The sequence below is a fragment of the Phyllobates terribilis genome, unplaced genomic scaffold (genome assembly GCF_046119375.1).
Source record: "Phyllobates terribilis strain yellow unplaced genomic scaffold, ASM4611937v1 Scaffold_5__5_contigs__length_657084704, whole genome shotgun sequence".
Taxonomy (NCBI): Eukaryota; Metazoa; Chordata; class Amphibia; order Anura; family Dendrobatidae; genus Phyllobates; species Phyllobates terribilis.
The window spans coordinates 305,113,826-305,185,914 of NW_027362765.1; positions in this window are offsets into that span (position 1 = coordinate 305,113,826).

Here is a 72,089-nt window from a genome sequence, read left to right on the forward strand (position 1 = left end):
GTAAGAGTTCCGAAGAATTTTTAAACATCACCGGAATTACGAGTACACTCGAAGAGTTCCGAAGCATTTTTAAACATCAGCGGAATTCCGAGAACAATCTCAAAGTACCGAAGCATTTTTAAACATCAGCGGAATTCTGAGAACAATGGAGGAGTTCCAAAGCATTTTTAAATGTCAGCGGAATTCTGAGATAAATGAAAGAGTTCCGAAGCATTTTTAAACGGCACCGGAATTCCTTGAGCATTGAAAGAGTTCCGAAGCATCTTTAAACTTCAGCGGTATTCCGAGAACAATGGAAGAGTTCCGTAGCATTTTTAACTTCAGCAGAATTCCGGGAACAATGTAAGAGTTCCGAAGCATTTTAAAACTTCAGCAGAATTCCGAGAACATTGGAAGAGATCGGAAGCATTTTTAAATATCAGCAGTATTCCGAGAACAATGGAAGAGTTCCGAAAGCATTTTTAAACTTCAGCGGAATTCCGAGAACAATGGAAGAGTTCCGAAGCATTTTTAAACTTCAGCGGAATTCCGAGAACAATGGAAGAGTTCCAGAGCATTTTTAAACTTCAGCGGAAATCCTAGAACAATGGAAGAGTTCCGAAGCATTTTTAAACATCAGCGGAATTCCGAGAACAATCTCAAAGTACCGAAGCATTTTTAAACATCAGCGGAATTCTGAGAACAATGGAGGAGTTCCAAAGCATTTTTAAATGTCAGCGGAATTCTGAGATAAATGAAAGAGTTCCGAAGCATTTTTAAACGGCACCGGAATTCCTTGAGCATTGAAAGAGTTCCGAAGCATCTTTAAACTTCAGCGGTATTCCGAGAACAATGGAAGAGTTCCGTAGCATTTTTAACTTCAGCAGAATTCCGGGAACAATGTAAGAGTTCCGAAGCATTTTAAAACTTCAGCAGAATTCCGAGAACATTGGAAGAGATCGGAAGCATTTTTCAATATCAGCAGTATTCCGAGAACAATGGAAGAGTTCCGAAAGCATTTTTAAACTTCAGCGGAATTCCGAGAACAATGGAAGAGTTCCGAAGCATTTTTAAACTTCAGCGGAATTCCGAGAACAATGGAAGAGTTCCAGAGCATTTTTAAACTTCAGCGGAAATCCTAGAACAATGGAAGAGTTCTGAAGCATTTTTAAACTTCAGCGGAATTCCGAGAACAATGGAAGAGTTCCAAAGCATTTTTAAACGTCAGCGGAATTACGAGAACAATGGAAGAATTTCGAAGCATGTTTACTCGTCAGCAGAATTCCGAGAACAAGGGAAGAGTTCCGAAGAATTTTTAAACATCAGTGGAATTCCAAGAACAATGGAAGAGTTCCGAAGCATTTTTGAACGTCAGCAGAATTCCTTGATCAATGAAAGAGTTCCGAAGCATTTTGAAACTTCAGCAGAATTCCGGGAACAATGTAAGAGTAAAGAAGCATTTTTAAACTTCAGCGGAATTCAGAGAACAATAGAAGAGTTCCAAAGCATTTTTAAACTTCAGCAGAAATCCTAGAACAATGGAAGAGTTCTGAAGCATTTTTGAACGTCATTGGAATTCCTTGAGCAATGAAAGAGTTACGAAGCATTTTTAAACTTCAGCGGAATTCCGAGAACAATGGAAGAGTTCCGAAGTATTTTTAAACTTCATCGGAAATCCGAGAACAATGGAAGAGTTCCGAAGCATTTTTAATCTTCAGCGGAATTCCGAGAACAATGTAAGAGTTCCCAAGCAATTTTAAACATCAGCAGAATTACGAGAACAATGGAAGAGTTCCGAAGCATTTTTAAACGTCAGCGGAATTCCGAGAACAATGGAAAAGTACCGAAGCATTTTTAAACGTCAGCCGTATTCTGAGAAAAATGGAAGAGTTCCAAATCATTTTTAAATGTCAGCGGAATTCCGAGAACAATGAAAGAGTTCCGAAGCATTATTAAATTTCAGCAGAATTCCGAGAGCAATGGAATAGTTCCGAAGTATTTTTAAACGTCAGCGGAATTCCTTGAAAAATGAAAGAGTTCCGAAGCATTTTTAAATGTCAGTGGAATTAAGAGAACAATGGAAGAGTTCCAAAGCATTTTTAAACTTCATCGGAAACCCTAGAACAATGGAAGAGTTCCGAAGCATTTTTAAACTTCAGCGGAATTCCGAGAACAATGTAAGAGTTCCGAAGCATTTTTAAATGTCAGCGGAATTCCGGGAACAATGGAAAAGTACCGAAGCATTTTTAAACGTCAGCGCAATTCTGAGAAAAATGGAAGTGTTCCGAAGCATTTTTAAACGTCATCAGAATTCCGAGAACAATGAAAGAGTTCCGAAGCATTATTAAACTTCAGCAGAATGGAATAGTTCCGAAGTATTATTAAACGTCAGCGGAATTCGTTGAACAATGAAAGAGTTCCAAAGCATTTATAAACTTCAGCAGAATTCCGAGAACAATGGAAAAGTTCCGAAGCATTTTTAAACTTCAGCGGAATTCCGGGAACAATGGAAGAGTACCGCAGCATTTTTAAACTTCACCAGAATTCCGGGAACAATGTAACAGTACCGAAGCATTTTTAAACTTCAGCAGAATTCCGAGAAAAATGGAAGAGATCGTAAGCATTTTTAAAGGTCAGCAGAATTCCCAGAACAATGGAAGAGTTCTGAAGCATTTTTAAACTTCAGCCGAATTCCGAGAACAATAGAAGAGAACCGAAGCATTTTTACTCGTCAGCGGAATTCCGAGAACAATGGAAGAGTTCCGAAGAATTTTTAAACATCAGTGGAATTCCAAGAACAATGGAAGAGTTCCGAAGCATTTTTGAACGTCAGCGGAATTCCTTGAGAAATGAAAGAGTTCCGAAGCATTTTTAAACTTCAGCGGAATTCCGGGAGCAATGGAAGAGTTCGGAAGCATTTTTATACTTCAGGAGAATTCTGAGTACAATTGAAGAGATCGGAAGCATTTTTAAACGTCAGCAGAATTCCGAGAACAATGGAAGAGTACCGAAGCATTTTGAAACTTCATCGGAAATTCTGAGAACAATGGAAGTGTTCCGAAGCATTTTTAAACATCAGCACAATTCCGAGAACAATGGAAGAGTTCCGAAGCATTTTAAAATGTCAGCGGATGTCCGAGAACAATGGAAGAGTTCCAAAGCATTTTTAAACGTCAGCAAAATTCCGAGAACAATGGAAAAGTTCCGAAGCATTTTTAAACGTCAGCGGAATTCTGAGAAAAATGGAAGAGTTCCGAAGCATTTTTAAACATCAGCGGAATTCCTTGAGCAATGAAAGTGTTCCGAAGCATTTTTAAACTTCAGCGGAATTCCGGGAACAATGGAAGAGTACAGTAGCATTTTTAAACTTCAGCAGAATTCCGGGAACAATGTAAGAGTACCGAAGCATTTTTAAACTTCAGCAGAATTCCGAGAAAAATGGAAGAGATCGGAAGCATTTTTAAAGGTCAGCAGAATTCCGAGAACAATGGAAGAGTTCTGAAGCATTTTTAAACTTCAGCGGAATTCCGAGAACAATGTAAGAGTTCCGATGCATTTTTAAACTTCAGCGGAATTCAGAGAACAATAGAAGAGTTCCAAAGCATTTTTAAACTTAAGCAGAAATCCTAGAACAATGGAAGAGTTCTGAATCATTTTTACTCATCAGCGGAATTCCGAGAACAATGGAAGAGTTCCGAAGCATTTTTAAACATCAGCGGAATTCCAAGAACAATGGAAGAGTTTCGAAGCATTTTTGAACGTCAGCGGAATTCCTTGAGCAATGAAAGAGTTACGAAGTATTTTTAAACTACAGCGGAATTCCGAGATCAATGGATGAGTTCCGAAGTATTTTTAAACTTCATCGGAAATCCGAGAACAATGGAAGAGTTCCGAAGCATTTTTAATCTTCAGCGGAATTCCGAGAACAATGTAAGAGTTCCCAAGCAATTTTAAACATCAGCAGAATTACGAGAACAATGGAAGAGTTCCGAAGCATTTTTAAACATCAGCGGAATTCCGAGAACAATGGAAAAGTACCGAAGCATTTTTAAACGTCAGCCGAATTCTGAGAAAAATGGAAGAGTTCCGAAGCATTTTTAAATGTCAGCGGAATTCCGAGAACAATGAAAGAGTTCCGAAGCATTATTAAATTTCAGCAGAATTCCGAGAGCAATGGAATAGTTCCGAAGTATTTTTAAACGTCAGCGGAATTCCTTGAAAAATGAAAGAGTTCCGAAGCATTTTTAAACGTCAGCGGAATTCCTTGAGCAATGCAAGAGTTCCGAAGCATTTATAAACTTCAGCAGAATTTCGAGAACAACGGAAGAGTTCCAAAGCATTTTTAAACTTCATCGGAAACCCTAGAACAATGGAAGAGTTCCGAAGCATTTTTAAACTTCAGCGGAATTCCGGGAACAATGGAAGAGTACCGCAGCATTTTTAAACTTCACCAGAATTCCGGGAACAATGTAACAGTACCGAAGCATTTTTAAACTTCAGCAGAATTCCGAGAAAAATGGAAGAGATCGTAAGCATTTTTAAAGGTCAGCAGAATTCCCAGAACAATGGAAGAGTTCTGAAGCATTTTTAAACTTCAGCCGAATTCCGAGAACAATAGAAGAGAACCGAAGCATTTTTACTCGTCAGCGGAATTCCGAGAACAATGGAAGAGTTCCGAAGAATTTTTAAACATCAGTGGAATTCCAAGAACAATGGAAGAGTTCCGAAGCATTTTTGAACGTCAGCGGAATTCCTTGAGAAATGAAAGAGTTCCGAAGCATTTTTAAACTTCAGCGGAATTCCGGGAGCAATGGAAGAGTTCGGAAGCATTTTTATACTTCAGGAGAATTCTGAGTACAATTGAAGAGATCGGAAGCATTTTTAAACGTCAGCAGAATTCCGAGAACAATGGAAGAGTACCGAAGCATTTTGAAACTTCATCGGAAATTCTGAGAACAATGGAAGTGTTCCGAAGCATTTTTAAACATCAGCACAATTCCGAGAACAATGGAAGAGTTCCGAAGCATTTTAAAATGTCAGCGGATGTCCGAGAACAATGGAAGAGTTCCAAAGCATTTTTAAACGTCAGCAAAATTCCGAGAACAATGGAAAAGTTCCGAAGCATTTTTAAACGTCAGCGGAATTCTGAGAAAAATGGAAGAGTTCCGAAGCATTTTTAAACATCAGCGGAATTCCTTGAGCAATGAAAGTGTTCCGAAGCATTTTTAAACTTCAGCGGAATTCCGGGAACAATGGAAGAGTACAGTAGCATTTTTAAACTTCAGCAGAATTCCGGGAACAATGTAAGAGTACCGAAGCATTTTTAAACTTCAGCAGAATTCCGAGAAAAATGGAAGAGATCGGAAGCATTTTTAAAGGTCAGCAGAATTCCGAGAACAATGGAAGAGTTCTGAAGCATTTTTAAACTTCAGCGGAATTCCGAGAACAATGTAAGAGTTCCGATGCATTTTTAAACTTCAGCGGAATTCAGAGAACAATAGAAGAGTTCCAAAGCATTTTTAAACTTAAGCAGAAATCCTAGAACAATGGAAGAGTTCTGAATCATTTTTACTCATCAGCGGAATTCCGAGAACAATGGAAGAGTTCCGAAGCATTTTTAAATATCAGCGGAATTCCAAAAACAATGGAAGAGTTTCGAAGCATTTTTGAACGTCAGCGGAATTCCTTGAGCAATGAAAGAGTTACGAAGTATTTTTAAACTACAGCGGAATTCCGAGATCAATGGATGAGTTCCGAAGTATTTTTAAACTTCATCGGAAATCCGAGAACAATGGAAGAGTTCCGAAGCATTTTTAATCTTCAGCGGAATTCCGAGAACAATGTAAGAGTTCCCAAGCAATTTTAAACATCAGCAGAATTACGAGAACAATGGAAGAGTTCCGAAGCATTTTTAAACATCAGCGGAATTCCGAGAACAATGGAAAAGTACCGAAGCATTTTTAAACGTCAGCCGAATTCTGAGAAAAATGGAAGAGTTCCGAAGCATTTTTAAATGTCAGCGGAATTCCGAGAACAATGAAAGAGTTCCGAAGCATTATTAAATTTCAGCAGAATTCCGAGAGCAATGGAATAGTTCCGAAGTATTTTTAAACGTCAGCGGAATTCCTTGAAAAATGAAAGAGTTCCGAAGCATTTTTAAACGTCAGCGGAATTCCTTGAGCAATGCAAGAGTTCCGAAGCATTTATAAACTTCAGCAGAATTTCGAGAACAACGGAAGAGTTCCAAAGCATTTTTAAACTTCATCGGAAACCCTAGAACAATGGAAGAGTTCCGAAGCATTTTTAAACTTCAGTGGAATTCCGAGAACAATGTAAGAGTTCCGAAGCATTTTTAAATGTCAGCGGAATTCCGGGAACAATGGAAAAGTACCGAAGCATTTTTAAACGTCAGCGCAATAATGAGAAAAATGGAAGCGTTCCGAAGCATTTTTAAACGTCATCAGTATTCCGAGAACAATGAAAGAGTTCCGAAGCATTATTAAACTTCAGCAGAATGGAATAGTTCCGAAGTATTTTTAAACGTCAGCGGAATTCGTTGAACAATGAAAGAGTTCCGAAGCATTTTTAAACTTCAGTGGAATTTCGGGAACAATGGAAGAGTTCCGATGCATTTATAAACTTCAGCAGAATTCCGAGAACAATGGAAAAGTTCCGAAGCATTTTTAAACGTCAGCGGAATTCTGAGAAAAATGGAAGAGTTCCGAAACATTTTTAAACATGAGCGGAATTCCTTGAGCAATGAAAGAGTTCCGAAGCATTTTTAAACTTCACCGGAATTCCGGGAACAATGGAAGAGTACCGTAGCATTTTTAAACTTCAGCAGAATTCCGGGAACAATGTAAGAGTACCGAAGCATTTTTAAACTTCAGCAGAATTCCGAGAAAAATGGAAGAGATCGTAAGCATTTTTAAAGGTCAGCAGAATTCCGAGAACAATGGAAGAGTTCTGAAGCATTTTTAAACTTCAGCGGAATTCCGAGTACAATGTAAGAGTTCCGAAGCATTTTTAAACTTCAGCGGAATTCCGAGAACAATGGAAGAGTTCCAAAGCATTTTTAAACTTCAGCAGAAATCCTAGAACAATGGAAGAGTTCCGAAGCATTTTTGAACGTCAGTAGAATTCCTTGAGCAATGAAAGAGTTACGAAGCATTTTTAAACTTCAGCGGAATTCAGAGAACAATGGAAGAGTTCCGAAGTATTTTTAAACTTCAGCAGAATTCCGAGAACAATGGAAGAGATCGGAAGCATTTTTTAACGTCAACAGAATTCCGAGAACAATGGAAGAGTTCCGAAGCATTTTTAAACTTCAGCAGAATTGCGAGAACAATAGAAGAGTTCCGAAGCATTTTTAAACTTCAGCAGAAATCCTAGAACAATGGAAGAGTTCTGAAGCATTTTTAAACTTCAGCGGAATTCCGAGAACAATGGAAGAGTTCAGAAGCATTTTTAAACGTCAGCGGAATTACGAGAACAATGGAAGAGTTCCGAAGCATTTTTAAACGTCAGCGGAATTCCGAGAACAATGGAGGGGTTCCGAAGCATTTTTAAACATCAGCGGAATTCCGAGAACAATGTAAGTGTTCTGAAGCACTTTTAAACTTCAGCGGAATTCCGAGAACAATGTAAGAGTTCTGAAGCATTTTTAAACTTCAGCGGAATTCCGAGAACAATGTAAGAGTTCCGAAGAATTTTTAAACATCACTTTAATTACGAGTACACTCAAAGAGTTCCGAAGCATTTTTAAACATCAGCGGAATTCCGAGAACAACCGAAAAGTATTGAAGCATTTTTAAACGTCAGCGGAATTCTGAGAACAATGGAAGAGTTCCGAAGCATTTTTAAATGTCAGTGGAATTCTGAGATAAATGGAAGAGTTCCGAAGCATTTTTAAATGGCACCGGAATTCCTTGAGCAATGAAAGAGTTCCGAAGCATCTTGAAACTTCAGCAGTATTCCGGGAACAATGGAAGAGTTCCGTAGCATTTTTAACTTCAGCAGAATTCCGGGAACAATGTAAGAGTTCCGAAGCATTTTAAAACTTCAGCACAATTCTGAGAACATTGGAAGAGATCGGAAGCATTTTTAAATATCAGCAGAATTCCGAGAACAATGGAAGATTTCCGAAACATTTTTAAACTTCAGCGGAATTCCAAGAACAATGGAAGAGTTCCGAAGCATTTTTAAACTTCAGCGGAATTCCGAGAACAATGGAAGAGTTCCAGAGCATTTTTAAACTTCAGCGGAAATCCTAGAACAATTGAAGATTTCTGAAGCATTTTTAAACTTCAGCGGAATTCCGAGAACAATGGAAGAGTTCCGAAGCATTTTTACTCGTCAGCAGAATTCCGAGAACAATGGAAGAGTTCCGAAGAATTTTTAAACATCAGTGGAATTCCAAGAACAATGGAAGAGTTCCGAAGCATTTTTGAACGTCAGCGGAATTCCTTGAGCAATGAAAGAGTTCCGAAGCATTTTTAAACTTCAGCGGAATTCCGAGAACAATGGAAGAGTTCCAAAGCATTTTTAAACATCAGCGGAATTCCGAGAACAATGTAAGAGTTCCGAAGAATTTTTAAACATCACTGGAATTACGAGTACACTCGAAGAGTTCCGAAGCATTTTTAAACATCAGCGGAATTCCGAGAACAACCGAAAAGTATCGAAGCATTTTTAAACGTCAGCGGAATTCTGAGAACAATGGAAGAGTTCCGAAGCATTTTTAAATGTCAGTGGAATTCTGAGATAAATGGAAGAGTTCCGAAGCATTTTTAAATGGCACCGGAATTCCTTGAGCAATGAAAGAGTTCCGAAGCATCTTGAAACTTCAGCAGTATTCCGGGAACAATGGAAGAGTTCCGTAGCATTTTTAACTTCAGCAGAATTCCGGGAACAATGTAAGAGTTCCGAAGCATTTTAAAACTTCAGCACAATTCTGAGAACATTGGAAGAGATCGGAAGCATTTTTAAATATCAGCAGAATTCCGAGAACAATGGAAGATTTCCGAAACATTTTTAAACTTCAGCGGAATTCCAAGAACAATGGAAGAGTTCCGAAGCATTTTTAAACTTCAGCGGAATTCCGAGAACAATGGAAGAGTTCCAGAGCATTTTTAAACTTCAGCGGAAATCCTAGAACAATGGAAGATTTCTGAAGCATTTTTAAACTTCAGCGGAATTCCGAGAACAATGGAAGAGTTCCGAAGCATTTTTACTCGTCAGCAGAATTCCGAGAACAATGGAAGAGTTCCGAAGAATTTTTAAACATCAGTGGAATTCCAAGAACAATGGAAGAGTTCCGAAGCATTTTTGAACGTCAGCGGAATTCCTTGAGCAATGAAAGTGTTCCGAAGCATTTTTAAACTTCAGCGGAATTCCGAGAACAATGGAAGAGTTCCAAAGCATTTTTAAACATCAGCGGAATTCCGAGAACAATGTAAGAGTTCCGAAGAATTTTTAAACATCACTGGAATTACGAGTACACTCGAAGAGTTCCGAAGCATTTTTAAACATCAGCGGAATTCCGAGAACAACCGAAAAGTATCGAAGCATTTTTAAACGTCAGCGGAATTCTGAGAACAATGGAAGAGTTCCGAAGCATTTTTAAATGTCAGTGGAATTCTGAGATAAATGGAAGAGTTCCGAAGCATTTTTAAATGGCACCGGAATTCCTTGAGCAATGAAAGAGTTCCGAAGCATCTTGAAACTTCAGCGGTATTCCGGGAACAATGGAAGAGTTCCGTAGCATTTTTAACTTCAGCAGAATTCCGGGAACAATGTAAGGTTCCGAAGCATTTTAAAACTTCAGCACTATTCTGAGAACATTGGAAGAGATCGGAAGCATTTTTAAATATCAGCAGAATTCCGAGAACAATGGAAGATTTCCGAAACATTTTTAAACTTCAGCGGAATTCCGAGAACAATGGAAGAGTTCCGAAGCATTTTTACTCGTCAGCAGAATTCCGAGAACAATGGAAGAGTTCCGAAGAATTTTTAAACATCAGTGGAATTCCAAGAACAATGGAAGAGTTCCGAAGCATTTTTGAACGTCAGCGGAATTCCTTGAGCAATGAAAGGGTTCCGAAGCATTTTTAAACTTCAGCGGAATTCCGAGAACAATGGAAGAGTTCCAAAGCATTTTTAAACATCAGCAGAATTCCGAGAACAATGGAAGAGTTCTGAAGCATATTTAAACTTCAGCGGAATTCCGAGAACAATGGAAGAGTTCTGAAGCATATTTAAACTTCAGCGGAATTCCGAGAACAATGGAAGAGTTCCGAAGCATTTTTGAACGTCAGCGGAATTCCTTGAGCAATGAAAGAGTTCCGAAGCATTTTTAAACTTCAGCGGAATTCCGGGAGCAATGGAAGAGTTCGGAAGCATTTTTATACTTCAGGAGAATTCCGAGTACAATTGAAGAGATCGGAAGCATTTTTAAACGTCAGCAGAATTCCGAGAACAATGGAAGAGTACCGAAGCATTTTCAAACGTCAGCAGAATTCCGAGAACAATGGAAGAGTATCTAAGCATTTTTAAACTTCATCGGAAATTCTGAGAACAATGGAAGTGTTCCGAAGCATTTTTAAATGTCAGCGGAATTCCGAGAACAATGGAAGAGTACCGAAGCATTTTCAAACGTCAGCAGAATTCCGAGAACAATGGAAGAGTATCTAAGCATTTTTAAACTTCAGCGGAATTCCTAGAACAATGGAAGAGTTCCGAAGCATTTTTAAACTTCAGTGGAATTCCGAGAACAATGGAAGAGTTCCGAAGCATTTTTAAACATCAGCACAATTCCGAGAACAATAGAAGAGTTACGAAGCATTTTAAAATGTCAGCGGATGTCCGAGAACAATGGAAGAGTTCCAAAGCATTTTTAAACGTCAGCAAAATTCCGAGAACAATGGAAAAGTTCCGAAGCATTTTTAAACGTCAGCGGAATTCTGAGAAAAATGGAAGAGTTCCGAAGCATTTTTAAACATCAGCGGAATTCCTTGAGCAATGAAAGAGTTCCGAAGCATTTTTAAACTTCAGCGGAATTCCGGGAGCAATGGAAGAGTACCGTAGCATTTTTAAACTTCAGCAGAATTCCGGGAACAATGTAAGAGTACCAAAGCATTTTTAAACTTCAGCAGAACTCCGAGAAAAATGGAAGAGATCGGAAGCATTTTTAAAGGTCAGCAGAATTCCTAGAACAATGGAAGAATTCTGAAGCATTTTTAAACTTCAGCGGAATTCCGAGAACAATGTAAGAGTTCCGTTGCATATTTAAACTTCAGCGGAATTCCGAGATCAATGGAAGAGTTCCAAAGCATTTTTAAACTTCAGCAGAAATCCTAGAACAATGGAAGAGTTCTGAAGCATTTTTAAACTTCAGCGGAATTCCGAGAACAATGGAAGAGTTCCGAAGCATTTTTGAACGTCAGCGGAATTCCTTGAGCAATGAAAGAGTTACGAAGCATTTTTAATCTTCAGCGGAATTCCGAGAACAATGGAAGAGTTCCGAAGCATTTTTAAACTTCATCGGAAATCCGAGAACAATGGAAGAGTTCCGAAGCATTTTTAATCTTCAGCGGAATTCCGAGAACAATGTAAGAGTTCCCATGCAATTTTAAACATCAGCAGAATTACGAGAACAATGGAAGATTTCCGAAGCATTTTTAAACGTCAGCGGAATCCTGAGAACAATGGAAAAGTACCGAAGCATTTTTAAACGGCAGCCGAATTCTGAGAAAAATGGAAGAGTTCCGAAGCATTTTTAAATGTCAGCGGAATTCCGAGAACAATGAAAGAGTGCCGAAGCATTATTAAATTTCAGCAGAATTCCGAGAGCAATGGAATAGTTCCGAAGTATTTTTAAACGTCAGCGGAATTCCTTGAAAAATGAAAGAGTTCCGAACTATTTTTAAACGTCAACGGAATTAAGAGAACAATGGAAGAGTTCCGAAGCATTTTTACTCGTCAGCGGAATTCCGAGAACAATAGCAGAGTTCCGAAGCATTTTTGAACGTCAGCGGAATTCCTTGAGCAATGCAAGAGTTCCGAAGCATTTATAAACTTCAGCAGAATTTTGAGAACAATGGAAGAGTTCCAAAGCATTTTTAAACTTCATCGGAAACCCTAGAACAATGGAAGAGTTCCGAAGCATTTTTAAACTTCAGCGGAATTCCGAGAACAATGTAAGAGTTCCGAAGCATTTTTAAATGTCAGCGGAATTCCGGGAACAATGGAAAAGTACCGAAGCATTTTTAAACGTCAGCGGAATTCTGAGAAGAATGGAAGCGTTCCGAAGCATTTTTAAACGTCATCAGAATTCCGAGAACAATGAAAGAGTTCCGAAGCATTATTAAACTTCAGCAGAATGGAATAGTTCCGAAGCATTTTTAAACTTCAGCGGAATTCCGCTAACAATGGAAGAGTTCCGAAGCATTTTTAAACATCAGCGCTATTCCATAAACAATGGAAGAGTTCCAAAGCATTATTAAACTTCAGCGGAATTCTGAGAACAATAGAAGAGCTCGGAAGCATTTTTAAACTTCAGCAGAATTCCGAGAACAATGGAAGAGTTCCAAAGGTTTTTTATACTTCAGCAGAATTCTGAGAACAATGGAAGAGTTTTGTAGCATTTTTAAACTTCATAGGAATTCTGAGAACAATGGATGAGTTCCATAGAATTTTTAAACGTCAGTGGATTTCCGAGAACAACGGAAGAGTTTTGAAGCATTTTTAAATGTCAGCGGAATTCCGAGAACAATGGAAGAGTTATGAAGCATTTTAAAACTTCAGCGGAATTCCTAGAACAATGGAAGAGTTTCAAAGCATTTTAAAATTTCAGCGGAATTTCCTAGAACAATGGAAGAGTTCCGGAGCATTTTTGAATGTCAGCGGAATTCCTTGAGCAATGAAAGAGTTCCAAAGCATTTTTAAACTTCAGCGGAATGCTGGGAAAAATGGAAGAGTTCGGAAGCATTTTTATACTTCAGCAGAATTCCGGTAACAATTGAAGTGTTCCGAAGCATTTTTAAACTTCAGCAGAATTCCGAGAACAATTGAAGTGTTCCGAAGCATTTTTAAACATCAGCGGAATTCTGAAAACAATGTAAGAGTTCAGAAGCATTTTTAAACTTCATCGGAAATCCTATAACAATGGAAGAGTTCCGACGCATTTTTAAACGTCAGCGGAAATCCGAGAACAATGTAAGAGTTCCAAAGCATTTTTAAACATCAGCGGAATTAAGAGAACAATGGAAGAGTTCCGAAGCATTTTTAAACGTCAGCGGAATTCCGAGAACAATGGAAAAGTACCGAAGCATTTTTAAACGTCAGCGTAATTCTGAGAAAAATGGAAGAGTTCCGAAGCATTTTTAAACTTCAGCAGAATTCTGAGAACAATGGAAGAGTTCCAAAGCCTTTTTAAACTTCAGCAGAATCCTGAGAACAATGAAAGAGTTCCGAAGCCTTTTTAAACCTCAGCGGAATTCCTAGAACAATGGAAGAGTTCCGAAGCATTTTTAAACTTCAGTGGAATTCCGAGAACAATGGAAGAGTTCCGAAGCATTTTTAAACATCAGCACAATTCCGAGAACAATAGAAGAGTTACGAAGCATTTTAAAATGTCAGCGGATGTCCGAGAACAATGGAAGAGTTCCAAAGCATTTTTAAACGTCAGCAAAATTCCGAGAACAATGGAAAAGTTCCGAAGCATTTTTAAACGTCAGCGGAATTCTGAGAAAAATGGAAGAGTTCCGAAGCATTTTTAAACATCAGCGGAATTCCTTGAGCAATGAAAGAGTTCCGAAGCATTTTTAAACTTCAGCGGAATTCCGGGAGCAATGGAAGAGTACCGTAGCATTTTTAAACTTCAGCAGAATTCCGGGAACAATGTAAGAGTACCAAAGCATTTTTAAACTTCAGCAGAACTCCGAGAAAAATGGAAGAGATTGGAAGCATTTTTAAAGGTCAGCAGAATTCCTAGAACAATGGAAGAATTCTGAAGCATTTTTAAACTTCAGCGGAATTCCGAGAACAATGTAAGAGTTCCGTTGCATATTTAAACTTCAGCGGAATTCCGAGATCAATGGAAGAGTTCCGAAGCATTTTTGAACGTCAGCGGAATTCCTTGAGCAATGAAAGAGTTACGAAGCATTTTTAATCTTCAGCGGAATTCCGAGAACAATGGAAGAGTTCCGAAGCATTTTTAAACTTCATCGGAAATCCGAGAACAATGGAAGAGTTCCGAAGCATTTTTAATCTTCAGCGGAATTCCGAGAACAATGTAAGAGTTCCCATGCAATTTTAAACATCAGCAGAATTACGAGAACAATGGAAGATTTCCGAAGCATTTTTAAACGTCAGCGGAATCCTGAGAACAATGGAAAAGTACCGAAGCATTTTTAAACGGCAGCCGAATTCTGAGAAAAATGGAAGAGTTCCGAAGCATTTTTAAATGTCAGCGGAATTCCGAGAACAATGAAAGAGTGCCGAAGCATTATTAAATTTCAGCAGAATTCCGAGAGCAATGGAATAGTTCCGAAGTATTTTTAAACGTCAGCAGAATTCCTTGAAAAATGAAAGAGTTCCGAAGCATTTTTAAACGTCAACGGAATTAAGAGAACAATGGAAGAGTTCCGAAGCATTTTTACTCGTCAGCGGAATTCCGAGAACAATAGCAGAGTTCCGAAGCATTTTTGAACGTCAGCGGAATTCCTTGAGCAATGCAAGAGTTCCGAAGCATTTATAAACTTCAGCAGAATTTTGAGAACAATGGAAGAGTTCCAAAGCATTTTTAAACTTCATCGGAAACCCTAGAACAATGGAAGAGTTCCGAAGCATTTTTAAACTTCAGCGGAATTCCGAGAACAATGTAAGAGTTCCGAAGCATTTTTAAATGTCAGCGGAATTCCGGGAACAATGGAAAAGTACCGAAGCATTTTTAAACGTCAGCGGAATTCTGAGAAGAATGGAAGCGTTCCGAAGCATTTTTAAACGTCATCAGAATTCCGAGAACAATGAAAGAGTTCCGAAGCATTATTAAACTTCAGCAGAATGGAATAGTTCCGAAGCATTTTTAAACTTCAGCGGAATTCCGCTAACAATGGAAGAGTTCCGAAGCATTTTTAAACATCAGCGCTATTCCATAAACAATGGAAGAGTTCCAAAGCATTATTAAACTTCAGCGGAATTCTGAGAACAATAGAAGAGCTCGGAAGCATTTTTAAACTTCATAGGAATTCTGAGAACAATGGATGAGTTCCATAGAATTTTTAACGTCAGTGGATTTCCGAGAACAACGGAAGAGTTTTGAAGCATTTTTAAATGTCAGCGGAATTCCGAGAACAATGGAAGAGTTATGAAGCATTTTAAAACTTCAGCGGAATTCCTAGAACAATGGAAGAGTTTCAAAGCATTTTAAAATTTCAGCGGAATTTCCTAGAACAATGGAAGAGTTCCGGAGCATTTTTGAATGTCAGCGGAATTCCTTGAGCAATGAAAGAGTTCCAAAGCATTTTTAAACTTCAGCGGAATGCTGGGAAAAATGGAAGAGTTCGGAAGCATTTTTATACTTCAGCAGAATTCCGGTAACAATTGAAGTGTTCCGAAGCATTTTTAAACTTCAGCAGAATTCCGAGAACAATTGAAGTGTTCCGAAGCATTTTTAAACATCAGCGGAATTCTGAAAACAATGTAAGAGTTCAGAAGCATTTTTAAACTTCATCGGAAATCCTATAACAATGGAAGAGTTCCGACGCATTTTTAAACGTCAGCGGAAATCCGAGAACAATGTAAGAGTTCAAAAGCATTTTTAAACATCAGCGGAATTAAGAGAACAATGGAAGAGTTCCGAAGCATTTTTAAACGTCAGCGGAATTCCGAGAACAATGGAAAAGTACCGAAGCATTTTTAAACGTCAGCGTAATTCTGAGAAAAATGGAAGAGTTCCGAAGCATTTTTAAACTTCAGCAGAATTCTGAGAACAATGGAAGAGTTCCAAAGCCTTTTTAAACTTCAGCAGAATCCTGAGAACAATGAAAGAGTTCCGAAGCCTTTTTAAACCTCAGCAGAATTCCGAGAACAATGGAAGAGTTCCGAAGCATTTTTAAACTTCAGCGGAATTCTGAGAACAATGTAAGAGTTTCGAAGCATTTTTAAACGTCAGCGGAATTACGAGAACCATGGAAGAGTTCCGAAGCATTTTTACTCGTCAGCGGAATTCCACGAACAATGGAAGAGTTCCGAAGCATTTTTGAATGTCAGCGGAATTCCTTGAGCAATGAAAGAATTCCGAAGAATTTTTAAACATCACCGGAATTACGAGTACTCTCGAAGAGTTCCGAAGCATTTTTAAACATCAGCGGAATTCCGAGAACAACCGAAAAGTACCGAAGCATTTTTAAACGTCAGCGGAATTCTGAGAACAATGGAAGAGTTCCGAAGCATTTTTAAATGTCAGTGGAATTCTGAGATAAATGGAAGAGTTCCGAAGCATTTTTAAATGGCACCGGAATTCCTTGAGCAATGAAAGAGTTCCGAAGCATCTTTAAACTTCAGCGGTATTCCGGGAACAATGGAAGAGTTCCGTAGCATTTTTAACTTCAGCAGAATTCCGGGAGCAATGTAAGAGTTCCGAAGCATTTTAAAACTTCAGCACAATTCTGAGAACATTGGAAGAGATCGGAAGCATTTTTAAATATCAGCAGAATTCCGAGAACAATGGAAGATTTCCGAAACATTTTTAAACTTCAGCGGAATTCCGAGAACAATGGAAGAGTTCCGAAGCATTTTTAAACTTCAGCGGAATTCCGAGAACAATGGAAGAGTTCCAGAGCATTTTTAAACTTCAGCGGAAATCCTAGAACAATGGAAGATTTCTGAAGCATTTTTAAACTTCAGCGGAATTCCGAGAACAATGGAAGAGTTCCGAAGCATTTTTACTCGTCAGCAGAATTCCGAGAACAATGGAAGAGTTCCGAAGAGTTTTTAAACATCAGTGGAATTCCAAGAACAATGGAAGAGTTCCGAAGCATTTTTGAACGTCAGCGGAATTCCTTGAGCAATGAAAGAGTTCCGAAGCATTTTTAAACTTCAGCGGAATTCCGAGAACAATGGAAGAGTTCCAAAGCATTTTTAAACTTCAGCGGAATTCCTAGAACAGTGGAAGAGTTCCGAAGCATTTTTAAACTTCAGTGGAATTCCGAGAACAATGGAAGAGTTCCGAAGCATTTTTAAACATCAGCACAATTCCGAGAACAATGGAAGAGTTCCGAAGCATTTTAAAATGTCAGCGGATGTCCGAGAACAATGGAAGAGTTCCAAAGCATTTTTAAACGTCAGCAAAATTCCGAGAACAATGGAAAAGTTCCGAAGCATTTTTAAACGTCAGCGGAATTCTGAGAAAAATGGAAGAGTTCCGAAGCATTTTTAAACATCAGCGGAATTCCTTGAGCATTGAAAGAGTTCCGAAGCATTTTTAAACTTCAGCGGAATTCCGGGAGCAATGGAAGAGTACCGTAGCATTTTTAAACTTCAGCAGAATTCCGGGAACAATGTAAGAGTACCGAAGCATTTTTAAACTTCAGCAGAATTCCGAGAAAAATGGAAGAGATCGGAAGCATTTTTAAAGGACAGCAGAATTCCTAGAACAATGGAAGAGTTCTGAAGCATTTTTAAACTTCAGCAGAATTTCGAGAACAATGGAAGAGTTCCAAAGCATTTTTAAACTACATCGGAAACCCTAGAACAATGGAAGAGTTCCGAAGCATTTTTAAACTTCAGCGGAATTCCGAGAACAATGTAAGAGTTCCGAAGCATTTTTAAATGTCAGCGGAATTCCGGGAACAATGGAAAAGTACCGAAGCATTTTTAAACGTCAGCGGAATTCTGAGAAGAATGGAAGCGTTCCGAAGCATTTTTAAACGTCATCAGAATTCCGAGAACAATGAAAGAGTTCCGAAGCATTATTAAACTTCAGCAGAATGGAATAGTTCCGAAGTATTTTTAAATGTCAGCGGAATTCGTTGAACAATGCAAGAGTTCCGAAGCATTTATAAACTTCAGCAGAATTTCGAGAACAATGGAAGAGTTCCAAAGCATTTTTAAACTACATCGGAAACCCTAGAACAATGTAAGAGTACCGAAGCATTTTTAAACTTCAGCAGAATTCCGAGAAAAATGGAAGAGATCGGAAGCATTTTTAAAGGTCAGCAGAATTCCTAGAACAATGGAAGAGTTCTGAAGCATTTTTAAACTTTAGCGGAATTCCGAGAACAATGTAAGAGTTTCTTTGCATATTTAAACTTCAGCGGAATTCCGAGATCAATGGAAGAGTTCCAAAGCATTTTTAAACTTCAGCAGAAATCCTAGAACAATGGAAGAGTTCTGAAGCATTTTTAAACTTCAGCGGAATTCCGAGAACAATGGAAGAGTTCCGAAGCATTTTTAAATGTCAGCGGAATTAAGAGAACAAAGGAAGAGTTCCGAATCATTTTTACTCATCAGCGGAATTCCGAGAACAATGGAAGAGTTCCGAAGCATTTTTAAACATCAGCGGAATTCCAAGAACAATGGAAGAGTTCCGAAGCATTTTTGAACATCAGCGGAATTCCTTGAGCAATGAAAGAGTTACGAAGCATTTTTAAAATTCAGCGGAATTCCGAGAACAATGGAAGAGTTCCGAAGCATTTTTAAACTTCATCGGAAATCCGAGAACAATGGAAGAGTTCCGAAGCATTTTTAATCTTCAGCGGAATTCCGAGAACAATGTAAGAGTTCCCATGCAATTTTAAACATCAGCAGAATTACGAGAACAATGGAAGAGTTCCGAAGCATTTTTAAACATCAGCGGAATTCCGAGAACAATGGAAAAGTACCGAAGCATTTTAAAACGTCAGCCGAATTCTGAGAAAAATGGAAGAGTTCCGAAGCATTTTTAAATGTCAGCGGAATTCCGAGAACAATGAAAGAGTGCCGAAGCATTATTAAATTTCAGCAGAATTCCGAGAGCAATGGAATAGTTCCGAAGTATTTTTAAACGTCAGCGGAATTCCTTGAAAAATGAAAGAGTTCCGAAGCATTTTTAAACATCAGCGGAATTAAGAGAACAATGGAAGAGTTGCGAAGCATTTTTACTCGTCAGCGGAATTCCGAGAACAATAGCAGAGTTCCGAAGCATTTTTGAACGTCAGCGGAATTCCTTGAGCAATGCAAGAGTTCCGAAGCATTTATAAACTTCAGCAGAATTTCGAGAACAATGGAAGAGTTCCAAAGCATTTTTAAACTACATCGGAAACCCTAGAACAATGGAAGAGTTCCGAAGCATTTTTAAACTTCAGCGGAATTCCGAGAACAATGTAAGAGTTCCGAAGCATTTTTAAATGTCAGCGGAATTCCGGGAACAATGGAAAAGTACCGAAGCATTTTTAAACGTCAGCGGAATTCTGAGAAGAATGGAAGCGTTCCGAAGCATTTTTAAACGTCATCAGAATTCCGAGAACAATGAAAGAGTTCCGAAGCATTATTAAACTTCAGCAGAATGGAATAGTTCCGAAGTATTTTTAAATGTCAGCGGAATTCGTTGAACAATGCAAGAGTTCCGAAGCATTTATAAACTTCAGCAGAATTTCGAGAACAATGGAAGAGTTCCAAAGCATTTTTAAACTACATCGGAAACCCTAGAACAATGGAAGAGTTCCGAAGCATTTTTAAACTTCAGTGGAATTCCGAGAACAATGTAAGAGTTCCGAAGCATTTTTAAATGTCAGCGGAATTCCGGGAACAATGGAAAAGTACCGAAGCATTTTTAAACGTCAGCGGAATTCTGAGAAGAATGGAAGCGTTCCGAAGCATTTTTAAACGTCATCAGAATTCCGAGAACAATGAAAGAGTTCCGAAGCATTATTAAACTTCAGCAGAATGGAATAGTTCCGAAGTATTTTTAAATGTCAGCGGAATTCGTTGAACAATGAAAGAGTTCCGAAGCATTTTTAAACTTCAGTGGAATTTCGGGAACAATGGAAGAGTTCCGATGCATTTATAAACTTCAGCAGAATTCCGAGAACAATGGAAGAGTTCTGAAGCATTTTTAAACGTCAGCGGAATTCCTTGAGCAATGAAAGAGTTCCGAAGCATTTTTAAACTTCAGCGGAATCCTGGGAACAATGGAAGAGTTCGGAAGCATTTTTATACTTCAGCAGAATTCCGGGAACAATGAAAGAGATCAGAAGCATTTTTAAACGTCAGCAGAATTCCGAGAACAATGGAAGAGTTCCGAAGCATTTTTAAACATCTGCGGAATTACGAGATTAATGGAAGAGTTCCGAAGCATTTTTAAACTTCAGCGGAATTCCGCTAACAATGGAAGAGTTCCGAAGCATTTTTAAACATCAGCGCTATTCCATAAACAATGGAAGAGTTCCAAAGCATTATTAAACTTCAGCGGAATTCTGAGAACAATAAAAGAGCTCGGAAGCATTTTTAAACTTCAGCAGAATTCCGAGAACAATGGAAGAGTTCCAAAGGTTTTTTATACTTCAGCAGAATTCTGAGAACAATGGAAGAGTTTTGTAGCATTTTTAAACTTCATAGTAATTCTGAGAACAATGGATGAGTTCCATAGAATTTTTAAACGTCAGTGGATTTCCGAGAACAACGGAAGAGTTTCGAAGCATTTTTAAATGTCAGCGGAATTCCGAGAACAATGGAAGAGTTATGAAGCATTTTAAAACTTCAGCGGAATTCCTAGAACAATGGAAGAGTTTCAAAGCATTTTAAAATTTCAGCGGAATTTCCTAGAACAATGGAAGAGTTCCGAAGCATTTTTGAATGTCAGCGGAATTCCTTGAGCAATGAAAGAGTTCCAAAGCATTTTTAAACTTCAGCGGAATGCTGGGAACAATGGAGGAGTTCGGAAGCATTTTTATACTTCAGCAGAATTCCGGTAACATTTGAAGTGTTCCGAAGCATTTTTAAACTTCAGCAGAATTCCGAGAACAATTGAAGTGTTCCGAAGCATTTTTAAACATCAGCGGAATTCTGAGAACAATGTAAGAGTTCAGAAGCATTTTTAAACTTCATCGGAAATCCTATAACAATGGAAGAGTTTCGACGCACTTTTAAACGTCAGCGGAAATCCGAGAACAATGTAAGAGTTCCAAAGCATTTTTAAACATCAGCGGAATTAAGAGAACAATGGAAGAGTTCCGAAGCATTTTTAAACGTCAGCGGAATTCCGAGAACAATGGAAAAGTACCGAAGCATTTTTAAACTTCAGCGGAATTCTGAGAACAATGTAAGAGTTTCGAAGCATTTTTAAACGTCAGCGGAATTACGAGAACCATGGAAGAGTGCCGAAGCATTTTTACTCGTCAGCGGAATTCCACGAACAATGGAAGAGTTCCGAAGCATTTTTGAATGTCAGCGGAATTCCTAGAGCAATGAAAGAGTTCCGAAGCATTTTTAAACTTCATCGAAATGCTGGAAACAATGGAAGAGTTCCGAAGCATTTTTAAACATCAGCAGAATTCCGAGAACAATTGAAGTGTTCCGAAGCATTTTTAAACATCAGCGGAATTCTGAGAACAATGTAAGAGTTCAGAAGCATTTTTAAACTTCATCGGAAATCCTATAACAATGGTAGAGTTCCGAAGCATTTTTAAACGTCTGCGGAATTCCGAGAACAATGAAAGAGTTCCGAAGCATTTTTAAACGTCAGCGGAATTACGAGAACAATGGAAGGGTTCCGAAGCATTTTTAAACATCAGCGGAATTTCGAGAACAATGTAAGTGTTCTGAAGCACTTTTAAACTTCAGCGGAATTCCGAGAACAATGTAAGAGTTCTGAATCATTTTTAAACTTCAGCGGAATTCCGAGAACAATGGAATAGTTCCGAAGCATTTTTAAATTTCATCGGAATTCCTAGAACAATGGAAGTGTTCCGAAGCATTTTTAAACTTCAGCGGAATTTCGAGAACAATGTAAGAGTTCCGAAGAATTTTTAAACATCACCGGAATTACGAGTACACTCGAAGAGTTCCGAAGCATTTTTAAACATCAGCGGAATTCCGAGAACAACCGAAAAGTACCGAAGCATTTTTAAACGTCAGCGGAATTCTGAGAACAATGGAAGAGTTCCGAAGCATTTTTAAATGTCAGTGGAATTCTGAGATAAATGGGAGAGTTCCGAAGCATTTTTAAATGGCACCGGAATTCCTTGAGCAATGAAAGAGTTCCGAAGCATCTTTAAACTTCAGCGGTATTCTGGGAACAATGGAAGAGTTCCGTAGCATTTTTAACTTCAGCAGAATTCCGGGAACAATGTAAGAGTTCCGAAGCATTTTAAAACTTCAGCACAATTCTGAGAACATTGGAAGAGATCGGAAGCATTTTTAAATATCAGCAGAATTCCGAGAACAATGGAAGATTTCCGAAACATTTTTAAACTTCAGCGGAATTCCGAGAACAATGGAAGAGTTCCGAAGCATTTTTAAACTTCAGCGGAATTCCGAGAACAATGGAAGAGTTCCATAGCATTTTTAAACTTCAGCGGAAATCCTAGAACAATGGAAGATTTCTGAAGCATTTTTAAACTTCAGCGGAATTCCGAGAACAATGGAAGAGTTCCGAAGCATTTTTAAACATCAGCGGAATTCCGAGAACAATGGAAGAGTTCTGAAGCATATTTAAACTTCAGCGGAATTCCGAGAACAATGGAAGAGTTCCGAAGCATTTTTATTCGTCAGCAGAATTCCGAGAACAATGGAAGAGTTCCGAAGAATTTTTAAACATCAGTGGAATTCCAAGAACAATGGAAGAGTTCCGAAGCATTTTTGAACGTCAGCGGAATTCCTTGAGCAATGAAAGAGTTCCGAAGCACTTTTAAACTTCAGCGGAATTCCGAGAACAATGGAAGAGTTCCAAAGCATTTTTAAACATCAGCGGAATTCCGAGAACAATGGAAGAGTTCTGAAGCATATTTAAACGTCAGCGGAATTCCGAGAACAATGGAAGAGTTCCGAAGCATTTATAAACTTCAGCGGAATTCCGGGAGCAATGGAAGAGTTCGGAAGCATTTTTATACTTCAGGAGAATTCCGAGTACAATTGAAGAGATCGGAAGCATTTTTAAACGTCAGCAGAATTCCGAGAACAATGGAAGAGTTCCGAAGCATTTTGAAACTTCATCGGAAATTCTGAGAACAATGGAAGTGTTCCGAAGCATTTTTAAATGTCAGCAGAATTCCGAGAACAATGGAAGAGTACCGAAGCATTTTCAAACGTCAGCAGAATTCCGAGAACAATGGAAGAGTATCTAAGCATTTTTAAACTTCAGCGGAATTCCTAGAACAATGGAAGAGTTCCGAAGCATTTTTAAACTTCAGTGGAATTCCGAGAACAATGGAAGAGTTCCGAAGCATTTTTAAATATCAGCACAATTCCGAGAACAATGGAAGAGTTCCGAAGCATTTTAAAATGTCAGCGGATGTCCGAGAACAATGGAAGAGTTCCAAAGCATTTTTAAACGTCAGCAAAATTCCGAGAACAATGGAAAAGTTCCGAAGCATTTTTAAACGTCAGCGGAATTCTGAGAAAAATGGAAGAGTTCCGAAGCATTTTTAAACATCAGCGGAATTCCTTGAGCAATGACAGAGTTCCGAAGCATTTTTAAACTTCAGCGGAATTCCGGGAACAATGGAAGAGTACAGTAGCATTTTTAAACTTCAGCAGAATTCCGAGAACAATGAAAGAGTGCCGAAGCATTATTAAATTTCAGCAGAATTCCGAGAGCAATGGAATAGTTCCGAAGTATTTTTAAACGTCAGCGAAATTCCTTGAAAAATGAAAGAGTTCCGAAGCATTTTTAAACGTCAGCGGAATTAAGAGAACAATGGAAGAGTTCCGAAGCATTTTTACTCGTCAGCGGAATTCCGAGAACAATAGCAGAGTTCCGAAGCATTTTTGAACGTCAGCGGAATTCCTTGAGCAATGCAAGAGTTCCGAAGCATTTATAAACTTCAGCAGAATTTCGAGAACAATGGAAGTGTTCCAAAGCATTTTTAAACTTCATCGGAAACCCTAGAACAATGGAAAAGTTCCGAAGCATTTTTAAACTTCAGCGGAATTCCGAGAACAATGTAAGAGTTCCGAAGCATTTTTAAATGTCAGCGGAATTCCTGGAACAATGGAAAAGTACCAAAGCATTTTTAAACGTCAGCGGAATTCTGAGAAGAATGGAAGCGTTCCGAAGCATTCTTAAACGTCATCAGAATTCCGAGAACAATGAAAGAGTTCCGAAGCATTATTAAACTTCAGCAGAATGGGATAGTTCCGAAGTATTTTTAAATGTCAGCGGAATTCGTTGAACAATGAAAGAGTTCCGAAGCATTTTTAAACTTCAGTGGAATTTCGGGAACAATGGAAGAGTTCCGATGCATTTATAAACTTCAGCAGAATTCCGAGAACAATGGAAGAGTTCTGAAGCATTTTTAAACGTCAGCGGAATTCCTTGAGCAATGAAAGAGTTCCGAAGCATTTTTAAACTTCAGCGGAATCCTGGGAACAATGGAAGAGTTCGGAAGCATTTTTATACTTCAGCAGAATTCCGGGAACAATGAAAGAGATCAGAAGCATTTTTAAACGTCAGCAGAATTCCGAGAACAATGGAAGAGTTCCAAAGCATTTTTAAACGTCAGCGGTATTCCGAAAACAATGTAAGAGTTCCGAAGCATTTTTAAACATCTGTGGAATTACGATATTAATGGAAGAGTTCCGAAGCATTTTTAAACTTCAGCGGAATTCCGCTAACAATGGAAAAGTTCCGAAGCATTTTTAAACATCAGCGCTATTCCATAAACAATGGAAGAGTTCCAAAGCATTATTAAACTTCAGCGGAATTCTGAGAACAATAGAAGAGCTCGGAAGCATTTTTAAACTTCAGCAGAATTCCGAGAACAATGGAAGAGTTCCAAAGGTTTTTTATACTTCAGCAGAATTCTGAGAACAATGGAAGAGTTTTGTAGCATTTTTAAACTTCATAGGAATTCTGAGAACAATGGATGAGTTCCATAGAATTTTTAAACGTCAGCGGATTTCCGAGAACAACGGAAGAGTTTCGAAGCATTTTTAAATGTCAGCGGAATTCCAAGAACAATGGAAGAGTTATGAAGCATTTTAAAATTTCAGCGGAATTTCCTAGAACAATGGAAGAGTTCCGAAGCATTTTTGAATGTCAGCGGAATTCCTTGAGCAATGAAAGAGTTCCAAAGCATTTTTAAACTTCAGCGGAATGCTGGGAACAATGGAAGAGTTCGGAAGCATTTTTATACTTCAGCAGAATTCCGGTAACAATTGAAGTGTTCCGAAGCATTTTTAAACTTCAGCAGAATTCCGAGAACAATTGAAGTGTTCCGAAGCATTTTTAAACTTCAGCAGAATTCCGAGAACAATGGAAGAGTTCCAAAGGTTTTTTATACTTCAGCAGAATTCTGAGAACAATGGAAGAGTTTTGTAGCATTTTTAAACTTCATAGGAATTCTGAGAACAATGGATGAGTTCCATAGAATTTTTAAACGTCAGCGGATTTCCGAGAACAACGGAAGAGTTTCGAAGCATTTTTAAATGTCAGCGGAATTCCAAGAACAATGGAAGAGTTATGAAGCATTTTAAAATTTCAGCGGAATTTCCTAGAACAATGGAAGAGTTCCGAAGCATTTTTGAATGTCAGCGGAATTCCTTGAGCAATGAAAGAGTTCCAAAGCATTTTTAAACTTCAGCGGAATGCTGGGAACAATGGAAGAGTTCGGAAGCATTTTTATACTTCAGCAGAATTCCGGTAACAATTGAAGTGTTCCGAAGCATTTTTAAACTTCAGCAGAATTCCGAGAACAATTGAAGTGTTCCGAAGCATTTTTAAACATCAGCGGAATTCTGAGAACAATGTAAGAGTTCAGAAGCATTTTTAAACTTCAGCAGAATTCTGAGAACAATGAAAGAGTTCCGAAGCCTTTTTAAACCTCAGCAGAATTCCGAGAACAATGGAAGAGTTCCGAAGCATTTTTAAACTTCAGCGGAATTCTGAGAACAATGTAAGAGTTTCGAAGCATTTTTAAACATCAGCGGAATTACGAGAACCATGGAGGAGTTCCGAAGCATTTTTACTCGTCAGCGGAATTCCACGAACAATGGAAGAGTTCCGAAGCATTTTTGAATGTCAGCGGAATTCCTTGAGCAATGAAAGAGTTCCGAAGCATTTTTAAACTTCATCGGAATGCTGGGAACAATGGAAGAGTTCCGAAGCATTTTTAAACATCAGCAGAATTCCGAGAACAATTGAAGTGTTCCGAAGCATTTTTAAACATCAGCGGAATTCTGAGAACAATGTAAGAGTTCAGAAGCATTTTTAAACTTCATCGGAAATCCTATAACAATGGTAGAGTTCCGAAGACTTTTTAACGTCTGCGGAATTCCGAGAACAATGAAAGAGTTCCGAAGCCTTTTTAAATGTCAACAGAATTCCGAGAACAATGGAAGGGTTCCGAAGCATTTTTAAACTTCAGCGGAATTCTGAGAATAGTGGAAGAGTCCTAAGCATTTTTAAAATTCATCGGAATTCCGAGAACAATGGAAAAGTGCCGAAGCATTTTTAAACGTCAGCGGAATTCCGAGAACAATGGAAGAGTTCCAAAGCATTTTTAAACATTAGCGGAATTCCGAGAACAATGTAAGAGTTCCGAAGCATTTTTAAACATCTGCGGAATTCCAAGAACAATGTAAGAGTTCCGAAGCATTTTTTAACATCAGCGGAATTACGAGAACAATGGAAGAGTTCCGAAGCATTTTTAAACGTCAGCGGAATTCCGAGAACAATGGGAAAGTACCGAAGCATTTTTAAACGTCAGCAGAATTCTGAGAAAAATGGAAGAGTTCCGAAGCATTTTTAAACTTCAGCGTAATTCTGAGAACTATGGAAGAGTTCCAAAGCCTTTTTAAACTTCAGCGGAATTCCGAGAACAACGAAAGAGATCCGAAGCCTTTTTAAACTTCAGCGGAATTCTGAGAACTATGGAAGAGTTCCAAAGCATTTTTAAACTTCAGCGGAATTCCGGGAATAATGGAAGAGTTCCGTAGCATTCTTAAACTTCAGCAGAATTCCGGGAACAATGGAAGAGTTCCGAAGCATTTTTAAACTTCAGCAGAATTCCGAGAACAATGGAAGAGATCGGAAGCATTTTTAAAGGTCAGCAGAATTTCGAGAACAATGGAAGAGTTCCGAAGCATTTTTAAATGTCAGCGAAATTCCTTGAGCAATGAAAGAGTTCTGAAGCATTTTTGAAAGTCAGCGGAATTCCTTGAGCAATGCAAGAGTTCCGATGCATTTATAAACTTCAGCAGAATTCCGAGAACAATGAAAGAGTTCTGAAGCATTTTTAAACGTCAGCGGAATTCCTTGAGCAATGAATGAGTTCCGAAGCATTTTTAAACTTCAGCAGAATTCCGAGAACAATTGAAGTGTTCCAAAGCATTTTTAAACATCATTGGAATTCTTAGAACAATGTAAGAGTTCAGAATCATTTTTAAACTTCATCGGAAATCCTAGAACAATGGAAGAGTTCCGAAGCATTTTTAAACTTCAGCGGAATTCCGAGAACAATGTAAGAGTTCCGAAGCATTTTTTAACATCAGCGGAATTACGAGAACAATGGAAGAGTTCCGAAGCATTTTTAAATGTCAGCGGAATTCTGAGAACAATGGAAAAGTACCGAAGCATTTTTAAACGTCAGCAGAATTCTGAGAAAAAGGAAGAGTTCCGAAGCATTTTTAAACTTCAGCGGAATTCTGAGAACTATGGAAGAGTTCCAAAGCCTTTTTAAACTTCAGTGGAATTCCGAGAACAATGAAAAAGATCCGAAACCTTTTTAAATTTCAGCATAATTCCGAGAACAATGGAAGAGTTCCGGAGCATTTTTAAACATCAGCAGAATTCTGAGAAAAAAAGAAGAGTTCCGAAGCATTTTTAAATGTCAGCGGAATTCCTTGAGCAATGAAAGAGTTCCGAAGCATTTTTAAACTTCAGCGGAATTCCGGGAATAATGGAAGAGTTCCGTAGCATTCTTAAACCTCAGCAGAATTCCGAGAACAATGGAAGAGTTCCGAAGCATTTTTAAACTTCAGCGGATTTCTGAGAACAATGTAAGTTTCAAAGCATTTTTAAACGTCAGCGGAATTACGAGAACCATGGAAGAGTTCCGAAGCATTTTTACTCGTCAGCGGAATTCCACAAACAATGGAAGAGTTCCGAAGCATTTTTGAATGTCAGCGGAATTCCTTGAGCAATGAAAGAGTTCCGAAGCATTTTTAAACTTCATCGGAATGCTGGAAACAATGGAAGAGTTCCGAAGCATTTTTAAACATCAGCAGAATTCCGAGAACAATTGAAGTGTTCCGAAGCATTTTTAAACATCAGCGGAATTCTGAGAACAATGTAAGAGTTCAGAAGCATTTTTAAACTTCATCGGAAATCCTATAACAATGGTAGAGTTCCGAAGCATTTTTAAACGTCTGCGGTATTCCGAGAACAATGAAAGAGTTCCGAAGCATTTTTAAACGTCAGCGGAATTACGAGAACAATGGAAGAGTTCCGAAGCATTTTTAAACGTCAGCGGAATTCCAAGAACAATGGAAGGGTTCCGAAGCATTTTTAAACATCAGCGGAATTCCGAGAACAATGTAAGTGTTCTGAAGCACTTTTAAACTTCAGCGGAATTCCGAGAACAATGTAAGAGTTCTGAAGCATTTTTAAACTTCAGCGGAATTCCGAGAACAATGGAATAGTTCCGAAGCATTTTTAAACTTCATCGGAATTCCTAGAACAATGGAAGTGTTCCGAAGCATTTTTAAACTTCAGCGGAATTCCGAGAACAATGTAAGAGTTCCGAAGAATTTTTAAACATCACCGGAATTACGAGTACACTCGAAGAGTTCTGAAGCATTTTTAAACATCAGCGGAATTCCGAGAACAACCGAAAAGTACCGAAGCATTTTTAAACGTCAGCGGAATTCTGAGAACAATGGAAGAGTTCCGAAGCATTTTTAAATGTCAGTGGAATTCTGAGATAAATGGGAGAGTTCCGTAGCATTTTTAACTTCAGCAGAATTCCGGGAACAATGTAAGAGTTCCGAAGCATTTTAAAACTTCAGCACAATTCTGAGAACATTGGAAGAGATCGGAAGCATTTTTAAATATCAGCAGAATTCCGAGAACAATGGAAGATTTCCGAAACATTTTTAAACTTCAGCGGAATTCCGAGAACAATGGAAGATTTCTGAAGCATTTTTAAACTTCAGCGGAATTCCGAGAACAATGGAAGAGTTCCGAAGCATTTTTACTCGTCAGCAGAATTCCGAGAACAATGGAAGAGTTCCGAAGAATTTTTAAACATCAGTGGAATTCCAAGAACAATGGAAGAGTTCCGAAGCATTTTTGAACGTCAGCGGAATTCCTTGAGCAATGAAAGAGTTCCGAAGCATTTTTAAACTTCAGCGGAATTCCGAGAACAATGGAAGAGTTCCAAAGCATTTTTAAACATCAGCGGAATTCCGAGAACAATGGAAGAGTTCTGAAGCATATTTAAACTTCAGCGGAATTCCGAGAACAATGGAAGAGTTCCGAAGCATTTTTGAACGTCAGCGGAATTCCTTGAGCAATGAAAGAGTTCCGAAGCATTTTTAAACTTCAGCGGAATTCCGGGAGCAATGGAAGAGTTCGGAAGCATTTTTATACTTCAGGAGAATTCCGAGTACAATTGAAGAGTTCGGAAGCATTTTTAAACGTCAGCAGAATTCCGAGAACAATGGAAGAGTTCCGAAGCATTTTGAAACTTCATCGGAAATTCTGAGAACAATGGAAGTGTTCCGAAGCATTTTTAAATGTCAGCAGAATTCCGAGAACAATGGAAGAGTACCGAAGCATTTTCAAACGTCAGCAGAATTCTGAGAAAAATGGAAGAGTTCCGAAGCATTTTTAAACTTCAGCGGAATTCCGAGAACTATGGAAGAGTTCCAAAGCCTTTTTAAACTTCAGCGGAATTCCGAGAACAACGAAAGAGATCCGAAGCCTTTTTAAACTTCAGCGGATTTCTGAGAACTATGGAAGAGTTCCAAAGCATTTTTAAACTTCAGCGGAATTCCGGGAACAATGGAAGAGTTCCGAAGCATTTTTAAACTTCAGCAGAATTCCGAGAACAATTGAAGAGATCGGAAGCATTTTTAAAGGTCAGCAGAATTTCGAGAACAATGGAAGAGTTCCGAAGCATTTTTAAATGTCAGCGAAATTCCTTGAGCAATGAAAGAGTTCTGAAGCATTTTTGAAAGTCAGCGGAATTCCTTGAGCAATGCAAGAGTTCCGATGCATTTATAAACTTCAGCGGAATTCCGAGAACAATGTAAGTGTTCTGAAGCACTTTTAAACTTCAGCGGAATTCCGAGAACAATGTAAGAGTTCTGAAGCAGTTTTAAACTTCAGCGGAATTCCAAGAACAATGGAATAGTTCCGAAGCATTTTTAAACTTCATCGGAATTCCTAGAACAATGGAAGTGTTCCGAAGCATTTTTAAACTTCAGCGGAATTCCGAGAACAATGTAAGAGTTCCGAAGAATTTTTAAACATCACCGGAATTACGAGTACACTCGAAGAGTTCTGAAGCATTTTTAAACATCAGCGGAATTCCGAGAACAACCGAAAAGTACCGAAGCATTTTTAAACGTCAGCGGAATTCTGAGAACAATGGAAGAGTTCCGAAGCATTTTTAAATGTCAGTGGAATTCTGAGATAAGTGGGAGAGTTCCGAAGCATTTTTAAATGGCACCGGAATTCCTTGAGCAATGAAAGAGTTCCGAAGCATCTTTAAACTTCAGCGGTATTCCGGGAACAATGGAAGAGTTCCGTAGCATTTTTAACTTCAGCAGAATTCCGGGAACAATGTAAGAGTTCCGAAGCATTTTAAAACTTCAGCACAATTCTGAGAACATTGGAAGAGATCGGAAGCATTTTTAAATATCAGCAGAATTCCGAGAACAATGGAAGATTTCCGAAACATTTTTAAACTTCAGCGGAATTCCGAGAACAATGGAAGAGTTCCGAAGCATTTTTAAACTTCAGCGGAATTCCGAGAACAATGGAAGAGTTCCAGAGCATTTTTAAACTTCAGCGGAAATCCTAGAAAAATGGAAGATTTCTGAAGCATTTTTAAACTTCAGCGGAATTCCGAGAACAATGGAAGAGTTCCGAAGCATTTTTACTCGTCAGCAGAATTCCGAGAACAATGGAAGAGTTCCGAAGAATTTTTAAACATCAGTGGAATTCCAAGAACAATGGAAGAGTTCCGAAGCATTTTTGAACGTCAGCGGAATTCCTTGAGCAATGAAAGAGTTCCGAAGCATTTTTAAACTTCAGCGGAATTCCGAGAACAATGGAAGAGTTCCAAAGCATTTTTAAACATCAGCGGAATTCCGAGAACAATGGAAGAGTTCTGAAGCATATTTAAACTTCAGCGGAATTCCGAGAACAATGGAAGAGTTCCGAAGCATTTTTGAACGTCAGCGGAATTCCTTGAGCAATGAAAGAGTTCCGAAGCATTTTTAAACTTCAGCGGAATTCCGGGAGCAATGGAAGAGTTCGGAAGCATTTTTATACTTCAGGAGAATTCCGAGTACAATTGAAGAGATCGGAAGCATTTTTAAACGTCAGCAGAATTCCGAGAACAATGGAAGAGTTCCGAAGCATTTTGAAACTTCATCGGAAATTCTGAGAACAATGGAAGTGTTCCGAAGCATTTTTAAATGTCAGCAGAATTCCGAGAACAATGGAAGAGTACCGAAGCATTTTCAAACGTCAGCAGAATTCCGAGAACAATGGAAGAGTATCTAAGCATTTTTAAACTTCAGCGGAATTCCGAGAACAATGGAAGAGTTCCGAAGCATTTTTACTCGTCAGCAGAATTCCGAGAACAATGGAAGAGTTCCGAAGAATTTTTAAACATCAGTGGAATTCCAAGAACAATGGAAGAGTTCCGAAGCATTTTTGAACGTCAGCGGAATTCCTTGAGCAATGAAAGAGTTCCGAAGCATTTTTAAACTTCAGCGGAATTCCGAGAACAATGGAAGAGTTCCAAAGCATTTTTAAACATCAGCGGAATTCCGAGAACAATGGAAGAGTTCTGAAGCATATTTAAACTTCAGCGGAATTCCGAGAACAATGGAAGAGTTCCGAAGCATTTTTGAACGTCAGCGGAATTCCTTGAGCAATGAAAGAGTTCCGAAGCATTTTTAAACTTCAGCGGAATTCCGGGAGCAATGGAAGAGTTCGGAAGCATTTTTATACTTCAGGAGAATTCCGAGTACAATTGAAGAGTTCGGAAGCATTTTTAAACGTCAGCAGAATTCCGAGAACAATGGAAGAGTTCCGAAGCATTTTGAAACTTCATCGGAAATTCTGAGAACAATGGAAGTGTTCCGAAGCATTTTTAAATGTCAGCAGAATTCCGAGAACAATGGAAGAGTACCGAAGCATTTTCAAACGTCAGCAGAATTCTGAGAAAAATGGAAGAGTTCCGAAGCATTTTTAAACTTCAGCGGAATTCCGAGAACTATGGAAGAGTTCCAAAGCCTTTTTAAACTTCAGCGGAATTCCGAGAACAACGAAAGAGATCCGAAGCCTTTTTAAACTTCAGCGGAATTCTGAGAACTATGGAAGAGTTCCAAAGCATTTTTAAACTTCAGCGGAATTCCGGGAACAATGGAAGAGTTCCGAAGCATTTTTAAACTTCAGCAGAATTCCGAGAACAATGGAAGAGATCGGAAGCATTTTTAAAGGTCAGCAGAATTTCGAGAACAATGGAAGAGTTCCGAAGCATTTTTAAATGTCAGCGAAATTCCTTGAGCAATGAAAGAGTTCTGAAGCATTTTTGAAAGTCAGCGGAATTCCTTGAGCAATGCAAGAGTTCCGATGCATTTATAAACTTCAGCAGAATTCCGAGAACAATGAAAGAGTTCTGAAGCATTTTTAAACGTCAGCGGAATTCCTTGAGCAATGAAAGAGTTCCGAAGCATTTTTAAACTTCAGCAGAATTCCGAGAACAATTGAAGTGTTCCAAAGCATTTTTAAACATCATTGGAATTCTTAGAACAATGTAAGAGTTCAGAATCATTTTTAAACTTCATCGGAAATCCTAGAACAATGGAAGAGTTCCGAAGCATTTTTAAACTTCAGCGGAATTCCGAGAACAATGTAAGAGTTCCGAAGCATTTTTTAACATCAGCGGAATTACGAGAACAATGGAAGAGTTCCGAAGCATTTTTAAATGTCAGCGGAATTCTGAGAACAATGGAAAAGTACCGAAGCATTTTTAAACGTCAGCAGAATTCTGAGAAAAAGGAAGAGTTCCGAAGCATTTTTAAACTTCAGCGGAATTCTGAGAACTATGGAAGAGTTCCAAAGCCTTTTTAAACTTCAGTGGAATTCCGAGAACAATGAAAAAGATCCGAAACCTTTTTAAACTTCAGCATAATTCCGAGAACAATGGAAGAGTTCCGGAGCATTTTTAAACATCAGCAGAATTCTGAGAAAAAAAGAAGAGTTCCGAAGCATTTTTAAATGTCAGCGGAATTCCTTGAGCAATGAAAGAGTTCCGAAGCATTTTTAAACTTCAGCGGAATTCCGGGAATAATGGAAGAGTTCCGTAGCATTCTTAAACCTCAGCAGAATTCCGAGAACAATGGAAGAGTTCCGAAGCATTTTTAAACTTCAGCGGAATTCTGAGAACAATGTAAGAGTTTCGAAGCATTTTTAAACGTCAGCGGAATTACGAGAACCATGGAAGAGTTCCGAAGCATTTTTACTCGTCAGCGGAATTCCACAAACAATGGAAGAGTTCCGAAGCATTTTTGAATGTCAGCGGAATTCCTTGAGCAATGAAAGAGTTCCGAAGCATTTTTAAACTTCATCGGAATGCTGGAAACAATGGAAGAGTTCCGAAGCATTTTTAAACATCAGCAGAATTCCGAGAACAATTGAAGTGTTCCGAAACATTTTTAAACATCAGCGGAATTCTGAGAACAATGTAAGAGTTCAGAAGCATTTTTAAACTTCATCGGAAATCCTATAACAATGGTAGAGTTCCGAAGCATTTTTAAACGTCTGCGGAATTCCGAGAACAATGAAAGAGTTCCGAAGCATTTTTAAACGTCAGCGGAATTACGAGAACATTGGAAGAGTTCCGAAGCATTTTTAAACGTCAGCGGAATTCCGAGAACAATGGAAGGGTTCCGAAGCATTTTTAAACATCAGCGGAATTCCGAGAACAATGTAAGTGTTCTGAAGCACTTTTAAACTTCAGCGGAATTCCGAGAACAATGTAAGAGTTCTGAAGCAGTTTTAAACTTCAGCGGAATTCCAAGAACAATGGAATAGTTCCGAAGCATTTTTAAACTTCATCGGAATTCCTAGAACAATGGAAGTGTTCCGAAGCATTTTTAAACTTCAGCGGAATTCCGAGAACAATGTAAGAGTTCCGAAGAATTTTTAAACATCACCGGAATTACGAGTACACTCGAAGAGTTCTGAAGCATTTTTAAACATCAGCGGAATTCCGAGAACAACCGAAAAGTACCGAAGCATTTTTAAACGTCAGCGGAATTCTGAGAACAATGGAAGAGTTCCGAAGCATTTTTAAATGTCAGTGGAATTCTGAGATAAGTGGGAGAGTTCCGAAGCATTTTTAAATGGCACCGGAATTCCTTGAGCAATGAAAGAGTTCCGAAGCATCTTTAAACTTCAGCGGTATTCCGGGAACAATGGAAGAGTTCCGTAGCATTTTTAACTTCAGCAGAATTCCAGGAACAATGTAAGAGTTCCGAAGCATTTTAAAACTTCAGCACAATTCTGAGAACATTGGAAGAGATCGGAAGCATTTTTAAATATCAGCAGAATTCCGAGAACAATGGAAGATTTCCGAAACATTTTTAAACTTCAGCGGAATTCCGAGAACAATGGAAGAGTTCCGAAGCATTTTTAAACTTCAGCGGAATTCCGAGAACAATGGAAGAGTTCCAGAGCATTTTTAAACTTCAGCGGAAATCCTAGAACAATGGAAGATTTTTGAAGCATTTTTAAACTTCAGCGGAATTCCGAGAACAATGGAAGAGTTCCGAAGCATTTTTACTCGTCAGCAGAATTCCGAGAACAATGGAAGAGTTCCGAAGAATTTTTAAACATCAGTGGAATTCCAAGAACAATGGAAGAGTTCCGAAGCATTTTTGAACGTCAGCGGAATTCCTTGAGCAATGAAAGAGTTCCGAAGCATTTTTAAACTTCAGCGGAATTCCGAGAACAATGGAAGAGTTCCAAAGCATTTTTAAACATCAGCGGAATTCCGAGAACAATGGAAGAGTTCTGAAGCATATTTAAACTTCAGCGGAATTCCGAGAACAATGGAAGAGTTCCGAAGCATTTTTGAACGTCAGCGGAATTCCTTGAGCAATGAAAGAGTTCCGAAGCATTTTTAAACTTCAGCGGAATTCCGGGAGCAATGGAAGAGTTCGGAAGCATTTTTATACTTCAGGAGAATTCCGAATACAATTGAAGAGATCGGAAGCATTTTTAAACGTCAGCAGAATTCCGAGAACAATGGAAGAGTTCCGAAGCATTTTGAAACTTCATCGGAAATTCTGAGAACAATGGAAGTGTTCCGAAGCATTTTTAAATGTCAGCAGAATTCCGAGAACAATGGAAGAGTACCGAAGCATTTTCAAACGTCAGCAGAATTCCGAGAACAATGGAAGAGTATCTAAGCATTTTTAAACTTCAGCGGAATTCCTAGAACAATGGAAGAGTTCCGAAGCATTTTTAAACTTCAGTGGAATTCCGAGAACAATGGAAGAGTTCCGAAGCATTTTTAAACATCAGCACAATTCCGAGAACAATGGAAGAGTTCCGAAGCATTTTAAAATGTCAGCGGATGTCCGAGAACAATGGAAGAGTTCCAAAGCATTTTTAAACATCAGCAAAATTCCGAGAACAATGGAAAAGTTCCGAAGCATTTTTAAATGTCAGCGGAATTCTGAGAAAAATGGAAGAGTTCCGAAGCATTTTTAAACATCAGCGGAATTCCTTGAGCAATGAAAGAGTTCCGAAGCATTTTTAAACTTCAGCGGAATTCCGGGAGCAATAAAAGAGTACCGTAGCATTTTTAAACTTCAGCAGAATTCCGGGAACAATGTAAGAGTACCGAAGCATTTTTAAACTTCAGCAGAATTCCGAGAAAAATGGAAGAGATCGGAAGCATTTTTAAAGGTCATCAGAATTCCTAGAACAATGGAAGAGTTCTGAAGCATTTTTAAACTTCAGCAGAATTCCGAGAACAATGTAAGAGTTCCGTTGCATATTTAAACTTCAGCGGAATTCCGAGATCAATGGAAGAGTTCCAAAGCATTTTTAAACTTCAGCAGAAATCCTAGAACAATGGAAGAGTTCTGAAGCATTTTTAAACTTCAGCGGAATTCCGAGAACAATGGAAGAGTTCCGAAGCATTTTTAAATGTCAGCGGAATTAAGAGAACAAAGGAAGAGTTCCGAGTCATTTTTACTCATCAGCGGAATTCCGAGAACAATGGAAGAGTTCCGAAGCATTTTTGAACGTCAGCGGAATTCCTTGAGCAATGAAAGAGTTACAAAGCATTTTTAAACTTCAGCGGAATTCCGAGAACAATGGAAGAGTTCCGAAGCATTTTTAAACTTCATCGGAAATCCGAGAACAATGGAAGAGTTCCGAAGCATTTTTAATCTTCAGCGGAATTCCGAGAACAATGTAAGAGTTCCCATGCAATTTTAAACATCAGCAGAATTACGAGAACAATGGAAGAGTTCCGAAGCATTTTTAAACGTCAGCTGAATTCCGAGAACAATGGAAAAGTACCGAAGCATTTTTAAACGTCAGCCGAATTCTGAGAAAAATGGAAGAGTTCCGAAGCATTTTTAAATGTCAGCGGAATTCCGAGAACAATGAAAGAGTGCTGAAGCATTATTAAATTTCAGCAGAATTCCGAAAGCAATGGAATAGTTCCGAAGTATTTTTAAACGTCAGCGGAATTCCTTGAAAAATGATAGAGTTCCGAAGGATTTTTAAACGTCAGCGGAATTAAGAGAACAATGGAAGAGTTCCGAAGCATTTTTACTCGTCAGCGGAATTCCGAGAACAATAGCAGAGTTCCGAAGCATTTTTGAACGTCAGCGGAATTCCTTGAGCAATGCAAGAGTTCCGAAGCATTTAAAAACTTCAGCAGAATTTCGAGAACAATGTAAGAGTTCCAAAGCATTTTTAAATGTCAGCAGAATTCCGGGAACAATGGAAAAGTACCGAAGCATTTTTAAACGTCAGCGGAATTCTAAGAAGAATGGAAGCGTTCCGAAGCATTTTTAAACGTCAACAGAATTCCGAGAACAATGAAAGAGTTCCGAAGCATTATTAAACTTCAGCAGAATGGAATAGTTCCGAAGTATTTTTAAATGTCAGCGGAATTCGTTGAACAATGAAAGAGTTCTGAAGCATTTTTAAACTTCAGTGGAATTTCGGGAACAATGGAAGAGTTCCGATGCATTTATAAACTTCAGCAGAATTCCGAAAACAATGGAAGAGTTCTGAAGCATTTTTAAACGTCAGCGGAATTCCTTGAGCAATGAAAGAGTTCCGAAGCATTTTTAAACTTCAGCGGAATCCTGGGAACAATGGAAGAGTTCGGAAGCATTTTTATACTTCAGCAGAATTCCGGGAACAATGAAAGAGATCAGCAGCATTTTTAAACGTCAGCAGAATTCCGAGAACAATGGAAGAGTTCCAAAGCATTTTTAAACGTCAGCGGTATTCCGAAAACAATGTAAGAGTTCCGAAGCATTATTAAACATCTGCGGAATTACGAGATTAATGGAAGAGTTCCGAAGCATTTTTAAACTTCAGCGGAATTCCGCTAACAATGGAAGAGTTCCGAAGCTTTTTTAAACATCAGCGCTATTCCATAAACAATGGAAGAGTTCCAAAGCATTATTAAACTTCAGCGGAATTCTGAGAACAATAGAAGAGCTCGGAAGCATTTTTAAACTTCAGCAGAATTCCGAGAACAATGGAAGAGTTCCAAAGGTTTTTTATACTTCAGCAGAATTCTGAGAACAATGGAAGAGTTTTGTAGCATTTTTAAACTTCATAGGAATTCTGAGAACAATGGATGAGTTCCATAGAATTTTTAAACGTCAGTGGATTTCCGAGAACAACGGAAGAGTTTCGAAGCAATTTTAAATGTCAGCGGAATTCTGAGAACTATGGAAGAGTTCCAAAGCCTTTTTAAACTTCAGTGGAATTCCGAGAACAATGAAAAAGATCCGAAACCTTTTTAAACTTCAGCATAATTCCGAGAACAATGGAAGAGTTCCGGAGCATTTTTAAACATCAGCAGAATTCTGAGAAAAAAAGAAGAGTTCCGAAGCATTTTTAAATGTCAGCGGAATTCCTTGAGCAATGAAAGAGTTCCGAAGCATTTTTAAACTTCAGCGGAATTCCGGGAATAATGGAAGAGTTCCGTAGCATTCTTAAACCTCAGCAGAATTCCGAGAACAATGGAAGAGTTCCGAAGCATTTTTAAACTTCAGCGGATTTCTGAGAACAATGAAAGAGTTCCGAAGCATTTTTAAACTTCAGCGGAATTCCGGGAATAATGGAAGAGTTCCGTAGCATTCTTAAACCTCAGCAGAATTCCGAGAACAATGGAAGAGTTCCGAAGCATTTTTAAACTTCAGCGGATTTCTGAGAACAATGTAAGAATTTCAAAGCATTTTTAAACGTCAGCGGAATTACGAGAACCATGGAAGAGTTCCGAAGCATTTTTACTCGTCAGCGGAATTCCACAAACAATGGAAGAGTTCCGAAGCATTTTTGAATGTCAGCGGAATTCCTTGAGCAATGAAAGAGTTCCGAAGCATTTTTAAACTTCATCGGAATGCTGGAAACAATGGAAGAGTTCCGAAGCATTTTTAAACATCAGCAGAATTCCGAGAACAATTGAAGTGTTCCGAAGCATTTTTAAACATCAGCGGAATTCTGAGAACAATGTAAGAGTTCAGAAGCATTTTTAAACTTCATCGGAAATCCTATAACAATGGTAGAGTTCCGAAGCATTTTTAAACGTCTGCGGAATTCCGAGAACAATGAAAGAGTTCCGAAGCATTTTTAAACGTCAGCTGAATTACGAGAACAATGGAAGAGTTCCGAAGCATTTTTAAACGTCAGCGGAATTCCGAGAACAATGGAAGGGTTCCGAAGCATTTTTAAACATCAGCGGAATTCCGAGAACAATGTAAGTGTTCTGAAGCACTTTTAAACTTCAGCGGAATTCCGAGAACAATGTAAGAGTTCTGAAGCATTTTTAAACTTCAGCGGAATTCCGAGAACAATGGAATAGTTCCGAAGCATTTTTAAACTTCATCGGAATTCCTAGAACAATGGAAGTGTTCCGAAGCATTTTTAAACTTCAGCGGAATTCCGAGAACAATGTAAGAGTTCTGAAGAATTTTTAAACATCACCGGAATTACGAGTACACTCGAAGAGTTCTGAAGCATTTTTAAACATCAGCGGAATTCCGAGAACAACCGAAAAGTACCGAAGCATTTTTAAACATCAGCGGAATTCTGAGAACAATGGAAGAGTTCCGAAGCATTTTTAAATGTCAGTGGAATTCTGAGATAAATGGGAGAGTTCCGAAGCATTTTTAAATGGCACCGGAATTCCTTGAGCAATGAAAGAGTTCCGAAGCATCTTTAAACTTCAGCGGTATTCCGGGAACAATGGAAGAGTTCCGTAGCATTTTTAACTTCAGCAGAATTCCGGGAACAATGTAAGAGTTCCGAAGCATTTTAAAACTTCAGCACAATTCTGAGAACATTGGAAGAGATCGGAAGCATTTTTAAATATCAGCAGAATTCCGAGAACAATGGAAGATTTCCGAAACATTTTTAAACTTCAGCGGAATTCCGAGAACAATGGAAGATTTCTGAAGCATTTTTAAACTTCAGCGGAATTCCGAGAACAATGGAAGAGTTCCGAAGCATTTTTAATCGTCAGCAGAATTCCGAGAACAATGGAAGAGTTCCGAAGAATTTTTAAACATCAGTGGAATTCCAAGAACAATGGAAGAGTTCCGAAGCATTTTTGAACGTCAGCGGAATTCCTTGAGCAATGAAAGAGTTCCGAAGCATTTTTAAACTTCAGCGGAATTCCGAGAACAATGGAAGAGTTCCAAAGCATTTTTAAACATCAGCGGAATTCCGAGAACAATGGAAGAGTTCTGAAGCATATTTAAACTTCAGCGGAATTCCGAGAACAATGGAAGAGTTCCGAAGCATTTTTGAACGTCAGCGGAATTCCTTGAGCAATGAAAGAGTTCCGAAGCATTTTTAAACTTCAGCGGAATTCCGGGAGCAATGGAAGAGTTCGGAAGCATTTTTATACTTCAGGAGAATTCCGAGTACAATTGAAGAGTTCGGAAGCATTTTTAAACGTCAGCAGAATTCCGAGAACAATGGAAGAGTTCCGAAGCATTTTGAAACTTCATCGGAAATTCTGAGAACAATGGAAGTGTTCCGAAGCATTTTTAAATGTCAGCAGAATTCCGAGAACAATGGAAGAGTACCGAAGCATTTTCAAACGTCAGCAGAATTCTGAGAAAAATGGAAGAGTTCCGAAGCATTTTTAAACTTCAGCGGAATTCCGAGAACTATGGAAGAGTTCCAAAGCCTTTTTAAACTTCAGCGGAATTCCGAGAACAACGAAAGAGATCCGAAGCCTTTTTAAACTTCAGCGGAATTCTGAGAACTATGGAAGAGTTCCAAAGCATTTTTAAACTTCAGCGGAAATCCGGGAACAATGGAAGAGTTCCGAAGCATTTTTAAACTTCAGCAGAATTCCGAGAACAATGGAAGAGATCGGAAGCATTTTTAAAGGTCAGCAGAATTTCGAGAACAATGGAAGAGTTCCGAAGCATTTTTAAATGTCAGCGAAATTCCTTGAGCAATGAAAGAGTTCTGAAGCATTTTTGAAAGTCAGCGGAATTCCTTGAGCAATGCAAGAGTTCCGATGCATTTATAAACTTCAGCAGAATTACGAGAACAATGAAAGAGTTCTGAAGCATTTTTAAACGTCAGCGGAATTCCTTGAGCAATGAAAGAGTTCCGAAGCATTTTTAAACTTCAGCAGAATTCCGAGAACAATTGAAGTGTTCCAAAGCATTTTTAAACATCATTGGAATTCTTAGAACAATGTAAGAGTTCAGAATCATTTTTAAACTTCATCGGAAATCCTAGAACAATGGAAGAGTTCCGAAGCATTTTTAAACTTCAGCGGAATTCCGAGAACAATGTAAGAGTTCCGAAGCATTTTTTAACATCAGCGGAATTACGAGAACAATGGAAGAGTTCCGAAGCATTTTTAAATGTCAGCGGAATTCTGAGAACAATGGAAAAGTACCGAAGCATTTTTAAACGTCAGCAGAATTCTGAGAAAAAGGAAGAGTTCCGAAGCATTTTTAAACTTCAGCGGAATTCTGAGAACTATGGAAGAGTTCCAAAGCCTTTTTAAACTTCAGTGGAATTCCGAGAACAATGAAAAAGATCCGAAACCTTTTTAAACTTCAGCATAATTCCGAGAACAATGGAAGAGTTCCGGAGCATTTTTAAACATCAGCAGAATTCTGAGAAAAAAAGAAGAGTTCCGAAGCATTTTTAAATGTCAGCGGAATTCCTTGAGCAATGAAAGAGTTCCGAAGCATTTTTAAACTTCAGCGGAATTCCGGGAATAATGGAAGAGTTCCGTAGCATTCTTAAACCTCAGCAGAATTCCGAGAACAATGGAAGAGTTCCGAAGCATTTTTAAACTTCAGCGGAATTCTGAGAACAATGTAAGAGTTTCGAAGCATTTTTAAACGTCAGCGGAATTACGAGAACCATGGAAGAGTTCCGAAGCATTTTTACTCGTCAGCGGAATTCCACAAACAATGGAAGAGTTCCGAAGCATTTTTGAATGTCAGCGGAATTCCTTGAGCAATGAAAGAGTTCCGAAGCATTTTTAAACTTCATCGGAATGCTGGAAACAATGGAAGAGTTCCGAAGCATTTTTAAACATCAGCAGAATTCCGAGAACAATTGAAGTGTTCCGAAACATTTTTAAACATCAGCGGAATTCTGAGAACAATGTAAGAGTTCAGAAGCATTTTTAAACTTCATCGGAAATCCTATAACAATGGTAGAGTTCCGAAGCATTTTTAAACGTCTGCGGAATTCCGAGAACAATGAAAGAGTTCCGAAGCATTTTTAAACGTCAGCGGAATTACGAGAACAATGGAAGAGTTCCGAAGCATTTTTAAACGTCAGCGGAATTCCGAGAACAATGGAAGGGTTCCGAAGCATTTTTAAACATCAGCGGAATTCCGAGAACAATGTAAGTGTTCTGAAGCACTTTTAAACTTCAGCGGAATTCCGAGAACAATGTAAGAGTTCTGAAGCAGTTTTAAACTTCAGCGGAATTCCAAGAACAATGGAATAGTTCCGAAGCATTTTTAAACTTCATCGGAATTCCTAGAACAATGGAAGTGTTCCGAAGCATTTTTAAACTTCAGCGGAATTCCGAGAACAATGTAAGAGTTCCGAAGAATTTTTAAACATCACCGGAATTACGAGTACACTCGAAGAGTTCTGAAGCATTTTTAAACATCAGCGGAATTCCGAGAACAACCGAAAAGTACCGAAGCATTTTTAAACGTCAGCGGAATTCTGAGAACAATGGAAGAGTTCCGAAGCATTTTTAAATGTCAGTGGAATTCTGAGATAAGTGGGAGAGTTACGAAGCATTTTTAAATGGCACCGGAATTCCTTGAGCAATGAAAGAGTTCCGAAGCATCTTTAAACTTCAGCGGTATTCCGGGAACAATGGAAGAGTTCCGTAGCATTTTTAACTTCAGCAGAATTCCGGGAACAATGTAAGAGTTCCGAAGCATTTTAAAACTTCAGCACAATTCTGAGAACATTGGAAGAGATCGGAAGCATTTTTAAATATCAGCAGAATTCCGAGAACAATGGAAGATTTCCGAAACATTTTTAAACTTCAGCGGAATTCCGAGAACAATGGAAGAGTTCCGAAGCATTTTTAAACTTCAGCGGAATTCCGAGAACAATGGAAGAGTTCCAGAGCATTTTTAAACTTCAGCGGAAATCCTAGAACAATGGAAGATTTCTGAAGCATTTTTAAACTTCAGCAGAATTCCGAGAACAATGGAAGAGTTCCGAAGCATTTTTACTCGTCAGCAGAATTCCGAGAACAATGGAAGAGTTCCGAAGAATTTTTAAACATCAGTATAATTCCAAGAACAATGGAAGAGTTCCGAAGCATTTTTGAACGTCAGCGGAATTCCTTGAGCAATGAAAGAGTTCCGAAGCATTTTTAAACTTCAGCGGAATTCCGAGAACAATGGAAGAGTTCCAAAGCATTTTTAAACATCAGCGGAATTCCGAGAACAATGGAAGAGTTCTGTAGCATATTTAAACTTCAGCGGAATTCCGAGAACAATGGAAGAGTTCCGAAGCATTTTTGAACGTCAGCGGAATTCCTTGAGCAATGAAAGAGTTCCGAAGCATTTTTAAACTTCAGCGGAATTCCGGGAGCAATGGAAGAGTTCGGAAGCATTTTTATACTTCAGGAGAATTCCGAGTACAATTGAAGAGATCGGAAGCATTTTTAAACGTCAGCAGAATTCCGAGAACAATGGAAGAGTTCCGAAGCATTTTGAAACTTCATCGGAAATTCTGAGAACAATGGAAGTGTTCCGAAGCATTTTTAAATGTCAGCAGAATTCCGAGAACAATGGAAGAGTACCGAAGCATTTTCAAACGTCAGCAGAATTCCGAGAACAATGGAAGAGTATCTAAGCATTTTTAAACTTCAGCGGAATTCCTAGAACAATGGAAGAGTTCCGAAGCATTTTTAAACTTCAGTGGAATTCCGAGAACAATGGAAGAGTTCCGAAGCATTTTTAAACATCAGCACAATTCCGAGAACAATGGAAGAGTTCCGAAGCATTTTAAAATGTCAGCGGATGTCCGAGAACAATGGAAGAGTTCCAAAGCATTTTTAAACATCAGCAAAATTCCGAGAACAATGGAAAAGTTCCGAAGCATTTTTAAATGTCAGCGGAATTCTGAGAAAAATGGAAGAGTTCCGAAGCATTTTTAAACATCAGCGGAATTCCTTGAGCAATGAAAGAGTTCCGAAGCATTTTTAAACTTCAGCGGAATTCCGGGAGCAATGGAAGAGTACCGTAGCATTTTTAAACTTCAGCAGAATTCCGGGAACAATGTAAGAGTACCGAAGCATTTTTAAACTTCAGCAGAATTCCGAGAAAAATGGAAGAGATCGGAAGCATTTTTAAAGGTCATCAGAATTCCTAGAACAATGGAAGAGTTCTGAAGCATTTTTAAACTTCAGCAGAATTCCGAGAACAATGTAAGAGTTCCGTTGCATATTTAAACTTCAGCGGAATTCCGAGATCAATGGAAGAGTTCCAAAGCATTTTTAAACTTCAGCAGAAATCCTAGAACAATGGAAGAGTTCTGAAGCATTTTTAAACTTCAGCGGAATTCCGAGAACAATGGAAGAGTTCCGAAGCATTTTTAAATGTCAGCGGAATTAAGAGAACAAAGGAAGAGTTCCGAATCATTTTTACTCATCAGCGGAATTCCGAGAACAATGGAAGAGTTCCGAAGCATTTTTGAACGTCAGCGGAATTCCTTGAGCAATGAAAGAGTTACAAAGCATTTTTAAACTTCAGCGGAATTCCGAGAACAATGGAAGAGTTCCGAAGCATTTTTAAACTTCATCGGAAATCCGAGAACAATGGAAGAGTTCCGAAGCATTTTTAATCTTCAGCGGAATTCCGAGAACAATGTAAGAGTTCCCATGCAATTTTAAACATCAGCAGAATTACGAGAACAATGGAAGAGTTCCGAAGCATTTTTAAACGTCAGCGGAATTCCGAGAACAATGGAAAAGTACCGAAGCATTTTTAAACGTCAGCCGAATTCTGAGAAAAATGGAAGAGTTCCGAAGCATTTTTAAATGTCAGCGGAATTCCGAGAACAATGAAAGAGTGCTGAAGCATTATTAAATTTCAGCAGAATTCCGAAAGCAATGGAATAGTTCCGAAGTATTTTTAAACGTCAGCGGAATTCCTTGAAAAATGATAGAGTTCCGAAGGATTTTTAAACGTCAGCGGAATTAAGAGAACAATGGAAGAGTTCCGAAGCATTTTTACTCGTCAGCGGAATTCCGAGAACAATAGCAGAGTTCCGAAGCATTTTTGAACGTCAGCGGAATTCCTTGAGCAATGCAAGAGTTCCGAAGCATTTAAAAACTTCAGCAGAATTTCGAGAACAATGGAAGAGTTCCAAAGCATTTTTAAACTTCATCGGAAACCCTAGAACAATGGAAGAGTTCCGAAGCATTTTTAAACTTCAGCGGAATTCCGAGAACAATGTAAGAGTTCCAAAGCATTTTTAAATGTCAGCGGAATTCCGGGAACAATGGAAAAGTACCGAAGCATTTTTAAACGTCAGCGGAATTCTAAGAAGAATGGAAGCGTTCCGAAGCATTTTTAAACGTCATCAGAATTCCGAGAACAATGAAAGAGTTCCGAAGCATTATTAAACTTCAGCAGAATGGAATAGTTCCGAAGTATTTTTAAATGTCAGCGGAATTCGTTGAACAATGAAAGAGTTCTGAAGCATTTTTAAACTTCAGTGGAATTTCGGGAACAATGGAAGAGTTCCGATGCATTTATAAACTTCAGCAGAATTCCGAAAACAATGGAAGAGTTCTGAAGCATTTTTAAACGTCAGCGGAATTCCTTGAGCAATGAAAGAGTTCCGAAGCATTTTTAAACTTCAGCGGAATCCTGGGAACAATGGAAGAGTTCGGAAGCATTTTTATACTTCAGCAGAATTCCGGGAACAATGAAAGAGATCAGCAGCATTTTTAAACGTCAGCAGAATTCCGAGAACAATGGAAGAGTTCCAAAGCATTTTTAAACGTCAGCGGTATTCCGAAAACAATGTAAGAGTTCCGAAGCATTATTAAACATCTGCGGAATTACGAGATTAATGGAAGAGTTCCGAAGCATTTTTAAACTTCAGCGGAATTCCGCTAACAATGGAAGAGTTCCGAAGCTTTTTTAAACATCAGCGCTATTCCATAAACAATGGAAGAGTTCCAAAGCATTATTAAACTTCAGCGGAATTCTGAGAACAATAGAAGAGCTCGGAAGCATTTTTAAACTTCAGCAGAATTCCGAGAACAATGGAAGAGTTCCAAAGGTTTTTTATACTTCAGCAGAATTCTGAGAACAATGGAAGAGTTTTGTAGCATTTTTAAACTTCATAGGAATTCTGAGAACAATGGATGAGTTCCATAGAATTTTTAAACGTCAGTGGATTTCCGAGAACAACGGAAGAGTTTCGAAGCATTTTTAAATGTCAGCGGAATTCCGAGAACAATGGAAGAGTTATGAAGCATTTTAAAACTTCAGCGGAATTCCTAGAACAATGGAAGAGTTTCAAAGCATTTTAAAATTTCAGCGGAATTTCCTAGAACAATGGAAGAGTTCCGAAGCATTTTTGAATGTCAGCGGAATTCCTTGAGCAATGAAAGAGTTCCAAAGCATTTTTAAACTTCAGCGGAATGCTGGGAACAATGGAAGAGTTCGGAAGCATTTTTATACTTCAGCAGAATTCCGGTAACAATTGAAGTGTTCCGAAGCATTTTTAAACATCAGCGGAATTCTGAGAACAATGTAAGAGTTTCGAAGCATTTTTAAACGTCAGCGGAATTACGAGAACCATGGAAGAGTTCCGAAGCATTTTTACTCGTCAGCGGAATTCCACGAACAATGGAAGAGTTCCGAAGCATTTTTGAATGTCAGCGGAATTCCTTGAGCAATGAAAGAGTTCCGAAGCATTTTTAAACTTCATCGGAATGCTGGGAACAATGGAAGAGTTCCGAAGCATTTTTAAACATCAGCAGAATTCCGAGAACAATTGAAGTGTTCCGAAGCATTTTTAAACATCAGCGGAATTCTGAGAACAATGTAAGAGTTCAGAAGCATTTTTAAACTTCATCGGAAATCCTATAACAATGGTAGAGTTCCGAAGCATTTTTAAACGTCTGCGGAATTCCGAGAACAATGAAAGAGTTCCGAAGCCTTTTTAAATGTCAACAGAATTCCGAGAACAATGGAAGGGTTCCGAAGCATTTTTAAACTTCAGCGGAATACTGAGAATAGTGGAAGAGTCCTAAGCATTTTTAAAATTCATCGGAATTCCGAGAACAATGGAAAAGTGCCGAAGCATTTTTAAACGTCAGCGGAATTACGAGAACAATGGAAGAGTTCCGAAGCATTTTTAAACATTAGCGGAATTCCGAGAACAATGTATGAGTTCCGAAGCATTTTTAAACATCTGCGGAAATCCGAGAACAATGTAAGAGTTCCGAAGCATTTTTTAACATCAGCGGAATTACGAGAACAATGGAAGAGTTCCGAAGCATTTTTAAACGTCAGCGGAATTCCGAGAACAATGGAAAAGTACCGAAGCATTTTTAAACGTCAGCAGAATTCTGAGAAAAATGGAAGAGTTCCAAAGCCTTTTAAACTTCAGCGGAATTCCGAGAACAACAAAAGAGATCCGAAGCCTTTTTAAACTTCAGCAGAATTCCGAGAACAATGGAAGAGTTCCGAAGCATTTTTAAACATCAGCAGAATTCTGAGAAAAATGGAAGTGTTCCGAAGCATTTTTAAATGTCAGCGGAATTCCTTGAGCAATGAAAGAGTTCCGAAGCATTTTTAAACTTCAGCGGAATTCCGGGAATAATGGAAGAGTTCCGTAGCATTCTTAAACTTCAGCAGAATTCCGGGAACAATGGAAGAGTTCCGAAGCATTTTTAAACTTCAGAAGAATTCCGAGAACAATGGAAGAGATCGGAAGCATTTTTAAAGGTCAGCAGAATTTCGAGAACAATGGAAGAGTTCCGAAGCATTTTTAAATGTCAGCGAAATTCCTTGAGCAATGAAAGAGTTCCGAAGCATTTTTGAAAGTCAGCGGAATTCCTTGAGCAATGCAAGAGTTCCGATGCATTTATAAACTTCAGCAGAATTCCGAGAACAATGAAAGAGTTCTGAAGCATTTTTAAACGTCAGCGGAATTCCTTGAGCAATGCAAGAGTTCCGATGCATTTATAAACTTCAGCAGAATTCCGAGAACAATGAAAGAGTTCTGAAGCATTTTTAAACGTCAGCAGAATTCCTTGAGCAAGGAAAGAGTTCCGAAGCATTTTTAAACTTCAGCGTAATGCTGGGAACAATGGAAGAGTTCCGAAGCATTTTTAAACATCAGCAGAATTCTGAGAACAATTGAAGTGTTCCGAAGCATTTTTAAACATCAGCGGAATTCTGAGAACAATGTAAGAGTTCAGAAGCATTTTTAAACTTCATCGGAAATCCTGTAACATTGGAAGAGTTCCGAAGCATTTTTAAACGTCAGCGGAATTCCGAGAACAATGAAAGAGTTCCGAAGCCTTTTTAAATGTCAGCAGAATTCCGAGAACAATGGAAGAGTTCCGAAGCATTTTTAAACTTCAGCGGAATTCTGAGAATAGTGGAAGAGTACCTAAGCATTTTTAAAATACAGCGGAATTCCGAGAACAATGGAAAAGTTCCGAAGCATTTTTAAACGTCAGCGGAATTACGAGAACAATGGAAGAGTTCCGAAGCATTTTTAAACGTTAGCGGAATTCCGAGAACAATGTAAGAGTTCCGAAGCATTTTTAAACATCTGCGGAATTCCGAGAACAATGGAAAAGTACCGAAGCATTTTTAAACGTCAGCAGAATGCTGAGAAAAATGGAAGAGTTCCGAAGCATTTTTAAATGTCAGCGAAATTCCTTGAGCAATGAAAGAGTTCCGAAGCATTTTTGAACGTCAGCGGAATTCCTTGAGCAATGCAAGAGTTCCCATGCATTTATAAACTTCAGCAGAATTCCGAGAACAATGAAAGAGTTCTGAAGCATTTTTAAACGTCAGCGGAATTCCTTGAGCAATGAAAGAGTTCCGAAGCATTTTTAAACTTCAGCAGAATTCCGAGAACAATTGAAGTGTTCCAAAGCAATTTTAAACATCATTGGAATTCTGAGAACAATGTAAGAGTTCAGAATCATTTTTAAACTTCATCGGAAATCCTAGAACAATGGAAGAGTTCCGAAGCATTTTTAAACGTCAGCGGAATTCCGAGAACAATGTAAGAGTTCCGAAGCATTTTTTAACATCAGCTAGAATTACGAGAACAGTGGAAGAGTTCCGAAGCATTTTTAAACGTCAGAGGAATTCTGAGAAAAATGGAAGAGTTCCGAAGCATTTTTAAACTTCAGCGGAATTCTGAGAACTATGGAAGAGTTCCAAAGCCTTTTTAAACTTCAGTGGAATTCCGAGAACAATGAAAGAGATCCGAAACCTTTTTAAACTTCAGCATAATTCCGAGAACAATGGAAGAGTTCCGGAGCATTTTTAAACATCAGCAGAATTCTGAGAAAAATAGAAGAGTTCCGAAGCATTTTTAAACTTCAGCAGAATTCCGAGAACAATGGAAGAGATCTGAAGCATTTTTAAAGGTCAGCAGAATTTCGAGAACAATGGAAGAGTTCCGAAGCATTTTTAAACTTCAGCATAATTCTGAGAACAATGTAAGAGTTCTGAAGCATTTTTAAACATCAGCGGAATTACGAGAACAAGGGAAGAGTTCCGAAGCATTTTTACTCGTCAGCAGAATTCCACGAACAATGGAAGAGTTCCGAAGCATTTTTGAATGTCAGCAGAATTCCTTGAGCAATGAAAGAGTTCCGAAGCATTTTTAAACTTCAGCGTAATGCTGGGAACAATGGAAGAGTTCCGAAGCATTTTTAAACATCAGCAGAATTACGAGAACAATTGAAGTGTTCCGAAGCATTTTTAAACATCAGCGGAATTCTGAGAACAATGTAAGAGTTCAGAAGCATTTTTAAACTTCATCGGAAATCCTATAACAATGGAAGAGTTCCGAAGCATTTTTAAACGTCAGCGGAATTCCGAGAACAATGTAAGAGTTCCGAAGCATTTTTAAACATCAGTGGAGTTAGGAGAACAATGGAAGAGTACCTAAGCATTTTTAAACTTCAGCGGAATTCCGAGAAAAATGAAAAAGTTCCGAGGCATTTTTAAACGTCAGCGGAATTACGAGAACAATGGAAGAGTTCCAAAGCATTTTTAAACATCAGCGGAATTCCGAGAACAATGGAAAAGTTCCGAAGCATTTTTAGATGTCAGCGGAATTCCAAGAAAAATGGAAGGGTTCCGAAGCATTTTTAAACATCAGCAGAATTACAAGAACAATGGAAGAGTTCGGAAGCATTTTTAAACTTCAGCAGAATTCCGAGAACAATGGAAGAGATCGGAAGCATTTTTAAAGGTCAGCAGAATTTCGAGAACAATGGAAGAGTTCCGAAGCATTTTTAAACTTCAGCGGAATTCTGAGAACAATGTAAGAGTTCTGAAGCATTTTTAAACATCAGCGGAATTACGAGAACAATGGAAGAGTTCCGAAGCATTTTTGAATGTCAGCAGAATTCCTTGAGCAATGAAAGAGTTCCGAAGCATTTTTAAACTTCAGCGTAATGCTGGGAACAATGGAAGAGTTCCGAAGCATTTTTAAACATCAGCAGAATTCCGAGAACAATTGAAGTGTTCCGAAGCATTTTTAAACATCAGCGGAATTCTGAGAACAATGTAAGAGTTCCGAAGCATTTTTAAACATCAGTGGAGTTAGAAGAACAATGGAAGAGTTCCGAAGCATTTTTAAACATCAGCGGAATTCCGAGAACAATGGAAAAGTTCCAAAGCATTTTTAAATGTCAGCGGAAGTCCAAGAAAAATGGAAGGGTTCCGAAGCATTTTTAAACATCAGCAGAATTACAAGAACAATGGAAGAGTTCCGAAGCATTTTTAAACTTCAGCGGAATTCTGAGAACAATGTAAGAGTTTCGAAGCATTTTTAAACGTCAGCGGAATTACGAGAACCATGGAAGAGTTCCGAAGCATTTTTACTCGTCAGCGGAATTCCACGAACAATGGAAGAGTTCCGAAACATTTTTAATGTCAGCGGAATTCCTTGAGCAATGAAAGAGTTCCGAAGCATTTTTAAACTTCATCGGAATGCTGGGAACAATGGAAGAGTTCCGAAGCATTTTTAAACATCAGCAGAATTCTGAGAACAATTGAAGTGTTCCTAAGCATTTTTAAACATCAGCGGAATTCTGAGAACAATGTAAGAGTTCAGAAGCATTTTTAAACTTCATCGGAAATCCTATAACATTGGAAGAGTTCCGAAGCATTTTTAAACGTCAGCGGAATTCCGAGAACAATGAAAGAGTTCCGAAGCCTTTTTAAATGTCAGCAGAATTCCGAGAACAATGGAAGAGTTCCGAAGCATTTTTAAACTTCAGCGGAATTCTGAGAATAGTGGAAGAGTACCTAAGCATTTTTAAAATTCAGCGGAATTCCAAGAACAATGGAAAAGTTCAGATGCATTTTTAAACGTCAGCGGAATTCCGAGAACAATGGAAGAGTTCCGAAGCATTTTTAAACGTTAGCGGAATTCCGAGAACAATGTAAGAGTACCGAAGCATTTTTAAACGTCAGCAGAATTCTGAGAAAAATGGAAGAGTTCCGAAGCATTTTTAAACTTCAGCAGAATTCTGAGAACAATGGAAGAGTTCCAAAGCCTTTTTAAACTTCAGCAGAATTCTGAGAACAATGAAAGAGTTCCGAAGCCTTTTTAAACCTCAGCAGAATTCCGAGAACAATGGAAGAGTTCCGAAGCATTTTTAAACTTCAGCGGAATTCTGAGAACAATGTAAGAGTTTCGAAGCATTTTTAAACGTCAGCGGAATTACGAGAACCATGGAAGAGTTCCGAAGCATTTTTACTCGTCAGCGGAATTCCACGAACAATGGAAGAGTTCCGAAGCATTTTTGAATGTCAACGGAATTCGTTGAGCAATGAAAGAGTTCCGAAGCATTTTTAAACTTCATCGGAATGCTGGGAACAATGGAAGAGTTCCGAAGCATTTTTAAACATCAGCAGAATTCCGAGAACAATTGAAGTGCTCCGAAGCATTTTTAAACATCAGCGGAATTCTGAGAACAATGTAAGAGTTCAGAAGCATTTTTAAACTTCATCGGAAATCCTATAACAATGGTAGAGTTCCGAAGCATTTTTAAACGTCTGCGGAATTCCGAGAACAATGAAAGAGTTCCGAAGCCTTTTTAAATGTCAACAGAATTCCGAGAACAATGGAAGGGTTCCGAAGCATTTTTAAACTTCAGCGGAATTCTGAGAATAGTGGAAGAGTCCTAAGCATTTTTAAAATTCATCGGAATTCCGAGAACAATGGAAAAGTGCCGAAGCATTTTTAAACGTCAGCGGAATTACGAGATCAATGGAAGAGTTCCGAAGCATTTTTAAACATTAGCGGAATTCCGAGAACAATGTAAGAGTTCCGAAACATTTTTAAACATCTGCGGAATTCCGAGAACAATGTAAGAGTTCCGAAGCATTTTTTAACATCAGCGGAATTACGAGAACAATGGAAGAGTTCCGAAGCATTTTTAAACGTCAGCGGAATTCCGAGAACAATGGAAAAGTACCGAAGCATTTTTAAACGTCAGCAGAATTCTGAGAAAAATGGAAGAGTTCCGAAGCATTTTTAAACTTCAGCGGAATTCTGAGAAAAATGGAAGAGTTCCGAAGCATTTTTAAACATTAGCGGAATTCCGAGAACAATGTAAGAGTTCCGAAACATTTTTAAACATCTGCGGAATTCCGAGAACAATGTAAGAGTTCCGAAGCATTTTTTAACATCAGCGGAATTACGAGAACAATGGAAGAGTTCCGAAGCATTTTTAAACGTCAGCGGAATTCCGAGAACAATGGAAAAGTACCGAAGCATTTTTAAACGTCAGCAGAATTCTGAGAAAAATGGAAGAGTTCCGAAGCATTTTTAAACTTCAGCGGAATTCTGAGAACTATGGAAGAGTTCCAAAGCCTTTTTAAACTTCAGCGGAATTCCGAGAACAACGAAAGAGATCCGAAGCCTTTTTAAACTTCAGCGGAATTCCGGGAATAATGGAAGAGTTCCGTAGCATTCTTAAACTTCAGCAGAATTCCGGGAACAATGGAAGAGTTCCGAAGCATTTTTAAACTTCAGCAGAATTCCGAGAACAATGGAAGAGATCGGAAGCATTTTTAAAGGTCAGCAGAATTTCGAGAACAATGGAAGAGTTCCGAAGCATTTTTAAATGTCAGCGAAATTCCTTGAGCAATGAAAGAGTTCCGAAGCATTTTTGAAAGTCAGCGGAATTCCTTGAGCAATGCAAGAGTTCCGATGCATTTATAAACTTCAGCAGAATTCCGAGAACAATGAAAGAGTTCTGAAGCATTTTTAAACGTCAGCGGAATTCCTTGAGCAATGAAAGAGTTCCGAAGCATTTTTAAACTTCAGCAGAATTCCGAGAACAATTGAAGTGTTCCAAAGCATTTTTAAACATCATTGGAATTCTTAGAACAATGTAAGAGTTCAGAATCATTTTTAAACTTCATCGGAAATCCGAGAACAATGTAAGAGTTCCGAAGCATTTTTTAACATCAGCGGAATTACGAGAACAATGGAAGAGTTCTGAAGCATTTTTAAATGTCAGCGGAATTCTGAGAACAATGGAAAAGTACCGAAGCATTTTTAAACGTCAGCAGAATTCCGAGAACAATGTAAGAGTTCCGAAGCATTTTTAAACATCAGTGGAGTTAGAAGAACAATGGAAGAGTACCTAAGCATTTTTAAACTTCAGCGGAATTCCGAGAAAAATGAAAAAGTTCCGAAGCATTTTTAAACTTCAGCGGAATTACAAGAACAATGGAAGAGTTCCGAAGCATTTTTAAAGATCAGCGGAATTACGAGAACAATGGAAGAGTTCCGAAGCATTTTTAAACATCAGCGGAATTCCGAGAACAATGGAAAAGTTCCAAAGCATTTTTAAAAGTCAGCGGAAGTCCAAGAAAAATGGAAGGGTTCCGAAGCATTTTTAAACATCAGCAGAATTACAAGAACAATGGAAGAGTTCCGAAGCATTTTTAAACTTCAGCGGAATTCTGAGAACAATGTAAGAGTTTCGAAGCATTTTTAAACGTCAGCGGAATTACGAGAACCATGGAAGAGTTCCGAAGCATTTTTACTCGTCAGCGGAATTCCACGAACAATGGAAGAGTTCCGAAACATTTTTAATGTCAGCGGAATTCCTTGAGCAATGAAAGAGTTCCGAAGCATTTTTAAACTTCATCGGAATGCTGGGAACAATGGAAGAGTTCCGAAGCATTTTTAAACATCAGCAGAATTCTGAGAACAATTGAAGTGTTCCTAAGCATTTTTAAACATCAGCGGAATTCTGAGAACAATGTAAGAGTTCAGAAGCATTTTTAAACTTCATCGGAAATCCTATAACATTGGAAGAGTTCCGAAGCATTTTTAAACGTCAGTGGAATTCCGAGAACAATGAAAGAGTTCCGAAGCCTTTTTAAATGTCAGCAGAATTCCGAGAACAATGGAAGAGTTCCGAAGCATTTTTAAACTTCAGCGGAATTCTGAGAATAGTGGAAGAGTACCTAAGCATTTTTAAAATTCAGCGGAATTCCAAGAACAATGGAAAAGTTCAGAAGCATTTTTAAACGTCAGCGGAATTCCGAGAACAATGGAAGAGTTCCGAAGCATTTTTAAACGTTAGCGGAATTCCGAGAACAATGTAAGAGTTCCGAAGCATTTTTAAACATCTGCGGAATTCCGAGAACAATGTAAGAGTTCCGAAGCATTTTTTAACATCAGCGGAATTACGAGAACAATGGAAGTGTTCCGAAGCATTTTTAAAGGTCAGCGGAATTCCGAGAACAATGGAAAAGTACCGAAGCATTTTTAAATGTCAGCAGAATTCTGAGAAAAGTGGAAGAGTTCCAAAGCATTTTTAAACTTCAGCAGAATTCTGAGAACAATGGAAGAGTTCCAAAGCCTTTTTAAACTTCAGCAGAATTCTGAGAACAATGAAATAGTTCCGAAGCCTTTTTAAACCTCAGCAGAATTCCGAGAACAATGGAAGAGTTCCGAAGCATTTTTAAACTTCAGCGGAATTCTGAGAACAATGTAAGAGTTTCGAAGCATTTTTAAACGTCAGCGGAATTACGAGAACCATGGAAGAGTTCCGAAGCATTTTTACTCGTCAGCGGAATTCCACGAACAATGGAAGAGTTCCGAAGCATTTTTGAATGTCAGCGGAATTCCTTGAGCAATGAAAGAGTTCCGAAGCATTTTTAAACTTCATCGGAATGCTGGGAACAATGGAAGAGTTCCGAAGCATTTTTAAACATCAGCAGAATTCCGAGAACAATTGAAGTGTTCCGAAGCATTTTTAAACATCAGCGGAATTCTGAGAACAATGTAAGAGTTCAGAAGCATTTTTAAACTTCATCGGAAATCCTATAACAATGGTAGAGTTCCGAAGCATTTTTAAACGTCTGCGGAATTCCGAGAACAATGAAAGAGTTCCGAAGCCTTTTTAAATGTCAACAGAATTCCGAGAACAATGGAAGGGTTCCGAAGCATTTTTAAACTTCAGCGGAATTCTGAGAATAGTGGAAGAGTCCTAAGCATTTTTAAAATTCATCGGAATTCCGAGAACAATGGAAAAGTGCCGAAGCATTTTTAAACGTCAGCGGAATTCCGAGAACAATGTAAGAGTTCCGAAGCATTTTTAATCATCTGCGGAATTCCGAGAACAATGTAAGAGTTCCGAAGCATTTTTTAACATCAGCGGAATTACGAGAACAATGGAAGAGTTCCGAAGCATTTTTAAACGTCAGCGGAATTCCGAGAACAATGGAAAAGTACCGAAGCATTTTTAAACGTCAGCAGAATTCTGAGAAAAATGGAAGAGTTCCGAAGCATTTTTAAACTTCAGCGGAATTCTGAGAACTATGGAAGAGTTCCAAAGCCTTTTTAAACTTCAGCGGAATTCCAAGAACAACGAAAGAGATCCGAAGCCTTTTTAAACTTCAGCAGAATTCCGAGAACAATGGAAAAGTGCCGAAGCATTTTTAAACGTCAGCGGAATTACGAGAACAATGGAAGAGTTCCGAAGCATTTTTAAACATCAGCGGAATTCCGAGAACAATGGAAAAGTTCCAAAGCATTTTTAAATGTCAGCGGAAGTCCAAGAAAAATGGAAGGGTTCCGAAGCATTTTTAAACATCAGCAGAATTACAAGAACAATGGAAGAGTTCCGAAGCATTTTTAAACTTCAGCGGAATTCTGAGAACAATGTAAGAGTTTCGAAGCATTTTTAAACGTCAGCGGAATTACGAGAACCATGGAAGAGTTCCGAAGCATTTTTACTCGTCAGCGGAATTCCACGAACAATGGAAGAGTTCCGAAACATTTTTAATGTCAGCGGAATTCCTTGAGCAATGAAAGAGTTCCGAAGCATTTTTGAAAGTCAGCGGAATTCCTTGAGCAATGCAAGAGTTCCGATGCATTTATAAACTTCAGCAGAATTCCGAGAACAATGAAAGAGTTCTGAAGCATTTTTAAACGTCAGCGGAATTCCTTGAGCAATGAAAGAGTTCCGAAGCATTTTTAAACTTCAGCAGAATTCCGAGAACAATTGAAGTGTTCCAAAGCATTTTTAAACATCATTGGAATTCTTAGAACAATGTAAGAGTTCAGAATCATTTTTAAACTTCATCGGAAATCCGAGAACAATGTAAGAGTTCCGAAGCATTTTTTAACATCAGCGGAATTACGAGAACAATGGAAGAGTTCTGAAGCATTTTTAAATGTCAGCGGAATTCTGAGAACAATGGAAAAGTACCGAAGCATTTTTAAACGTCAGCAGAATTCCGAGAACAATGTAAGAGTTCCGAAGCATTTTTAAACATCAGTGGAGTTAGAAGAACAATGGAAGAGTACCTAAGCATTTTTAAACTTCAGCGGAATTCCGAGAAAAATGAAAAAGTTCCGAAGCATTTTTAAACTTCAGCGGAATTACAAGAACAATGGAAGAGTTCCGAAGCATTTTTAAAGATCAGCGGAATTACGAGAACAATGGAAGAGTTCCGAAGCATTTTTAAACATCAGCGGAATTCCGAGAACAATGGAAAAGTTCCAAAGCATTTTTAAAAGTCAGCGGAAGTCCAAGAAAAATGGAAGGGTTCCGAAGCATTTTTAAACATCAGCAGAATTACAAGAACAATGGAAGAGTTCCGAAGCATTTTTAAACTTCAGCGGAATTCTGAGAACAATGTAAGAGTTTCGAAGCATTTTTAAACGTCAGCGGAATTACGAGAACCATGGAAGAGTTCCGAAGCATTTTTACTCGTCAGCGGAATTCCACGAACAATGGAAGAGTTCCGAAACATTTTTAATGTCAGCGGAATTCCTTGAGCAATGAAAGAGTTCCGAAGCATTTTTAAACTTCATCGGAATGCTGGGAACAATGGAAGAGTTCCGAAGCATTTTTAAACATCAGCAGAATTCTGAGAACAATTGAAGTGTTCCTAAGCATTTTTAAACATCAGCGGAATTCTGAGAACAATGTAAGAGTTCAGAAGCATTTTTAAACTTCATCGGAAATCCTATAACATTGGAAGAGTTCCGAAGCATTTTTAAACGTCAGCGGAATTCCGAGAACAATGAAAGAGTTCCGAAGCCTTTTTAAATGTCAGCAGAATTCCGAGAACAATGGAAGAGTTCCGAAGCATTTTTAAACTTCAGCGGAATTCTGAGAATAGTGGAAGAGTACCTAAGCATTTTTAAAATTCAGCGGAATTCCAAGAACAATGGAAAAGTTCAGAAGCATTTTTAAACGTCAGCGGAATTCCGAGAACAATGGAAGAGTTCCGAAGCATTTTTAAACGTTAGCGGAATTCCGAGAACAATGTAAGAGTTCCGAAGCATTTTTAAACATCTGCGGAATTCCGAGAACAATGTAAGAGTTCCGAAGCATTTTTTAACATCAGCGGAATTACGAGAACAATGGAAGTGTTCCGAAGCATTTTTAAAGGTCAGCGGAATTCCGAGAACAATGGAAAAGTACCGAAGCATTTTTAAATGTCAGCAGAATTCTGAGAAAAGTGGAAGAGTTCCAAAGCATTTTTAAACTTCAGCAGAATTCTGAGAACAATGGAAGAGTTCCAAAGCCTTTTTAAACTTCAGCAGAATTCTGAGAACAATGAAAGAGTTCCGAAGCCTTTTTAAACCTCAGCAGAATTCCGAGAACAATGGAAGAGTTCCGAAGCATTTTTAAACTTCAGCGGAATTCTGAGAACAATGTAAGAGTTTCGAAGCATTTTTAAACGTCAGCGGAATTACGAGAACCATGGAAGAGTTCCGAAGCATTTTTACTCGTCAGCGGAATTCCACGAACAATGGAAGAGTTCCGAAGCATTTTTGAATGTCAGCGGAATTCCTTGAGCAATGAAAGAGTTCCGAAGCATTTTTAAACTTCATCGGAATGCTGGGAACAATGGAAGAGTTCCGAAGCATTTTTAAACATCAGCAGAATTCCGAGAACAATTGAAGTGTTCCGAAGCATTTTTAAACATCAGCGGAATTCTGAGAACAATGTAAGAGTTCAGAAGCATTTTTAAACTTCATCGGAAATCCTATAACAATGGTAGAGTTCCGAAGCATTTTTAAACGTCTGCGGAATTCCGAGAACAATGAAAGAGTTCCGAAGCCTTTTTAAATGTCAACAGAATTCCGAGAACAATGGAAGGGTTCCGAAGCATTTTTAAACTTCAGCGGAATTCTGAGAATAGTGGAAGAGTCCTAAGCATTTTTAAAATTCATCGGAATTCCGAGAACAATGGAAAAGTGCCGAAGCATTTTTAAACGTCAGCGGAATTCCGAGAACAATGTAAGAGTTCCGAAGCATTTTTAATCATCTGCGGAATTCCGAGAACAATGTAAGAGTTCCGAAGCATTTTTTAACATCAGCGGAATTACGAGAACAATGGAAGAGTTCCGAAGCATTTTTAAACGTCAGCGGAATTCCGAGAACAATGGAAAAGTACCGAAGCATTTTTAAACGTCAGCAGAATTCTGAGAAAAATGGAAGAGTTCCGAAGCATTTTTAAACTTCAGCGGAATTCTGAGAACTATGGAAGAGTTCCAAAGCCTTTTTAAACTTCAGCGGAATTCCAAGAACAACGAAAGAGATCCGAAGCCTTTTTAAACTTCAGCAGAATTCCGAGAACAATGGAAAAGTGCCGAAGCATTTTTAAACGTCAGCGGAATTACGAGAACAATGGAAGAGTTCCGAAGCATTTTTAAACATCAGCGCAATTCCGAGAACAATGGAAAAGTTCCAAAGCATTTTTAAATGTCAGCGGAAGTCCAAGAAAAATGGAAGGGTTCCGAAGCATTTTTAAACATCAGCAGAATTACAAGAACAATGGAAGAGTTCCGAAGCATTTTTAAACTTCAGCGGAATTCTGAGAACAATGTAAGAGTTTCGAAGCATTTTTAAACGTCAGCGGAATTACGAGAACCATGGAAGAGTTCCGAAGCATTTTTACTCGTCAGCGGAATTCCACGAACAATGGAAGAGTTCCGAAACATTTTTAATGTCAGCGGAATTCCTTGAGCAATGAAAGAGTTCCGAAGCATTTTTAAACTTCATCGGAATGCTGGGAACAATGGAAGAGTTCCGAAGCATTTTTAAACATCAGCAGAATTCTGAGAACAATTGAAGTGTTCCTAAGCATTTTTAAACATCAGCGGAATTCTGAGAACAATGTAAGAGTTCAGAAGCATTTTTAAACTTCATCGGAAATCCTATAACATTGGAAGAGTTCCGAAGCATTTTTAAACGTCAGCGGAATTCCGAGAACAATGAAAGAGTTCCGAAGCCTTTTTAAATGTCAGCAGAATTCCGAGAACAATGGAAGAGTTCCGAAGCATTTTTAAACTTCAGCGGAATTCTGAGAATAGTGGAAGAGTACCTAAGCATTTTTAAAATTCAGCGGAATTCCAAGAACAATGGAAAAGTTCAGAAGCATTTTTAAACGTCAGCGGAATTCCGAGAACAATGGAAGAGTTCCGAAGCATTTTTAAACGTTAGCGGAATTCCGAGAACAATGTAAGAGTTCCGAAGCATTTTTAAACATCTGCGGAATTCCGAGAACAATGTAAGAGTTCCGAAGCATTTTTTAACATCAGCGGAATTACGAGAACAATGGAAGAGTTCCGAAGCATTTTTAAACGTCAGCGGAATTCCGAGAACAATGGAAAAGTACCGAAGCATTTTTAAACGTCAGCAGAATTCTGAGAAAAATGGAAGAGTTCCGAAACATTTTTAAACTTCAGCGGAATTCTGAGAACTATGGAAGAGTTCCAAAGCCTTTTTAAACTTCAGCGGAATTCCAAGAACAACGAAAGAGATCCGAAGCCTTTTTAAACTTCAGCAGAATTCCGAGAACAATGGAAGAGTTCCGATGCATTTATAAACTTCAGCAGAATTCCGAGAACAATGAAAGAGTTCTGAAGCATTTTTAAACATCAGCGGAATTCCTTGAGCAATGAAAGAGTTCCTAAGCATTTTTAAACTTCAGCAGAATTCCGAGAACAATTGAAGTGTTCCAAAGCATTTTTAAACATCATTGGAATTCTTAGAACAATGTAAGAGTTCAGAATCATTTTTAAACTTCATCGGAAATCCTAGAACAATGGAAGAGTTCCGAAGCATTTTTAAACTTCAGCGGAATTCCGAGAACAATGTAAGAGTTACGAAGCATTTTTTAACATCAGCGGAATTACGAGAACAATGGAAGTGTTCCGAAGCATTTTTAAAGGTCAGCGGAATTCCGAGAACAATGGAAAAGTACCGAAGCATTTTTAAACGTCAGCAGAATTCTGAGAAAAATGGAAGAGTTCCGAAGCATTTTTAAACTTCAGCAGAATTCTGAGAACAATGGAAGAGTTCCAAAGCCTTTTTAAACTTCAGCAGAATTCTGAGAACAATGAAAGAGTTCCGAAGCCTTTTTAAACCTCAGCAGAATTCCGAGAACAATGGAAGTGTTCCGAAGCATTTTTAAACTTCAGCGGAATTCTGAGAACAATGTAAGAGTTTCGAAGCATTTTTAAACGTCAGCGGAATTACGAGAACCATGGAAGAGTTCCGAAGCATTTTTACTCGTCAGCGGAATTCCACGAACAATGGAAGAGTTCCGAAGCATTTTTGAATGTCAACGGAATTCGTTGAGCAATGAAAGAGTTCCGAAGCATTTTTAAACTTCATCGGAATGCTGGGAACAATGGAAGAGTTCCGAAGCATTTTTAAACATCAGCAGAATTCCGAGAACAATTGAAGTGTTCCGAAGCATTTTTAAACATCAGCGGAATTCTGAGAACAATGTAAGAGTTCAGAAGCATTTTTAAACTTCATCGGAAATCCTATAACAATGGTAGAGTTCCGAAGCATTTTTAAACGTCTGCGGAATTCCGAGAACAATGAAAGAGTTCCGAAGCCTTTTTAAATGTCAACAGAATTCCGAGAACAATGGAAGGGTTCCGAAGCATTTTTAAACTTCAGCGGAATTCTGAGAATAGTGGAAGAGTCCTAAGCATTTTTAAAATTCATCGGAATTCCGAGAACAATGGAAAAGTGCCGAAGCATTTTTAAACGTCAGCGGAATTACGAGAACAATGGAAGAGTTCCGAAGCATTTTTAAACATCAGCGGAATTCTGAGAACAATGTAAGAGTTCTGAAGCATTTTTAAACATCAGCGGAATTACGAGAACAATGGAAGAGTTCCGAAGCATTTTTAATCGTCAGCAGAATTCCACGAACAATGGAAGAGTTCCAAAGCATTTTTGAATGTCAGCAGAATTCCTTGAGCAATGAAAGAGTTCCGAAGCATTTTTAAACTTCAGCGTAATGCTGGGAACAATGGAAGAGTTCCGAAGCATTTTTAAACATCAGCAGAATTCCGAGAACAATTGAAGTGTTCCGAAGCATTTTTAAACATCAGCGGAATTCTGAGAACAATGTAAGAGTTCAGAAGCATTTTTAAACTTCATCGGAAATCCTATAACAATGGAAGAGTTCCGAAGCATTTTTAAACATCAGCAGAATTCCGAGAACAATGTAAGAGTTCCGAAGCATTTTTAAACATCAGTGGAGTTAGAAGAACAATGGAAGAGTACCTAAGCATTTTTAAACTTCAGCGGAATTCCGAGAAAAATGAAAAAGTTCCGAAGCATTTTTAAACGTCAGCGGAATTACGAGAACAATGGAAGAGTTCCGAAGCATTTTTAAACATCAGCGGAATTCCGAGAACAATGGAAAAGTTCCGAAGCATTTTTAAATGTCAGCGGAAGTCCAAGAAAAATGGAAGGGTTCCGAAGCATTCTTAAACATCAGCAGAATTACAAGAACAATGGAAGAGTTCCGAAGCATTTTTAAACTTCAGCGGAATTCTGAGAACAATGTAAGAGTTTCGAAGCATTTTTAAACGTCAGCGGAATTACGAGAACCATGGAAGAGTTCCGAAGCATTTTTACTCGTCAGCGGAATTCCACGAACAATGGAAGAGTTCCGAAACATTTTTAATGTCAGCGGAATTCCTTGAGCAATGAAAGAGTTCCGAAACATTTTTAAACTTCATCGGAATGCTGGGAACAATGGAAGAGTTCCGAAGCATTTTTAAACATCAGCAGAATTCTGAGAACAATTGAAGTGTTCCGAAGCATTTTTAAACATCAGCGGAATTCTGAGAACAATGTAAGAGTTCAGAAGCATTTTTAAACTTCATCGGAAATCCTATAACATTGGAAGAGTTCCGAAGCATTTTTAAACGTCAGCGGAATTCCGAGAACAATGAAAGAGTTCCGAAGCCTTTTTAAATGTCAACAGAATTCCGAGAACAATGGAAGGGTTCCGAAGCATTTTTAAACATCTGCGGAATTCTGAGAATAGTGGAAGAGTCCTAAGCATTTTTAAAATTCATCGGAATTCCGAGAACAATAGAAAAGTGCCGAAGCATTTTTAAACGTCAGCGGAATTACGAGAACAATGGAAGAGTTCCGAAGCATTTTTAAACATTAGCGGAATTCCGAGAACAATGTAAGAGTTCCGAAGCATTTTTAAACATCTGCGGAATTCCGAGAACAATGTAAGAGTTCCGAAGCATTTTTTAACATCAGCGGAATTACGAGAACAATGGAAGAGTTCCGAAGCATTTTTAAACGTCAGCGGAATTCCGAGAACAATGGAAAAGTACCGAAGCATTTTTAAACGTCAGCAGAATTCTGAGAAAAATGGAAGAGTTCCGAAGCATTTTTAAACTTCAGCGGAATTCTGAGAACTATGGAAGAGTTCCAAAGCCTTTTTAAACTTCAGCGGAATTCCGAGAACAACGAAAGAGATCTGAAGCCTTTTTAAACTTCAGCAGAATTCCGAGAACAATGGAAGAGTTCCGAAGCATTTTTAAACATCAGCAGAATTCTGAGAAAAATGGAAGAGTTCCGAAGCATTTTTAAATGTCAGCGGAATTCCGAGAACAATGTAAGAGTTCCGAAGCATTTTTTAACATCAGCGGAATTACGAGAACAATGGAAGTGTTCCGAAGCATTTTTAAAGGTCAGCGGAATTCCGAGAACAATGGAAAAGTACCGAAGCATTTTTAAACGTCAGCAGAATTCTGAGAAAAATGGAAGAGTTCCGAAGCATTTTTAAACTTCAGCAGAATTCTGAGAACAATGGAAGAGTTCCAAAGCCTTTTTAAACTTCAGCAGAATTCTGAGAACAATGAAAGAGTTCCGAAGCCTTTTTAAACCTCAGCAGAATTCCGAGAACAATGGAAGAGTTCCGAAGCATTTTTAAACTTCAGCGGAATTCTGAGAACAATGTAAGAGTTTCGAAGCATTTTTAAACGTCAGCGGAATTACGAGAACCATGGAAGAGTTCCGAAGCATTTTTACTCGTCAGCGGAATTCCACGAACAATGGAAGAGTTCCGAAGCATTTTTAAACTTCATCGGAATGCTGGGAACAATGGAAGAGTTCCGAAGCATTTTTAAACATCAGCAGAATTCCGAGAACAATTGAAGTGTTCCGAAGCATTTTTAAACATCAGCGGAATTCTGAGAACAATGTAAGAGTTCAGAAGCATTTTTAAACTTCATCGGAAATCCTATAACAATGGTAGAGTTCCGAAGCATTTTTAAACGTCTGCGGAATTCCGAGAACAATGAAAGAGTTCCGAAGCCTTTTTAAATGTCAACAGAATTCCGAGAACAATGGAAGGGTTCCGAAGCATTTTTAAACTTCAGCGGAATTCTGAGAATAGTGGAAGAGTCCTAAGCATTTTTAAAATTCATCGGAATTCCGAGAACAATGGAAAAGTGCCGAAGCATTTTTAAACGTCAGCGGAATTACGAGAACAATGGAAGAGTTCCGAAGCATTTTTAAACATCAGCGGAATTCTGAGAACAATGTAAGAGTTCTGAAGCATTTTTAAACATCAGCGGAATTACGAGAACAATGGAAGAGTTCCGAAGCATTTTTAATCGTCAGCAGAATTCCACGAACAATGGAAGAGTTCCAAAGCATTTTTGAATGTCAGCAGAATTCCTTGAGCAATGAAAGAGTTCCGAAGCATTTTTAAACTTCAGCGTAATGCTGGGAACAATGGAAGAGTTCCGAAGCATTTTTAAACATCAGCAGAATTCCGAGAACAATTGAAGTGTTCCGAAGCATTTTTAAACATCAGCGGAATTCTGAGAACAATGTAAGAGTTCAGAAGCATTTTTAAACTTCATCGGAAATCCTATAACAATGGAAGAGTTCCGAAGCATTTTTAAACATCAGCAGAATTCCGAGAACAATGTAAGAGTTCCGAAGCATTTTTAAACATCAGTGGAGTTAGAAGAACAATGGAAGAGTACCTAAGCATTTTTAAACTTCAGCGGAATTCCGAGAAAAATGAAAAAGTTCCGAAGCATTTTTAAACGTCAGCGGAATTACGAGAACAATGGAAGAGTTCCGAAGCATTTTTAAACATCAGCGGAATTCCGAGAACAATGGAAAAGTTCCGAAGCATTTTTAAATGTCAGCGGAAGTCCAAGAAAAATGGAAGGGTTCCGAAGCATTCTTAAACATCAGCAGAATTACAAGAACAATGGAAGAGTTCCGAAGCATTTTTAAACTTCAGCGGAATTCTGAGAACAATGTAAGAGTTTCGAAGCATTTTTAAACGTCAGCGGAATTACGAGAACCATGGAAGAGTTCCGAAGCATTTTTACTCGTCAGCGGAATTCCACGAACAATGGAAGAGTTCCGAAACATTTTTAATGTCAGCGGAATTCCTTGAGCAATGAAAGAGTTCCGAAACATTTTTAAACTTCATCGGAATGCTGGGAACAATGGAAGAGTTCCGAAGCATTTTTAAACATCAGCAGAATTCTGAGAACAATTGAAGTGTTCCGAAGCATTTTTAAACATCAGCGGAATTCTGAGAACAATGTAAGAGTTCAGAAGCATTTTTAAACTTCATCGGAAATCCTATAACATTGGAAGAGTTCCGAAGCATTTTTAAACGTCAGCGGAATTCCGAGAACAATGAAAGAGTTCCGAAGCCTTTTTAAATGTCAACAGAATTCCGAGAACAATGGAAGGGTTCCGAAGCATTTTTAAACATCTGCGGAATTCTGAGAATAGTGGAAGAGTCCTAAGCATTTTTAAAATTCATCGGAATTCCGAGAACAATAGAAAAGTGCCGAAGCATTTTTAAACGTCAGCGGAATTACGAGAACAATGGAAGAGTTCCGAAGCATTTTTAAACATTAGCGGAATTCCGAGAACAATGTAAGAGTTCCGAAGCATTTTTAAACATCTGCGGAATTCCGAGAACAATGTAAGAGTTCCGAAGCATTTTTTAACATCAGCGGAATTACGAGAACAATGGAAGAGTTCCGAAGCATTTTTAAACGTCAGCGGAATTCCGAGAACAATGGAAAAGTACCGAAGCATTTTTAAACGTCAGCAGAATTCTGAGAAAAATGGAAGAGTTCCGAAGCATTTTTAAACTTCAGCGGAATTCTGAGAACTATGGAAGAGTTCCAAAGCCTTTTTAAACTTCAGCGGAATTCCGAGAACAACGAAAGAGATCTGAAGCCTTTTTAAACTTCAGCAGAATTCCGAGAACAATGGAAGAGTTCCGAAGCATTTTTAAACATCAGCAGAATTCTGAGAAAAATGGAAGAGTTCCGAAGCATTTTTAAATGTCAGCGGAATTCCTTGAGCAATGAAAGAGTTCCGAAGCATTTTTAAACTTCAGCGGAATGCTGGGAACAATGGAAGAGTTCCGAAGCATTTTTAAACTTCAGCGGAATTCTGAGAATAGTGGAAGAGTACCTAAGCATTTTTAAAATTCAGCGGAATTCCAAGAACAATGGAAAAGTTCAGAAGCATTTTTAAACGTCAGCGGAATTCCGAGAACAATGGAAGAGTTCCGAAGCATTTTTAAACGTTAGCGGAATTCCGAGAACAATGTAAGAGTTCCGAAGCATTTTTTAACATCAGCGGAATTACGAGAACAATGGAAGTGTTCCGAAGCATTTTAAAGGTCAGCGGAATTCTGAGAACAATGTAAGAGTTCCGAAGCCTTTTTAAATGTCAACAGAATTCCGAGAACAATGGAAGGGTTCCGAAGCATTTTTAAACTTCAGCGGAATTCTGAGAATAGTGGAAGAGTCCTAAGCATTTTTAAAATTCATCGGAATTCCGAGAACAATAGAAAAGTGCCGAAGCATTTTTAAACGTCAGCGGAATTACGAGAACAATGGAAGAGTTCCGAAGCATTTTTAAACATTAGCGGAATTCCGAGAACAATGTAAGAGTTCCGAAGCATTTTTAAACATCTGCGGAATTCCGAGAACAATGTAAGAGTTCCGAAGCATTTTTTAACATCAGCGGAATTACGAAAACAATGGAAAAGTACCGAAGCATTTTTAAACGTCAGCAGAATTCTGAGAAAAATGGAAGCGTTCCGAAGCATTTTTAAACTTCAGCGGAATTCCGAGAACAACGAAAGAGATCCGAAGCCTTTTTAAACTTCAGCAGAATTCCGAGAACAATGGAAGAGTTCCGAAGCATTTTTAAACATCAGCAGAATTCTGAGAAAAATGGAAGAGTTCCGAAGCATTTTTAAATGTCAGCGGAATTCCTTGAGCAATGAAAGAGTTCCGAAGCATTTTTAAACTTCAGCGGAATTCCGGGAATAATGGAAGAGTTCCGTAGCATTCTTAAACTTCAGCAGAATTCCGGGAACAATGGAAGAGTTCCGAAGCATTTTTAAACTTCAGCAGAATTCCGAGAACAATGGAAGAGATCAGAAGCATTTTTAAAGGTCAGCAGAATTTCGAGAACAATGGAAGAGTTCCGAAGCATTTTTAAATGTGAGCGAAATTCCTTGAGCAATGAAAGAGTTCCGAAGCATTTTTGAAAGTCAGCGGAATTCCTTGAGCAATGCAAGAGTTCCGATGCATTTATAAACTTCAGCAGAATTCCGAGAACAATGAAAGAGTTCTGAAGCATTTTTAAACGTCAGCGGAATTCCTTGAGCAATGAAAGAGTTCCGAAGCATTTTTAAACTTCAGCAGAATTCCGAGAACAATTGAAGTGTTCCAAAGCATTTTTAAACATCATTGGAAGTCTTAGAACAATGTAAGAGTTCAGAATCATTTTTAAACTTCATCGGAAATCCTAGAACAATGGAAGAGTTCCGAAGCATTTTTAAACTTCAGCGGAATTCCGAGAACAATGTAAGAGTTCCGAAGCATTTTTTAACATCAGCGGAATTACGAGAACAATGGAAGAGTTCTGAAGCATTTTTAAATGTCAGCGGAATTCTGAGAACAATGGAAAAGTACCGAAGCATTTTTAAACATCAGCGGAATTCTGAGAACAATGTAAGAGTTCTGAAGCATTTTTAAACATCAGCGGAATTACGAGAACAATGGAAGAGTTCCGAAGCATTTTTACTCGTCAGCAGAATTCCACGAACAATGGAAGAGTTCCAAAGCATTTTTGAATGTCAGCAGAATTCCTTGAGCAATGAAAGAGTTCCGAAGCATTTTTAAACTTCAGCGTAATGCTGGGAACAATGGAAGAGTTCCGAAGCATTTTTAAACATCAGCAGAATTCCGAGAACAATTGAAGTGTTCCGAAGCATTTTTAAACATCAGCGGAATTCTGAGAACAATGTAAGAGTTCAGAAGCATTTTTAAACTTCATCGGAAATCCTATAACAATGGAAGAGTTCAGAAGCATTTTTAAACGTCAGCAGAATTCCGAGAACAATGTAAGAGTTCCGAAGCATTTTTAAACATCAGTGGAGTTAGAAGAACAATGGAAGAGTACCTAAGCATTTTTAAACTTCAGCGGAATTCCGAGAAAAATGAAAAAGTTCCGAAGCATTTTTAAACGTCAGCGGAATTACGAGAACAATGGAAGAGTTCCGAAGCATTTTTAAACATCAGCGGAATTCCGAGAACAATGGAAAAGTTCCGAAGCATTTTTAAATGTCAGCGGAAGTCCAAGAAAAATGGAAGGGTTCCGAAGCATTTTTAAACATCAGCAGAATTACAAGAAGAATGGAAGAGTTCCGAAGCATTTTTAAACTTCAGCGGAATTCTGAGAACAATGTAAGAGTTTCGAAGCATTTTTAAACGTCAGCGGAATTACGAGAACCATGGAAGAGTTCCGAAGCATTTTTACTCGTCAGCGGAATTCCACGAACAATGGAAGAGTTCCGAAACATTTTTAATGTCAGCGGAATTCCTTGAGCAATGAAAGAGTTCCGAAACATTTTTAAACTTCATCGGAATGCTGGGAACAATGGAAGAGTTCCGAAGCATTTTTAAACATCAGCAGAATTCTGAGAACAATTGAAGTGTTCCGAAGCATTTTTAAACATCAGCGGAATTCTGAGAACAATGTAAGAGTTCAGAAGCATTTTTAAACTTCATCGGAAATCCTATAACATTGGAAGAGTTCCGAAGCATTTTTAAACGTCAGCGGAATTCCGAGAACAATGAAAGAGTTCCGAAGCCTTTTTAAATGTCAACAGAATTCCGAGAACAATGGAAGGGTTCCGAAGCATTTTTAAACATCTGCGGAATTCTGAGAATAGTGGAAGAGTCCTAAGCATTTTTAAAATTCATCGGAATTCCGAGAACAATAGAAAAGTGCCGAAGCATTTTTAAACGTCAGCGGAATTACGAGAACAATGGAAGAGTTCCGAAGCATTTTTAAACATTAGCGGAATTCCGAGAACAATGTAAGAGTTCCGAAGCATTTTTAAACATCTGCGGAATTCCGAGAACAATGTAAGAGTTCCGAAGCATTTTTTAACATCAGCGGAATTACGAGAACAATGGAAGAGTTCCGAAGCATTTTTAAACGTCAGCGGAATTCCGAGAACAATGGAAAAGTACCGAAGCATTTTTAAACGTCAGCAGAATTCTGAGAAAAATGGAAGAGTTCCGAAGCATTTTTAAACTTCAGCGGAATTCTGAGAACTATGGAAGAGTTCCAAAGCCTTTTTAAACTTCAGCGGAATTCCGAGAACAACGAAAGAGATCTGAAGCCTTTTTAAACTTCAGCAGAATTCCGAGAACAATGGAAGAGTTCCGAAGCATTTTTAAACATCAGCAGAATTCTGAGAAAAATGGAAGAGTTCCGAAGCATTTTTAAATGTCAGCGGAATTCCTTGAGCAATGAAAGAGTTCCGAAGCATTTTTAAACTTCAGCGGAATGCTGGGAACAATGGAAGAGTTCCGAAGCATTTTTAAACTTCAGCGGAATTCTGAGAATAGTGGAAGAGTACCTAAGCATTTTTAAAATTCAGCGGAATTCCAAGAACAATGGAAAAGTTCAGAAGCATTTTTAAACGTCAGCGGAATTCCGAGAACAATGGAAGAGTTCCGAAGCATTTTTAAACGTTAGCGGAATTCCGAGAACAATGTAAGAGTTCCAAAGCATTTTTTAACATCAGCGGAATTACGAGAACAATGGAAGTGTTCCGAAGCATTTTTAAAGGTCAGCGGAATTCTGAGAACAATGTAAGAGTTCCGAAGCCTTTTTAAATGTCAACAGAATTCCGAGAACAATGGAAGGGTTCCGAAGCATTTTTAAACTTCAGCGGAATTCTGAGAATAGTGGAAGAGTCCTAAGCATTTTTAAAATTCATCGGAATTCCGAGAACAATAGAAAAGTGCCGAAGCATTTTTAAACGTCAGCGGAATTACGAGAACAATGGAAGAGTTCCGAAGCATTTTTAAACATTAGCGGAATTCCGAGAACAATGTAAGAGTTCCGAAGCATTTTTAAACATCTGCGGAATTCCGAGAACAATGTAAGAGTTCCGAAGCATTTTTTAACATCAGCGGAATTACGAAAACAATGGAAAAGTACCGAAGCATTTTTAAACGTCAGCAGAATTCTGAGAAAAATGGAAGCGTTCCGAAGCATTTTTAAACTTCAGCGGAATTCCGAGAACAACGAAAGAGATCCGAAGCCTTTTTAAACTTCAGCAGAATTCCGAGAACAATGGAAGAGTTCCGAAGCATTTTTAAACATCAGCAGAATTCTGAGAAAAATGGAAGAGTTCCGAAGCATTTTTAAATGTCAGCGGAATTCCTTGAGCAATGAAAGAGTTCCGAAGCATTTTTAAACTTCAGCGGAATTCCGGGAATAATGGAAGAGTTCCGTAGCATTCTTAAACTTCAGCAGAATTCCGGGAACAATGGAAGAGTTCCGAAGCATTTTTAAACATCTGCGGAATTCCGAGAACAATGTAAGAGTTCCGAAGCATTTTTTAACATCAGCGGAATTACGAAAACAATGGAAAAGTACCGAAGCATTTTTAAACGTCAGCAGAATTCTGAGAAAAATGGAAGCGTTCCGAAGCATTTTTAAACTTCAGCGGAATTCCGAGAACAACGAAAGAGATCCGAAGCCTTTTTAAACTTCAGCAGAATTCCGAGAACAATGGAAGAGTTCCGAAGCATTTTTAAACATCAGCAGAATTCTGAGAAAAATGGAAGAGTTCCGAAGCATTTTTAAATGTCAGCGGAATTCCTTGAGCAATGAAAGAGTTCCGAAGCATTTTTAAACTTCAGCGGAATTCCGGGAATAATGGAAGAGTTCCGTAGCATTCTTAAACTTCAGCAGAATTCCGGGAACAATGGAAGAGTTCCGAAGCATTTTTAAACTTCAGCAGAATTCCGAGAACAATGGAAGAGATCAGAAGCATTTTTAAAGGTCAGCAGAATTTCGAGAACAATGGAAGAGTTCCGAAGCATTTTTAAATGTCAGCGAAATTCCTTGAGCAATGAAAGAGTTCCGAAGCATTTTTGAAAGTCAGCGGAATTCCTTGAGCAATGCAAGAGTTCCGATGCATTTATAAACTTCAGCAGAATTCCGAGAACAATGAAAGAGTTCTGAAGCATTTTTAAACATCAGCGGAATTCCTTGAGCAATGAAAGAGTTCCGAAGCATTTTTAAACTTCAGCAGAATTCCGAGAACAATTGAAGTGTTCCAAAGCATTTTTAAACATCATTGGAAGTCTTAGAACAATGTAAGAGTTCAGAATCATTTTTAAACTTCATCGGAAATCCTAGAACAATGGAAGAGTTCCGAAGCATTTTTAAACTTCAGCGGAATTCCGAGAACAATGTAAGAGTTCCGAAGCATTTTTTAACATCAGCGGAATTACGAGAACAATGGAAGAGTTCTGAAGCATTTTTAAATGTCAGCGGAATTCTGAGAACAATGGAAAA